Below are 68,962 nucleotides of genomic sequence, written 5' to 3'. Positions count from 1 at the left end.
AAGCCTCCATTTAGAAACTTCACCTCCTGGACAAATAGGGTGACCAGATGTCCCGATTTTATAGGAACAGTCCCGATTTTTGGGTCTTTCTCTTATATATTACCCCCACCCCCATCCCGCTTTTTCACACTTGCTCTCTGGTCCCCCTACAAACACATCAAGGCTGTGGAGCTAGAAGTGACAGGGCCGTGCCGGCCTGGGCGAAAGGACTCCAGAATTGTAAGTATGGCGAGTGGAAACAATTGTAGAGGAGTTAATGGCTCGTTACTTGGAGAAGTCACTGAACAGACTCCAGGTAAAAGATTTCAGGAACGCAGCAAGACCAGGGGGTTTGAGGGGTTGTTCTTTGGCACGTGAGGTCTTTCATTTCTCTCTCTCCCCCTCTGGGTTTCCTTCTCTCTCTCTTTGGTGTGTTTTTCTCTTCTTTTAGCTCTCTCTCCCTCTCTCTCTCTTCCTTTGGTACATTCTGGCTTGCCTTTTCCTTCTCCTGTCCCTGGCCACTTCTTCGTCTGGTCCATTTTGCTAACTCCCCAAACTTCCCTCTCACCCCAACCTGCCCGGTTCTCTGCCCAGGGGCTCCCCACCTGGTTCTGATCTGCTGAAAACCGACTGTTTCTCAGAGTCGGCCCCTCTCTTCCTCTCCCAGCCCGTAGGGTGGGTTGTGACAAGCCCGTCTCTAAAGCTGTCTCAGGTCCCAGCTACCTCGATGTTTCCCAGGCTTTATTTGGGGGGCAGGGGGAGGGAGAATTGTTCAATAAGTGGAAATCAGAGTAGGATCGATTTCTCCCTCTCCCTGCATCCCTTTCTTTTAGGGCAGCAGATTCTAGGCTTCTCTGATCTTCCTGCTTTCCTATAATCTCCCAGCACCTCAGACTCGCTTTAAAAACCACAAGATTATTCACAAATAAAACACCATCCCACCCCTACTTCCCTCTCCCAGAGCTGCAACCTAACCATCATCTTCCTGTCCAGTCATGACATGGGTCATTCTCTCTGCCCCAGAGAGACAACCTATTCCCCGTCCCCCCCATGGTTCTCCTTTTTCATCAACTAAGTTGAGTTGTCCTGAAGTTTCCTAAGATTTCAGGGGCAAAGGTGAGTGGGAGAGAGCTGGGGGGGGGGGGTGGGGATTGGGAGGGATAAATAGCCACCCTGACTGGTGGCACAGAAAATAAAGGTCAGGAATTTGCCAGAGACAAAAGGGAGAGTGTGTGGGTGAGTGAGAAAAGCAGTCTTTTAAATCGGAGCTGGAGTTCAGAAAGTTTTGGGTGGAAACCTAGATCTAGCAAACAAGCCCCCCCAACACCCTCAGCAACTCCCTCCCTCCCACCACCCCACTTTTGTACGCTCCAAGAGGCAGTCGTGTGTGTGTGTGTGTGTGTGTGTGTGTGTGTTGTTGACAAGAACTTTCCTCTCATTCGAATACATGGGCATGGGGGAAGGAAGAACTGTTGCTGACTCCAAGAAGTGACTCCTTTTCACACCAGCCCCCCCACCTCCAGACATCCACCCCTGTCCCCCTGGATCACTAGGGTGGGGGGGCTCCTTACCTGCTTCCTGGGCCGGCAACTGCTGCTCCCTGAAATGCCCATACTGCCTGTAGGAGGGGCTGTAGGGGTATTCGGCCTTGGGGGGGTAAGTCCCAGCCCCCGCGAGCCCGTTGAGGCTGAACTGGTGGTGGTAGGAGTAGTGGTTGACGGGCTGGCTGTAGGGCTGGCTGGGGTAGTAGTCATGCTGGCTGTGGGGGGCGCTGTAGTAGCCCAGGTCGGTGACCGAGGATTCGGGCAAGGTGGGGGAATCCTTGGAGCAGCTCAGGGAGCTGGAGAGGTCGGTCAGGATGCTGGTGATCTTCTTGTCAAAGGAGCCACTCATGGTGCAGCAGGAGGCAGGGGCAAGTGGGATCCAGTCCTCTCCCCTGGCCGGAGCCTCTGGAAAAGCAAGAGAGCCGCTGGGGCGCACGTGTGGGTCTCTGTCACTCCCCAAAGGGGTCAGGCGAGCATTCCTCCTCCAGGCCAGCCGCTGAGAGCTCCACGGGTGGTGGCTGCTAGGAGGCGACTAAGCAAAACTACCCAGCCCAGCCAGCCTGCTTCAAGCCTTTAATTATGGTGCAGGGCAGGGTGGATGCTGCGTGCCGATTGGCTCCAGAAATATTGCCTGGGAGGCAAAACAGACTTTTTTTTTCTTTTCTTTTCTTTTCCTTTTTTTTTTTTTTTTGGAACAACAAAGAGTGGGTGAAAAAAAAAAAATTAAAGCTCCCAGCCGCCCTGTCTGCCAAACTCCTGCAGGGAGCCAGGGGGCAGCTGCTTGGCCACAGCCTCAGATCTTGGGCTATGGGGGGGGCCTATAAGTGCCTGGGGGTCCAGAGGGATACATGGAGATGGGTGTGGGTGGGTGGGGGTCCTTTGGGTGTCCATAAGAGCATATGTGCGTAAGTGCCAATTTGGGGGGTGTTTTTAGGGGTGAGGGTGTTTGTGGCTAGGACGCAGGTTAGGTCTATGGGGGTCAGAGGAGTATGTCTAAAACCATCTGGGTAGGTCTGTGGGAGGTGTCTGTGAAGGACTCTGGGGAGCATCTAGAGAGGTCTGTGTAGTCTGTGGGCTGTACATATGTCTATAGGGGTCTGTGTAGATTGTGGAGGTGTGTGTCTGTAGGGGGTTTGTGTAATTTTGTGGAGGCATAGACTGTAGGGGTTTGTGTAGATCTGAGTATGTCTATAGGGGTCTATGTAGGTCTGTGAGATGTCTGCGTAGGTCAGTGGGGGTGTCTATAGAGGTCTGTGGGGTGTCTGCATAAGTCAATAGGGGTGTTTGTAGGGATATGTGTAGGTTTTTGAGGTGTCTGCATAGGTCAATGCGGGTGTCTATAGGGGTCTGTGTAGGTCTGTGGGGGTGTCTATAGGGGTCTGTGTTGGTCTGTGAGGGGTGACTGTGTAGGTCTGTTAGGATGTCTATAGGTGTCTGTGTAGATCTGTGGGGGTGTCTATAGGGTTCTATGTAGGTCTGCGGGACGGTGACTGTGTAGGTCTGTGGGGTGTCTGTGGGGGTGTCTATAGGGGTCTGTGTAGGTCTGTGGGGGGTGAGATTCTATAGGGGACTGTGGGGGTGTCTACAGGGCTATGTATAGGTCTGGTGGGGGGTTGTGGGAGGGTGTGTGCTGGGGTGGATGAGGGTAACCATGTCCATGGGGTGCCCATTAGTTAAAGCTCTAGGAGGCTTTGTCCCTACCCTTAACCCACCCCCCCAAATGCACCTGAGTTTCCAAAAGCAGCAACCCGGGCAGGTGGCCTCTTGCCGTCCTGGCCGCTGCGCTTCTGGGCCTGGCTATGGGTCTGCTCCTAGCTCCCGTTTGCTCCTCTCGTGAGAACATCTGCTCCCGGAGTCCTTTCGCCCAGGCCAGCCTGGCCCTGCCCCAAGCCCTGCAGCATCCTTCAAGGGCAAACCTCCTGTGCTGAGCTCCAGGGGCTGCCTCCCCCTGTCCTGCCGCTCCCAGGACTGGGGATCCTTTCATCTCTCCCCACCACCGTGAGGTCTAATCTGGCATCTGGACATTCATTTTCCCTCCAAAATCAGGTAAACGAGAGCTAGTGGGTTCACTCCAGCCTTCCATATGCCCTGCTTTGAATGGGCCGTACTCCTCCTATAACGCCCTGACCTGCTAGGGGAACATGCGTTTTGCAGTCAGAACTCTTGGGGAAATCCTCGCATTCCCCCTTCTCTTCAAAATGGGACAGGGTATAATTAATATGTTTCCCTGTTAATTCATGACCTTGTTTTGTCATGTGCTTCTCCACTCTAAATAGTCCAGGGGGAGGCCGGTTCAGAAAGTCACTCATGGCCTATTTTATTCCTCTTTCAGAGAGTTCTCCCCGTTTTTCCTTCTCTCTTTTCCCATCTGATCACACACAGACCTTCAGTCTCTACCTGTGTTTCCCTTCCCTAAACCTCAGATACAAACTCTCCTCTTCAGTATTGGCCCTGCAAAATACAGCCTGCCTGGGATGCACAGTGCAAGTCCGCCGCCTGCTGGGAAATCCGAAGCACTGCAGCAGGTGTGTTCTCAACCAGTCACATCTTTCTGGGGAGCAGGGCAGTATTTAAAAACTTTTATTAAAGCTAACGTTTAAAATCAAGCTTACATAAGTTAAAAAGGAAGGTACTGGACATCTGGGATCAGGCTTGAGTTAGGAGAGATTACAAGTATCGGTTACAAGATACAGACATAGTACAGAACCAGCACAGACCCAGGTTGGGGTGCAGGAGTTTTTAAAGCGTCAGTGAATATTACACTCGATTCAAAACTCCTCCATGTCTTGGCCTGGCTTTTTAAAAAACGAATGTGTGGCCCAGGCTCCAGATGAGGAGTACACGCAGGAAAAAGAGCGGCGGAAAAATCTTGCTGGGAGGTAGGATTTTTGGTCTCTCTCATCACACAATAAATATTTATCATCCCAGTTGCAAGTCTGCACGTTGGTATTGAATTAAACTGAGCAATGGGACTAAATAGGAGCTTCAAATGAGCACAGAAACCTGGGCTTGGCATATTTAGTTGATCCAAGAGAAAGTTAAGAGGTAACGTGATTGTGGTCTATAGGGGGGGTCCTCAAACTTTTTTTCTCCCCTCCCCCCCATGCTATAAAAATTCCATGGACCACCTGTGCCACAACAACTGTTTTTCTGCATATCCAGTAGATTAAAAGCCACCAGCATTAGAGGGTAGCAGGCAGGGCAGTTGCCCAGGGCCCCATGCACAGGGGGCCCCATGAAGCTACATTGCTCAGGCTTCAGCTTCAGCCCTGGGTGGTGGGACTCAGGTTTTGACTTTCTGCCCTGGGCCCCAGTGAGTCTAAGGCCAGCTCCTCTCTGGTTGGTGGACCCTGCCCTAAAATCTGCTCCTGGCCCCCCAGGGGGCCCCGGTGCCGCATTGAGAACCCCTGGTCTCCAGCTAACTCCCTGGGGAAGAGATTACAGAGAGTAGCAGCAAAAGGCATAAGGAGAGCCTATGGCTGGACGATGAAGCTAGACAAATTCCAGCTAGAAATAAACTGCCTATTTTTAACAGCATAATTAACCACTGGAACAACATGGGGGCTTCTCCCTCTTTAAATAAAGCCAGGAGCTGTTTCTCAACAATATGGAGGCTTGGCAGAACTCGATTTTTATTTTTTTATAACTTGGACGGCCAATATCAATGTTTATTTTTAAGCCCTTTTTAATTTTGATTATTTACATTTTCGCAGCTGTGAGAAATTATGGGGTTTAAGCATTTTTCTGGCCAATTTAAGTGTTCACAGTCGCAGGTAATTACCGAAGGGGGAAGGGATCAGACAATGGGGGGGAGGCAATCATTATTTAGTAGCGGAGATTCAGAAAGTTAAAGCTTTGTAACCGTTAAAACAGCCTCAAAATATACAAAGTCAATATCCTTGCATCCCTAATAACTTCTTAGGAAGCATTTTGCCTGTCTGTACTTTTAAATTATGACCGATGGGGAAAAAAATTCGTCAGTTTGTGTGTGTGTACAAATCGAATCCCTCCAAGCCTAGCGACATGCTATCGGTCAAATGGAAGTTAGGACCTTGATTTAAAACTCCTCCATGTCGTGGGAATGGGAATTCCCAGTGGGAATTACTGGGTGAGATTCTCTGGCTTGTTATGCAGAAGGTGAGATTAGATAATGGCCCCATCGATAAATAGCTCTAGCTGGGATCAGAAGTACTTTCCCCTGCTTTGTAGTCCAGTTCTGACTATCTGTATGGCAGTAACACCCAGGAGCCCGAGTCATGGTTCAGGTGCTCCCTGCGCTTGGCGCTGTACAGCCACAGAACAAAGACATGCTCCCTGCTCCAGAGCTCGAACGATCCAAGGATAAGACTAGAGACAGCAGGTGGGTGCAGACAGATGGAGTGGGGTGCAAGGGGGGGGACAGTTCAGAAAGTCAGAAATTCTCATGGGACAGCAGGACTTCTGTTTGCTAACCCAGGGGCTGTCATGATGTGTGTGGCCAGTAGTTACAAGACTGCGGCATGTGTAGCCACATGTGTGCACAGCAAAAAAAACACCATCCGGCACATTACATCTTTTGACCAGCAAGGCAGTAAAAAAATCATCCAGCCGGGCCAGTTAAAAATTGGTCAAGTGGCAACCCTCTATGTAACTATGGGAGGAGGGATAGCTCAGTGATTTGAGCACTGACCTGCTAAACCCAGGGTTGGGAGTTCAGCCCTTGAGGGGGCTACTTAGGGATCTGGGGGAAAATCAGAAATTAGTCCTGCTAGTGAAGGCAGGAGGTTGGACTCGAGTCCCTTTCAGTTCTATGAGATAGGTGTATGTCTCCATATATTTATTTATATGATATACAGATGCCAAGGGGCAGCTCATTGTAACGCCAGATGCCAAGCTGGTGGCACTAAGACACAATCCATTCATAGGGATCCACTCTCAGAACAATGAGTCTGCTATAGGGAATGGTCAGTGCAGGGAACTGGACTTCCCTGTTTGGTCCTGGGTTGGGGGAGTAGGGTCCCACCTCCCAGCTAAATCACCTGACTGAGGTTCTGAAGCTGACCAGTGACATCACATGACAGAGGGGAATGAAACTTTATTTAAGGGCAGGTTCTGCTCCCCTGCCTCTCAATGTCCAACCATCAGCCAACGAGAGAAGCAGGACTGCAGGAAAGTCTTCCAGTGACCTGAACTCTGCAGAAGGGGTGAGTAGTTTCTCCCTCAGGGGCCTTTGATGTTTTACCTAAAGATCTGTAACTCCTGGGTACTCTTTGAGAGGCAATGTGCCTGTGGGTTTAGGGACCTGGTGTTCCTTACCTGGCTTGCTGTGGGGTCACCAAAGAGTTAAGCTGTTAACCAGAGCAGTGATGCTGGGGGAAGCATGCAGAAGTGACTGGGGGGCTTGGGAGGTCAGAACACGGGTTTCAGGGCCTAGGGCAGTCAGTCAAGGAAAGGGGGCAGACAGGTGATCTGCCCTCTGGAAACATGCCTTAGAGGCTCCCAGTTACAATGTTTGGAGCTGCTCAGACCCAGCTGGCTTGGAAGCACGTGAGCTCCAAGGTGGATCCAATTTCAACAGGCTGGTGGCTGTCCGCTCGAGGAACTCAGCCCGGTCTGTAACACACGGACTGGGTGCACAGCGCTGAGAGGGGGTGGGGAGCTGAGAACGTGCATGCTCACTGCCTGGCACAGACCTACAATGCAGAGACCAGGGTGAGGGGCTGGGAATGGGCATACTTACTATCTGGCACAGAGCTACAATGCAGAGACTGGGGTGGGGAGCTGAGAACGTGCATGCTTGTTGCCTGGCACAGAGCTAAAATGCAGAGACCAGGGTAAGGGGCTGGAAATGGACATGGTCACTGCCTGGCACAGAGCTACAATGCAGAGATGGGGGTGGGGAGCTGAGAACGTGCATGCTCGTTGCCTGGCACAGACCTACAATGCAGAGACCAGGGTGGGGAGCTGAGAACGTGTATACTTGTTGCATGGCACAGACCTACAATGCAGAGACCAGGGTGAGGGGCTGGGAATGGGCATGTTCACTGCCTGGCACAGAGCTACAGTGCAGAGACGGGGTGGGGCACAGTACACAGCACTGGATTGTAGCTGACAGCTGAGAACAGGTACCTTACAAGCATGCACCAAGCACATGGTGCTGAGACAAGAGGGAGGAGAGGAGCCTGGGCAAATTCAGTGCATGGCACAAGCCCACAGGGGCTGTACTCATGGCCAGGGGAGGGGAGAAAGAGTCCACCCCCTGAGACGGCCAGAGAAGTCCAAGCTTCTCAGAACTATCCTCAGCCACACAAAGTGTCAGGGAACAATCTCTCATGGAGATGAATGGGCCACTTCACGCCGTTGAGCCTCCAACGATACGTAGAGCCTTTCCCCTGTGCAACAGGCACAGATTTGGGATTGGGTCTCTGCATGTCCCCTCTTCTGCCACTGCCTGCTGCTGGGTGAGACCTGCCTCACCTGCGCTGTGGCCGGGGGGAGCCCAGGAGGGGAGCAGCCCAGGACCGGCACAGCAGTGGGGTTGCAGGTATTGTCCAGCATATGCATGAACTAAGACAGGCTTTCGCTGCTGCTTCCACCCAACGTCAAGCTGGAGCTTAAAGTGAAATAAACTGGGTGTGGAGCCGCGAATCCATGTGCCGAGACGTGTCCTGTAACCCAGGTTTGAAAGCAGCACAGGATGGATCCAGTGGCCCTGGAATACAAGCCTGACTCCCCGTAGGACAGAACACAGGTACCTGTGTCATTCATAAAACGGGAATGTAACGCCGCTTACCCCGGTGTCGTGACTGGGGTGGTCAAAGCAAGAACAACCCTCCTGGAGCCCTGTGCGAAGGACCAGCAGCCAGGTCCTCAGCTAATGGAAACCAGAAGAGCTCTATGATTTCACTGGTAATATGGCTGCTTTATACCAGCACGGCTCCAGCCCCATTGACTTCAATGGAGCAATGGTGATTTCACCAGCTGGGGATCTGGCCCAAGATTTCCCCCTGAATCCCTCTGTCCCTGCTGTGTAAAGGGATTTCTCAGCTCAGTAACTCTCCCACCAGCGACTCAGCTGCCAGACGCCCATGAGCAAGTCCCCATGGGCCAGAGCGGGTGGGATGCCAGCAGGAATCCCAGGCACTCATCTGCTTTTCTTGGGATCCTGCCTTCTGGCAAGTTTTGTGCCTGTGGCTTATGGGGAATCCCTGGAGGATGGGACAGGCCCTGCCAGGTTCGGGGCCAGTGGGACTGCGTCCCTCTGCCTGACTTTCGTGTGTTGCATGGGGAACCAGCTCCATCTAGTGTCCTCTTTGGTGCCAAACAAGCCACGAGGCCAGGGGTGGTCAACCTGAGAAGGAGCCAGAATTTACCAACGTACATTGCCAAAGAGCCACAGTAACATGTCAGTAGCCCCCCATCAGCTCCTCCCGCTCCCAGCGCCTCCCACCCACCCGGCAGCCCTACTGATCAGCGCCTCCCCCTCCCTCTCCGCACCTCCCGATCAGCTGTTTTGCAGTGTGCAGGAGGCTCTGGTGGGGGATGACCAAGGACACAGCAGGCTCGGGAGGGGGCGGGAAGGGGTGGGGAGGGGGCAGGGCCTGTGGCAGAGCCAGCGGTTGAGTGGTGAGCACCCCCTGGAGCACTGGAAAGTTGGTGCCTGTAACTCCAGCCCTGGAGTCGGTGCCTATACAAGGAGCCGCATATTAACTTCTGAAGAGCCGCACGTGGCTCTGGAGCCACCGGTTGGCCACCCTGGACTAGGCTAAAGGGACAGCTCAGCATCAGCCCCCTTCGCTGAGAGCTACCTGCTTGCGGGAGCGACGAGAGAGATGTGGGGGTGCCTCTCGGGACTAGCAGGAAAATGAACCCAGAACCTCACCTCCTAGCTCTGTGGCTTGGATCCACCCCAGCTCCGGGCCCCCGGGGCCTGCCAAATCAGACTGGGATTGTCCCACGGGCAGGCTGTTCTCATGGTCTGTGGCATACCCTGCTGGGGATGGGCTGGAAATAGCCTTTCTCGGCCTGTCTCACTGCTCCAGACCTAGGGCAGGGGCTGGGGGCTCAGAAGCAGCATGAGGACTTGATTGTCAAGAGGGCAGGGGGGGAGAGAGGGTATTTTAAACCGATCAGGGTGCCCAGGGAGTTGAGTTTGGTCTCAACATCCAGTCTGGGTTTTAATCTCATCAGAAGGCCTGGTTCTTCCACTGCTGTTAGAGCTGGGCCTGATGATTATTCCTTTATGGCAGTCGTGCCCCAAAGGCCCCAGCCGTTCTAGTCTCTCCTGCTCTGGTCGCATTCTTACAGTGGCGCCCATCTTTGTGGTATCTGAGTACCAGGATACTACGAAAATGGATGTCACTCCGAAAACCTGGATGAGAGAGGCAGGGGCCCCATCGTGCTAGGCTGGGGAAAGAGGCAGCCCCTATCTCAAAGAACTCCCGGTCTAAACGGACAAAGTGTGTGTGTGTGTGTGTGTGTGTGTGTGTGTGTGTGTGTGAGGGGCAGCTCCAGGCACCAGCTCACCAAGTGTGTGCCTGGGATGGCAAGCCACTGGGGGAGGGGAAGGGGACAGCCTGCCAGTCGCTGTGAGGGTGGCAGTCAGGCAGCCTTTGGCGGTGTGCCTGCAGGAGGTCTACCTGTCCTGCGGTTTCAGCAGCAATTCAGCGGCGGGTATGCTGAAGGCGCGGAACGGTGGGACCTCCCGCAGGCAAGTCGCCGAAAGGCACCTGACTGCCGTGCTTGGGGCGGCAAAATACATAGGGTGTGTGTGTGTGTGTGTGTGAGAGAGAGAGAGCGAATACAGCATATAAGCAAAGGGCTGATCGTGCAGGGTGCTGAGTGCCCTTTAGGCTCATAGCAATCAGTGGACTAGAGGATACTCGTGCATCATAGGCTAAGGCCCAGGGTAGTCAAGGGGCTGCTGGGCTGCTGACAAGTTAGCCCCAGTTCCCGCTCTCTCTGGATTTGCTTTATTGAAATCGCAAACACTTCGTTTTAGGGGTTTTGTATATTTTTAGAGGGGCAGTTTGGGGTAAAGGAAAAGGGAAAACAGCAGGGAAAGAGGCAGGAAACAAGAGTGAGACACACTGGGTGACTGAAATGACTGATGCAGACAGAAGAGGGAGAGAGTTCAGTGGCTGGAGGAATATAATGGGTAGAGCTCGTTTTAATTAAAAAAAATCAATAGGGTTTTTTTTGGGGGGGGAGGAGGTGAGAACTTTTTAAAAAACCATGAAAAATAGTCCATTCACAAAACATCTTGTGATTTAAAAAAAAAAAGATAATTTTCCATTCCTTGTTTTTCTTTTCTCTTAGTCATTCTTAGACAATAATTTTTTTCTTCTAAAACTAAAAGGAGAGTGGGGGTGAGAAGGGGGAAGCCCAAGAAAAGACGGGAAAAAAATAACTGAGAATTGTCTTGGAGGGAGACGAACTATTGGCCACTTTCAAACTCTGCAAAAGGAACATGGCAACATATCAAAACTTGCCCCAGAGTTTTTTACGCATTTTCCCATGAGCTCTAAGAGTGGGACAGTGACAACTCAAAGTTCACATTTCCCATCTGACATCCCCACAGAGAGCTTCAGGCTGTCTGAGACTTTATTTGTTTGCCAGAAGCTGGGAATGAGCAACAAGGGAAGGATCACTCGATGGTTGCTTGTTCTGTTCATTCCCTCTGGGGCATCTGGCATTGGCCACTGTTAGAAGACAGGATACTGGGCTAGATGGACCTTTGGTCTGACCCAGAAGGGCCATTCTTATGTTCTTAAATTAATCCACTACTGTACTGTCTTTAGGAAGCTATGGTGGATTTATCTGTAGGAAGCCACAGCAGCCACTAGGTGACGGTAAAAAGAATGCTTTGCACTTCGATAAATCGTCTAAGGATCTGAAAGACTGTATTGGAGAGGCTAATCCTCCAGCTGTCCCTATGCAGTGAGTTAGGATTTTACAGATGGGGCGGCACAGAGAGGGGAAGTGGCTTGCTCAGGGTAACACAGCAAGTTAGCAGCAAAGCAGGGATTAGAAGCCTGGAGTCCTGACTCCTGGTTCAGTGATTCAATCCCAAAATTATCCTTCCTCAACCACAGAGAGCAAAGGAGAGAGGATTAAAAAGGCGAGGAAGGATGGAGCCGATAACAAAGGGTCAAGAAAAGTCTCTTAGTGGCAGTGTTGGAGGGGAGAGAAAGTTAAAGGGAAATTGTCAGGTTGATGTGTTATTTAATCGAGGCAGCGTGGCCTAGTGAATAAAGCAGGAGACTGGCCATCCGGGTTCTAATCCTGGCTCTGCCACTAGTCTACTAGGCGACCTTTGGCAAGTCACTTCACCTCCCTGTGCATCTGTAAACCCGGGATAAGGATACTGCCCACCTTCGTAAAGCACATTGATATCTACCGAGGAAATGCACTCCATAAAAGGCAGGCAGTATTCTTGTTAATTACATTTATTTGTATTGCAGTAGCACATCCTGGCCTTATGCAGGATCAGGGATCCCTTTGCATCAGGTGTAGCACAAACACACAGGGAGGCGCAGTTCCTACCTTGAGGATCAGTCCATTTAATTTTAAGGGATGTTTGGTGAAAAACCATCCTTAAGAACAGCTCGAAATGTTTCCATGATTCTCATAAAATCCGTTTGGATCTAAACATCCTCCTCCTTCCTCCCACTCCCCACCCTTGATGGTGCAGGGAGACAGACCACCTTGAGTCCAAGTAGGAGAAGCGGGAAATGAAACTGACCAGAAATGGAAAGTGAAACTGATCATCCTGCTTTATATTCCTCAGTGGAACCAAGTGACAACCAGAAAACAAACAAGCCTCAATATTGTAACTGACACTTAAACCCACCGCCAAGTGTCACTTGATAACTGTGCAACGAAGGACCCTTCTGCTCAGACTAGATTTATATCTTGACTCGGTTTCTCCCTTTTCCACATTCATTCAGATCAGAGGCCTGGGTCACCTGTAAGAGCTACCAGGAGCCACTTCCAGGTGAGATTGGCCAAACTAGTAGGAAACTTACTGTAGTCCTGGTTGTCTTAGAGGAAATTACTCAAGCTGAGACCGGCTCAGCACCGCTCCGGATGGCTTGGCTGGAGTGGGGGAGAACTCTGTGGGGACCAGCTAAACACCTTCCTCCTTGGCCAGGGGGCTGCTCCTTCCTGACTTGGCATGGGAGAGCTGCAAGGATCAGCTGTGAGAACACTTAGGACGAACATGCAGTGTAGACCAGGTCAGGTTGCCTCTGCTAACTCTTTGATCTTCTTTGATCAACAGAGATCTCCGAGCCGGTGACTGTCCCAGTTGCTTATGCGGTTTGTCCCATGAAGTTATTGTCTCCAGCCATGCCAAAAGGCTGCATTGTTGTAAATGCTTCTTGCTAAGACTTCCTGCCTCTGGGATGCAGCCTCCTTCGCTGAGGGACGCCTTGGCCAAGAGATGACGTCAGCGGGGAAGGAGAGCAGGATGTGCTCTGGGGATTTGCTGTGCAGTTAATAGATCCTCAACATGGACTGGGGCACAGAATGTCCTGCGTTGCGGGATAGGCTTCCTGGAGCCAGCTGGGGTCACAAGGAGGTAGAGGATGCTGTGAACACTGTGCTCTGTAGTGACCCAGAACAGGGAATCAGACCTGAAATCTTTGGGGCGAGGTGCTGTTTCAGCCTGGCTTATGAGCCCTGCAGCTCGCAGGACAATGAGTTTATTACAGGGATCTTCACAATACCAGGATGCAAATATGATTGTGGTTGGGACTGGATCCCAGGCCAGGCCCCTTTCTAGTTGCAACATAACTTAGTCTCCTGGATCAGCTGCAGTGCAGAGCGATGGTAATTTTCAGCTTGGCTGACCCTCCCCTCTGGGAAGGGGCTGTCTCTGGGCTTCCCCTCTGCCCTTCACAGACCCCCTCGCCCTTCCCAAGCAGGATCCAGGATGCCCGTGGAACAATAGCGTATGTGTGGTGAGCCTGCCGTGGGCTGGGTCCCCACCCTGCAGCTCTCAGTGTCCCGGAGCTGGTGGATTTACAAGGCTTTCCCGACGCTCGGCTCTTTGTGTGGCTGGCTGGTCCTAGGACCAGCAATGTAACTACTCCTGCAGGAGGGAACCCAGCCATTGTCTCGAGGCTTCTGCAGCCAGCCTCATCCTCAGCCTTGGAGCTGCGAGTTCCTGGGCCATTCGCTATGCAGAAATCACAGCCCAGGGGGAGGGAGAAGGGGGAAGGGTAAAGGTGGCTTTTAAATCCAGGAGTGCCCCCTGGATGCTGAGCTGCTCCAAAGTTGGTTGTAGATTTGGAGGCCGGAAGAGACCACCAGATAGTCTAATCTGACCTGTGTCTCACAGGCCTAGGGTGACCAGACAGCAAGTGTGAAAAATCAGGACAGGGGGTGGGGAGTAATAGGAGCCCATATAAGAAAAAGCCCCAAAATTGGGACTATCCCTATAAAATCAGAACATTTGGTCACCCTACACAGGCCACCCGGAAATACTAAATCCAACAACCCTTTGTGTAAGTTAGACCCGCCCCAAGGCTGCTCTAATTTACAAAGGTCTTGGCCAGCTCTGCGGCCGAGGGAGCTCCAGCCATTCCCTCTCTTGCCAAGGGCATCAGTGCAGGGCTGAGTATCTGATGCCAGGCCTGCTCTGCACTGGGGAGTTCCCGAGAGCCGCTCCACCCCCGCGATGCCCTCTATCTGCTGCAGAAGCAGTACACGCTCTCCGGCAGCCAGCAGGGAGCAACTCTCGCAGCATTTGGGCCTGATCCTGCAGCCTTCACCTGTACGAGTAGCATCACTGGATTTGATAGCTTCCGGGGGGTCGGGGCTGCAGGAGTGGGTCTGTCCCAGCTTGTCACACCAGGCTCATCAGTAATAAGCCGGCAGCTACAGGGCATGGCTGGGTCTCTGCTTAAACAAAGCTGGGGCCAAACAGGCACGGAGAGGCTGGACATCGCAAAGGCAAGTACCTTCAGGCCGGGCCTGGGTCCCTTTCTGCCCCTAGGCTTGGCTGAATGCCCCTTCCTCATCCCTGCCCTGTCACTCGAGCTCCGTCCCACCAGAGCTTGCCCAGTACCTGGTGGCATCAGGTGGGAGGGGCAGTTGCACAGCCTCCTCCCGGGTGGGATGGGAGTGGGCCTTCTTATCGACCCATCGCATTCCTGACGTTCCTCCCTGGGCAGGGGAAGGGAGGCTCCAGCTTCGGGTGTATTTTTAAAGGCACTTTAATATCCTGTGGTGTCTGGCAGTGGCTCCCCCGCCCCATAAGGCCATGCCCACAGCCCTCCCCAGTGCACAAGCGCCGCTCTGGAAGGCAAGCCCTGTGGCCAAGACCTGTAATGATTTGGGGGTTACTGCGCTTGGGGGAGGGGAGCTGGAGAGAGGTCTCGTCTTTGAGATGCTCGCAAAGGGGGCTGATTCTTAGAAAGCTCTAACGATGAGGAGTCCTTGTGGCACCTTACAGACTAGCAAATTTAAGTGGGTTCTAGCCCACAAAAACTTATGCCCAAATAAATTGGTTAGTCTCTAAGGTGCCCCAAGGACTCCTCGTTGTTTTTGCTGATACAGACTAACACGACGACCCCTCTGAAACCTGTTAGAAAGCTCGGAGTGCCTGCTGCCCGAAAAGCAGGGCCCTCTGAAGGCAGTGCCAGTTGGGCCCCTGGAGTTGTTACATGCTTCCGAAAATCATGGCCTCCGCCAGCGAGCCGGATGTGAACAGCATCCTGGGTCTTATTTTGAGCGGCGTCAAAAGCTGGGAGCCTCATCGGGCAGGCACTTAAACCAGGGGGCCTGGGGCAAAGCAATTTCGGGGGCCCCTTCCATAAAAAAAGTTGCATATACTATAGAATACTATATTCTCGTGGGGGCCCCTGCGGGGCTCAGGGCAAATTGCCCCACTCCCCCCCGGGTGGCCCTAACTTAACCCCCCATTCCCCCGCACTGGCTGGGGCTGCCTCGCTTTTGCCTTCCAGGCTGCTGGGGGATTCAGTCTCCAGAGGAAATGCCTCCCAAAGCGGAGTTAAAATCAGTGTTTATTCATTTGCACACTCAGTTATTATTTAGCATTCCAGGCCTTTGGGGGCTTTGCTGGCATCTCTGCTGTGTCACTGGCTGGGAAGGCTGTGTGGAGCAGGGGACTCGGCGGCCGGACACCAGGGTTTGATTTTGTTAGTTGCATCGTGGTGACGCCTCGAGGCCCCAGTCGGAGATCAGGTGCCAGATGCTGTGCACACGTGTAGCAAAAAGATGGTCTCTCTGCTGTATGTGCAGCTCCGCACCGTTGACTGGGGTGACCAGATGTCTCGATTTTATAGGAACAGGCCCGATTTTTGGGTCTTTTTCTTCTATAGGCTCCTATTCCCCCCCAACCCCTACCCTGATTTTTCACACTTGCTGTCTGACCACCCTACCACTGACTTGCCATGTGACCTTCAGGGCTCTGGGGCGTTAGCGGTGCTGGGCACGGGCCAGCTGGTGCAAGAAGCCCAGGGCCGTGCCCGGCTCTGAGCGTTACAGCTCGCCCTGTGCAGATCCCTCCAGCCCGCTGCGCTCCCCCTTGTCAAAGATCTCGGTGCTCCCGGCTTGTTCTGCAGGACGGGGCCTGCCAGCTCCTCCTCTGCCCTGACACGTCTGGAGTGGGGGAGAGATGAGCTATTTCCTGGGGGGTGGGGGTGTCGCAGAGGGAGGGGAGAACAAACTGTCACTAACTAGCTGAGTCAGGCTGCATGGGCCTGATTCTGCTCTCCCTCGGGTGGGTCTCAAGGGCTGGCTCCAGAGCCCATTGAAGCCAGCGAACAGATTCCCACTGAGTCAAGCGGCTTGGGCTCGGGTCCCAAATCAGAGCAGCTGCAGGGGATGGCAGTGGCGTCACCTTGAACAGAATCGGGCCCAAGGCCTTTACGTAAGGCCTGTGGCCCGTTCGTTTATACAAGGCCAGGGAGGGGCATTTCAGGGCCCTGGCATAGAGGGATTTGTTTGATCCTTCAGCGCACAGGAAAGAAATCAAGCGAGCGGGTCAGAGCGGAGGTGGCGGGCTGCATCCTGGCTCTGATGGCTGCTGTTTCCCTTCCTGTCCTGGCTGAGAAATGCCCCCTGCTCCCCCCTCAGCTCTGACTCACTTTGGGACTGGTCCCAGACCTGGCAGCAGGTGAAAACAAAAGCAGCCTCTGGCTGACTCAATAGCCCAGGGTCGTTGGATGCCTTGTTGACACAGCCTTGGCCTAGCTAATCAGTAGCCAGGGCTTCGGTTTCTTTCTTGGAGGGGTAGGAGAGATGAGCCAGGCATCCCGCAGCATTGCAATCGCCCACCTCCACTCCAGCCTGGGGGTCCCCAGGAGAGCGTTCCCCCTCACCGGGCGTTACCATCTCAGGGATCCCCTCCATCCCCCCGGCTCTGCAGTTTCAAGAGCCTCCAGCTGATGGTTATTGGTGGGGTTGATGGGGTTGGGGACAGGCCTCCACGGGCGTCGAAAGTGAAGCCAAGCACTGGAGAGGGGGGAGCCTGTGGGGGGATGCACAGAGGCGGTGGGCTGGTTGATCTCTGCAGCATGCAAGGAGGCTTTTGTCAAGACCAGGGGGCAGAGATGTGGCAGTAATCTGTCCCCGCTGTGCTGTTTTGGGGACCCCTGTGTCTCCCCATTTCAGAAGGGAGGACCCCCTGCCCCCGAAGTGCTCCCATCTACCTCTTGCCTTCTCTCCCTCTGCCTCCTCCAGGTAACATCCATCCTCCTTCCCCCACCCCTGTGTGACATGTCCCAGCCCTGTTTTTCCAGGCGGCACTGTGCCCACCCATCCCCATCGCCAGATGAATCAGGACAGGCTCAACTCAGCTTGCTTTCTCGCGAGGTTGCGGTGGAGTTAAGGTGATCAGACAGCAAATGTGAAAAATCAAGACAGGGGGTGGGGGGTAATAGGAGCCTATATAAGAAAAAGACCCAAAAACCAGGACTGTCCCTATAAAATCGGGACACCTGGTCACCCTAGGTGGTGGCCCCCCAGGCGAGCATGGGCACAGGGGCTGTCTTCTAGCACAGGGAGTGAGCATGAGCACGTGGCATGGAGGTGACAGACAACCCGAGCTTGCTGGCCTAACAAACCCGGCCAGTTCAGCAGCAGGAAGCAGGTGAGAGGCTTTCATCGTCCTCTGGTGCCCGTCTCCCAGACGGGGACTCCGCGCTCTTTGAATAGCGAGTGATCCGGAGGCTGTGGATGAACTATTCCATCACTGGGGTGGGGATAAACAGGATCTGTTTCGAAATCACCCACACCCCAATTCTGTTCCTCTCAGCCCCTTTTAATCCACTCTGGCCGCACAAAGCGGTGTTAAAGGAGATGGAGAAGGCCCACTGGGCCTGGGGCTCCCCAAGCTGGAGGGAGGGCTCTGCATTGGCCCTGCTGGAAGCCAGGGGTGGGCCTGGGGTGCACTGAACTATGGCTGTTCTCTGCAGGGCCCTGACCTGCCTTGGAAGGCAGGGAGCACAAAGTTGGCTGAAAGCTGCCTTCGCCGCCCCTTCTAGCAGAGCGCAGGTGAGAATCTGGCCCAGGGCTGCCCGGGGGGGGGAGTGGGGCAATTTGCCCCAGGCCCCCATGAGAGTTTTTTGGGCCCCCTGGAGCAGGGTCCTTCACTTGCTCCAGGGGCCTTGGAAAACTCTCGCGGGGCCCGGGCCCCCAGAGCTGCTTCCGCTCCAGGTCTTCGGTGGCGGGGGGTCCTTCCGCCCTGCAGCGGAAGGACCCCCCACTGCCGAATTACTGCCGAAGCAGGGGCCCGCTGCTGAAGACCCCAGACCCCCTGAATCCTCTGGGTGGCCCTGATCTGGCCCAGGATTTCAGCAAGCTCTCACTTAGCTTACTCCAAATGTGCACAAACTGTCCCAGCCACCACTGGATCCAGTCCTGGGAATTTCCCAATGGGAGGGTCTTTCTTTCCTTTCCTCCCTCTCTCTGCTCTTATAGCAGGGATCAAAATTTGTCTCATAGCAAAATCATGGTGCAACCTCAACTCTGCTAGGAATTATACACCAGCAGAGCTGGGGCTCAAACCATTGTTCTTCTGCTCTGTAGCCCTAGGTCTCACCCATTGAGCTAAAGGAGAGCTTCTACATGTGAGCATGGACACAACGCTCACAAGAGTGCATTTGGACACTCCCTAAAGGCAGGTCTGGCAGGTACTTATTTAACGCTACAGCAACATTGTGGTGCTGGTTTCAATGCCTCGTCCCCTTGGTGTTTCCCACAGCCCCTCCCCGTCTTCCTCGCATCTGGTACCCCTGCGGAAATGAGCTCATCTTTTCCATTGCCAGCCTGTCTCATGCCCTCCTGTCATTCTCAGTAACGTTCAGGAACCCTTGATAAACACAGCCCGGAGAGGCTGCTACTGTAAATATCCTCTGCAGATGAGTCCAGGATAAGAAACAGGAGCTGGGAGCGATGCCAGGATGGGGCACTGGGTGATGGGTCCCAATAGGCTGGGAAGATCTGTCAATTCCCAGCTCCCATGCCGTGGAAGTGAGTGGGTTCCAGGAAGCCTAGTTTATCCCGGTTGAATTGCAGCCTGGTTGCTGGCTATTCTGCAGTCCCACTGGGCTGCTGAAAAACTCTGTGCAAAGGTTGATCCCACCAGATATAAAGCTGCCCAGGGCGATGCATCTCTCTGCCCCGCAGATGGGGCTTCTCCAGAGCTTTGGGGCAGGTGCGATTCTGCTTCCAGGCTGCCTGGAGACTAGTGGTGGGGTGGCTGGGGTCTCCACTAGCGCCAGGTGGGCTTTGCTGAATACCAGGACATTCGTGGTCCATGTACAAAGGAGGGAGAGGGAAACTCAAAGGGTACAACCCGTTTTCTTTAGCATTTGAGGCCAAGAAGACAGTGATGGTCCTAAAAGGCATTTCCGGGGCTGCTGGAGTTGGACACTTGGAGCGCTAGCACAGGGGTGGGCAAATTTTTGGCCTGAGGGCCACATACAATGGAAATTGTATGGCGGGCCATGAATGCTCATGAAATTGGGGGTTGAGGTGTGTGAGGGGGTGAGAGCTCCGGCTAGGGGTGTGGGCCCTGGAGTGGGGCCAAAACAACAGTCCAGACCCTGCATAGCAAATCCTGCAGGGTGTTGGCTGCGTTCACCCGAGGGAAACCAGGACTGTCGCTTCCCTCCCGCGCCACTCAGGTCTCCATTGACAGCAGGACCAGGACCCTACCCACCTGCTTCCACAGAGGTCCCCTTGTTCCCTGGCACTTGATGCTGCCCCCCCCCGCCAATCTCAGCACCCCACCACAGCTGCACCCTTTTCCAGCCCCAGCCTTGGCACATGGTGCTCACTCATTTCTGGAAGAGTGTCTCTTTCCCGGGGCATGAGGTCATCCAGGAGTTTGCTACAGCGGGGGGGAGGCACTGCCAGGCAGTTCCAGGCCTGTCCTTTCCAAAGGGGGTGCGTAGATGGAGTGGTGCTGGATACATCAGTGGGGGAAGTGAGTCACTTTGTTACAGGCCCGGGAATGCTGGGGATCATCATTTTCCTTGTCTAGGCAGCCGGAGAGGAAATGGCTTCATGGTGGGGGATGAGAAGCAGGGTGGGGCACCGAGGTAGCTGGCAGGATATTAAAGAGGCAGTGTACCTATTTGTATTGGCATGGCGCAGCATACCTGCCATAGCGGGCAAGCCGGCTTTGATTGGATATTAAGCCTCCTGCTAGAGCCCTGGAAGAATCCCAAGTCCAAAGGCTTTATGAGGCATCTTTACCTGCCTGTGATTTTTTTGCTGTGTGGGGCTCGCGGGGGCCACTGCCTTGCTAACACGCTCTGCGGCCATTCCCACAGTGCCTGAGCTTGGGAAGGCAGAGAGCTGCTGCGTGCAGGCCAGAGCAGAGGCTGCCTTGCCCAGGTCCAGTTCAAAGTGAGCTCATGGCCAGGTGCACTTGGCACAGGTGTAGATGACTGAGCAAGGTGCAGGGCACTGGGGAATCATGCCAGAGCTGCAGGAGCTTGGAGTCAGGCCTCACTTTCTTGGGGCTCAATAGACTTCCCCTTCACACATTTCCTTCCTTCTTTGCTCCCTAATTCAAGCAAGGGCAGTGCTCTAAATCCACAAAGGTGGCGCCAGCCAGCCAGCCAGCCAGCCCGCCACACCTAATGGCATGAGCAAATATTGGGAAAAGCATGGAAGAGATAATACAGACATAGCCCTAAAGGGCCCTCGCAGTTGGGGTTGGAAATGCAAAGTCTCCATCCGTCCCTTAGTGAGGAAATGCTAGGAGTTGGGCCAGGTGTATGAAAACCATGCGGTGGCTATAAAGCGAAGGAGGGATGAATGAATGAAAGAATGGGGCTTGGAGCCTGCAGCTCCTGAGTTCTGTACTACCTCTGTCACCTGTGGCTTCAGGCATGTTATTTAACTTCCGTGCCTTAGTTTTCCCACCTGCAACACAGGACATTGCAAAGTGTGACTGATAGCTGCAAAATGCTTTAAAATCCAAGGATGAGATGGGCTAGAGAGGTTAGCCAAAGCCAGGACATCTAAGACTTGATACGTCACTGCACAACATTCTGAGCCCATTCAGAGCTATAGTGGAAGTAGAACTCAGCTCCAAATCACTGGAGCTAAAGGAGAATCTCCATCAACGCCTATCAATATAGGGCATGTGACACACAGTCAAGCAATTCTGATTCCATCCAGTGGAGGGCAGTGGAAGCATATACACCATAGCCAGTGTTACTGTTATTAGAGATTGGCCTTGATTGCAAAGTTCAGCTCCAAACTTGCCCAGTTTCTGTTTCAGGCCTAGCTTACTATTAAGGATCCATCAGCTGTGCCCATGTGGCTCCCTTTTCCTAGCAAAATATTCTTATGTATTATTTATATTAACATAAAGTCTAGAGCCCCACTGGTGGACCAGGCCCTCATTGTGCTAGATGCGATACAAACTCGATGTCAGGTCCTTCCAGGTCACAGCAAAGCTGCCTTGCAGCAGTGATTTGAGGGAGGCTGAGACTGAAGTGGCCAGGGCAAAGGTCCAGGAAGGATTCTTGTGAGCACCAGCCCCTCCTGGGTCTCCTTCCATGCAGCTGCTGCTGTTGTTGTTATCTGATGCTTACAAGAGACAGGCCACAGGGCGAGGGCAGGAAGAAGAAGGGGGTGACAAATTTAACACGACGTCCCCTTTAATCCCTGTCACTGAAACGATACGCATCGGCTTATACAATCAAACTGCCCACTTCGGTGGAACCAGGCACTCTGCCCAGGTGCTAGTCTGGAGCAGAGCAGAAGCAGTGCAATTGTACCTTAGTGCCAGATGTTCAAGGACGCTGCACGCTAATGTACTAGAGGTAAGATAGTCGTATCTGACTGCCGGCGACTCAAAGAAGTTGTGTTTTAGCGGAGGAGCTGCAGTCACGGCTCAGAGCTAAAGAGGGTGCTGTGGTGATGCCTCCCATAGCAGTGTGCAGTTACAGTCTCTTGGCAAACACCCAAACACAATTTTTTGCCCGTGTGCTGCCCCTAACCTGGCAAAACTACACACTATCCTTTCCTCAGGGCTTGATGTTAAACACACTCTTGCCCTAAAGCAGCACAGTGAACCGTTCAAAAGCCAGGGCATGCTGCCTGTTTACCCTTAACTCTGCCCCTTGTGTGTGGGCAAGTTTCTAACTACATGCCAGACTGTTAGATTTCACCTCCTTTGGTGCTTTGAATGAGGCAGGAGTGTGAATGAGGTAGAGCAGCAGGGAGGAAGGCAGATGCCCGCAGTGTGATTGCTGTCTCGCTACCCACCATGTATGACAGAATCTCTTCTGTCGAAATTAAATTCCCTCCTGAGGACTTTTCATAAATAGAAACGATTGTTTGCGTATCGTTCTTTTGGTCCACGCTGGGCTATTCGTGCACCCGCGGTGACCATTTGGGAATCTCATAGACTCATAGACTCTAGGACTGGAAGGGACCTCGAGAGGTCATCGAGTCCAGTCTCCTGCCCTCATGGCAGGACCAAATACTGTCTAGACCATCCCTGATAGACATTTATCTAACCTACTCTTAAATATCTCCAAAGATGGAGATTCCACAACCTCCCTAGGCAATCTATTCCAGTGTTTAACTACCCTGACAGTTAGGAACTTTTTCCTAATGTCCAACCTAAATCTCCCTTGCTACAGTTTAAGCCCATTGCTTCTTGTTCTATCATTGGAGGCTAAGGTGAACAAGTTTTCTCCCTCCTCCTGATGACACCCTTTTAGATACCTGAAAACTGCTATCATGTCCCCTCTCAGTCTTCTCTTTTTCAAACTAAACAAACCCAATTGTTTCAGTCTTCCTTCATAGGTCATGTTCTCAAGACCTTTAATCATTCTTGTTGCTCTTCTCTGGACCCTCTCCAATTTCTCCACATCTTTCTTGAAATGTGGTGCCCAGAACTGGACATAATACTCCAGTTGAGGCCTAATCAGCGCAGAGTAAAGCGGAAGAATGACTTCTCGTGTCTTGTTTACAACACACCTGTTAATGCATCCCAGAATCACGTTTGCTTTTTTTGCAACAGTATCACACTGTTGACTCATATTAAGCTTGTGGTCCACTATGACCCCTAGATCTCTTTCTGCCATACTCCTTCCTAGACAGTCTCTTCCCATTCTGTATGTGTGAAACTGATAGTTCCTTCCTAAGTGGAGCACTTTGCATTTATCTTTATTGAACTTCATCCTGTTTACCTCAGACCATTTCTCCAATTTGTCCAGATCATTTTGAATTTTGACCCTGTCCTCCAAAGCAGTTGCAATCCCTCCCAGTTTGGTATCGTCCACAAACTTAATAAGCGTTCTTTCTATGCCAACATCTAAATCGTTGATGAAGATATTGAACAGAGCCGGTCCCAAAACAGACCCCTGCGGAACCCCACTTGTTATACCTTTCCAGCAGGATTGGGAGCCATTAACAACTACTCTCTGAGTACGGTTATCCAGCCAGTTATGCACCCACCTTATAGTAGCCGCATCTAAATTGTACTTTCCTAGTTTATCTATAAGAATGTCTGTGCAACCTCAGAGGTCTGTGTGAGATAGTGAACTCTGTCTGTGTCTTTCCCAAGCTGCAAACTTCGTTTGCCTTCTCTATAGTCCATGTGGCTGTGTTGGACTGGAATTCCAAAAGTGGGTGGCCAGGGGCTAAGAAGAAAGTGTCGTTGTGTTCAAGTGCTCAACCATTAGAATGTAATCGCTTTCGAAAAAAGACTGGCCCCTGCTCAGAGGAACTGGTTGGTCACCTTATAACCACATCAGCTGGTAAATCTGTGTTCCCCTATTGAGGCTGACAGAGGAATTGGGAGACTAGAAAGGGCAGAAGCTGCCGTGCCTCTCTTTTGGCCTTTTTTCAACAACACAGAATGACCTGAGGCAGGAGCTGGACTGGGGCAGGGAGGCAGCCCTACCAACCTGCCTGAACACAGATGGTCCCCAAAGGAACGGGTGAGGTAAAGTGAAAGGCAATGTGTGTAGGGTTTATTATTTTTATTTGGATCTGTGTACTTCTTGTGTGATGAAATAAAGAAAACCAATGTTAGAATTCTGTGTGCCATGTCCCAGTGTGTTACATGCTGTGCCTACCACATGCCTTGCGAGAAAGTTAAACAGTAACCCAGAACATTCATGCCTTTGGGTGGTGGTCAAAGAGGGCGTGTTTAAATTACTGGGGTATCTTGAGGTTCAGTGCTGGTCGTGGGGGCCCAGGCAGATGGGCTGAAGAGGAGCTCCATTTCCACCTACCCTTTGCTTCATTCACTGCACACCCTCCCACTTGGATACTGGAGGAGGTGGGGGTCCTGTGGAAATAATTGTGTGTGATTATTTAATTAAAGACTGTAGTATAATACATACACACCAGGGGGTGCAGTGAAGGTTACGTGAGCAACTTTAGCTTTGGTGTTTTTTGGCTTTTTTGGGCAATTAACTTTGCACACTTAATGGTCTCCCAAAATCGGTGGACAGAGGTGCTACTTTTGTATGCAATTTTGCATTAATTTGCCTTACTTTATATTTATGAATCAGCTTTCAAGGCAGCACTGTAGATGTATAGGGTATGTTACAAACCTAGCTGCGTGGCTTGGCAGACCGGTCAAGGAACTCAGGGCCTGATTTTCAAAGATCTTCGCTGCCCAGGGAGATTTTCAAAAATGCCGAAGCTGTAGAATAGGTTGGGAATTGTTTGATGAGATGTTTCTCATCCAGAAACATGGATTCATTAGAACTGAGACTTTTTGCGGGAGAGTGTTGTTTTTGACACATTTTGCAACTAAGAAAAAAAGTGAAAATAAAACACCCGTCAAAACTGCCCGTGGCTACATTTTCTGGTTTGAAATGTTTTTTTTTTTACTTAGAAAGTGAAGTTAATTTTAGTACAATTTTTAAAAGAGAGCCAAAATCAAAATGAAATGATTTGAAATTATCTGAATGAAACATTGATTGACACAAACCAACCCCCTCCCCTGCAAATATTTTTGGTTTGCAAATGTTTTTGAGATTTTTGGCTTTTCATCTTGAGTTGGGATGGGAAACTTTTTCTGAAACCTTAAACTTTTTCCAGGACTGGAAAACTGCTTCCCACCCAGCTCAGCAGGGTAGGAGATGAACTTACGGGGCTTTCCCTGAGAGGTTGCCAGTTTGAATTCAGCCCCAGGTCAGTACGGATGGAACATTATTAACATAAGAATGGCCATACTGGGTCGGACCAATGGCCCATCCAGCCCAGTATCCCGTCTTCCGACAGTGGCCAGTGCCAGGTGCCGGAGAGGGAATGAACAGAACAGGGAATCATCAAGTGATCCATTCCCTGTCACTCACTCCCAGCTTCTGGCAAACAGGCTAGGGACACCATCCCTGCCCATCCTGACTAATAGCCATTGATGGACCTATCCTCCAGGAGCTTATCTAGTTCTTTTTAAAAAACTTTTTTTGCCATCTGAGGGCTGTTCCATGGTGCAGGGGAGAGGAACTTGGTGAGTTTCAGTTCAATCCTCAGCACAGCAGCATCCTTCTCTCAAAGACCAGCATCTGGCTCTGATTAGCCCACCCCATAGCAGCCTGCACCAGGCCGAGGACTGAATGGTACCAACCCCACCTTCCTTCCCCAGGGGCTACCCTGTTAAGCCAGGCGTGGGTGCCTGTTGTTGGAAATTGTGTGTGGATCGCTTGTTCTCTGAGCTTTCTTTATTTCTGAGCCATCAGTGTCTCCAGGGCTGCGAACCTAACCCCAAGGTCGCCAGGGCAAGATCACACTTCCCGGGTTCAAACAATTCTGCATCATCCGGCTCTCGCCACTCGCCACAAAGCCCAGTCACAGCAGAGTTGAACTAACCGCACGGGCGACTTCCTTTTCCCTTGGCTGGTGGCCGAGGGCCTGATCTGGCGAGCCTTGACTCCGGCTGAGAGTTGTCACTGGTGCCTGAGAGCTTTGCTCCCTGGGCCAGGCATCCCTCCAGGTGGTGGGATGGAGCTGGAGGAGCTTGCAAGGACCACCCAGGGCTGGAAGCTTGTGTCCAACTTCTTTAAACGCGGCAAATCCGCCTGCAAAGCATGGCCGGGGGGGGGGACCAGCCCCCCCTCCCAGCTAGGAACCGGCGCCCCTCCCCCAAGTGACACGGCCCCTTTAAGAAGGAAACTCTTTGCACGCTGCGATTGTTTCTGTTCCCCGGAAGAAAAGGGCCGAGCAGCCCCGCGCAAGGTGGGGAGGAGCGAGCTGCCTCCTCCTCTGCCCGTGCAGGCTGGAGCCCGGGGAATCGCATCCCCCAGCGCAGGGGCTTTGCTGGGGAGACCGGAGCCTGCCCCGGACCTTGCCCCTGGGCCTGGCCGGGAAGGCGGGGACCAGCCCAGCATGGCTCCTGGGGGATTTCAGCTTTGCCGCAGCTGCAGGGCTGGCCCCGGGCACCGGCTGGTGCGGCTGTGCCTGCTCTGGGGGGCTCTCTGCAGCCCGGGCGGCGCCGGCTTCAACCTGGATACCAAATTCCTGGTCCTGAAGCGGGGTGGGACCGAAGGCAGCTTCTTCGGCTACTCGGTGGCGCTGCACCGCCAGACGGACGGGCAGGACCGATACCTGTGAGTGCCTAGGCGGCAAAGCGGCCCTGGGGGGCCCCCTCCGCGAAAAGCTGCGCTTAGGCGAAAGGCGGGATGTTGGTGCGTTCGGTTCCCCCCACCCCCCATTCGCAGCCAGGGATCAGTGCATGTGGGCAGAGGCTGTGGTGGGTGCAGCCCAGCTCTGGCTTTGCTTTGGGACCGGGGTGGGGGGGGGGAGGACTGTGATCTTGAAGTCTCTGCTGAAAGGGGATCGGATGCTTTTCTGAGGGGGCGGGGGAGAGTGAGGGGATGCCAACGTTGTAACTGGAGCAATAATGCATGACTTATATTTGCCATTTACACCCCTCCACCTCTCCTCCAGCCTGTGGTGGAAAGGGGCTGCCTTGGGGCCCAATCCTGCAAACGGGGAGGGGGGGAGCTAACTGGGCTCACTCTTCACTGAAATCCCTGGTTCGTCCTAAATAAAGTTTACACACCTGGGTACGGTTTGCAGGATCAGCCGTAGCTAGCTGGCAACGGTGGGGGGTGGGGGGAGCTGCAGGGGCTCCCTGGAGACCAGCTGCAGGGGCTGACTGTGTTCTTGTGGGATATAGTCATTTTTGCCCCCCAGAAAGCTTTCCCAGGCGTCAGGCAATGAGCGGGACCGGAGGTTCAGCGTGCACCCAGAAGGGGTGAATCAAAGCTCTCCGGCTAATCTTGGCATGTTACCCTGCTAACCCAGGCTGCCATAGGAGCAGCCCTGGGCCTTCAGCGTGTTCATTCCTGATCCCTCGGAAGAGGGAGGGTGGATACAGCTTTTGAATGGTTTCCTCTGTGGTCCTTGCGCTGGAGTGGGACTGCGGAGCCAGGAACCCTGAAAGATTTCCCCCCCCAGTGCCTCTGGAGATGTTTGAATGGGTGAGAGGCTGGTGGCGAGGGGAGGAAAATTCCCAGGGACCTGTTGAACATTCCTGCGATTTTTACTAAACCCTTGCAAAAGAGCTTTTCAGTCAGTGGATTCTCTCTTGATTAACTAGCTTCCCCCCTCACCCTGGACCCCCCCGGCTCTCTCCCAGAGCTCTATTTCATGCTCTCAAAGGCCAGATTTCCTTATCCACCCCGTGTAAATCAGGGCTGGCTCCTTTAGAATCTGAGAGTCGAGGGAGAATCCAACTGTGGTGTTTTTGTCCAGTCGTGGCAGCTTGATTGCCCTGCACTGACAGGTGCTGGAACTGGGGGTGCTAGTGCACCCCCTGACTTGAAGTGGCTTCCGTTATATACAGGGTTTACAGTTTGGTTCCATGGCTCGTGGACCCCTCCCTGCCCCCGTACAAACTGTTCCAGCGCCCTGGCCTGCACCTCGGGGGTGGGTTTCACCTTCCTCTGCAGTGTGTGGGCGAGGGTCGCTTGGGGTAGATCTCACTTCATCAGTTCCCCGCCATTGTGGGGACCTTGGGTGCTGGTGCCCCTTGGACCTTCCTAATCTCTGCCTGTGGCACATACTGCTCTAGGCTCCTGTGTGCTGCAGTACTTTGGTCTAACTTCAGTTGTTGGGTTTGGGGCATGTGATGGACAGGAGGTCAGGCTAGATGACCTGGGTCGGGTCCCCTCCGCCCTTGAACTCTCCTGGTGGCCTTATGCTGTCATCAACACCGGTGCAGAACGCTCCTCTGATTCTGTAGCTTCGCCAGCTCATTTTGCACCAGTGTCGATGTCCGCAGGAGATGCGGGGCAGTGAGGCATTGGGTTCCCCCGGCTTTTGAAGTTGGGAGTCAGCTGAAGGGTCTCTCTTCCCTTGCACCAAGTGAGGATCGGGTGCCCTGCAGAGACCTCGCAGTGCAACAGCTGCATAGGCTGCAGGCATCTGCTGTGCATTCCAGAGATTCATTGGAAATGCTCTTGATGAAGTGTGGGATTTTTTTTTTTAATTTTTTTTAAAGGGGGAGTGAAATGGTTCGGTCTCTCTCCAGAACAGCTGCTGGGGGGAGGAGCGCAGGCGTTGTGGGGCTCTGCGCTGGGAAACAGTGGCTGACAAAGTGTGTTGGGAAAGCATGGTGATCTCTGGGATCTACCCCGCTTAGGAGGGGTTGTTAGAGAGGAAGGATGACCCAGTGGTTAGAGCCCTTGTCTATGACTTGGGAAAGGCAGATTCAATTCCCTGCTCCACCACAGACTTGCCCGGGTGGCGCTGGGTGAGTCAGTGTGGTCTAGATCCTCAAAGGTATTTAGTCACCTCACTCTGTTGTGGATCTTGGCCTTCGCCTCTCTGTTCTTGGGATACTCCCTGCCCTGCCTCACCAGGGTGCTGGGAGAAGAACTCCATTAAGGACTGTGAGGGGGGGCCAAGTGAGTGTGGATAAGCAGCTAAAAACCCAGAGGGATTGAGGCCAGAGCTAAAATAAAGACTTTCTCGCGAGGTTCTTCTCTGCCTCTTCTCTGCCTCTGTCCCCCTAGACGTCCATGTGCTGGCCTCGATTCCAATACTCCAAGCTTGAAAATCCTCAATCACACCCAAACCGTGGTGACTCAGGCCTTTGTGAGGATAAAGTGATGCTCCAAAGCTGGATTCGGAAGCAGCCCCCTTTACGCATGAGGATTTGGAAGCCTTCTCCATGTTCTGCTCCTGGAAGGTCCCCCGGGAGTGGGCGCTGAGAGCTTTACAAGGACGGAGTTGTCATAACTGGGGCTCTCCGGAGAAAGGCAGCAAAGAAAAGTCCGAAGGGCAACAACTGCTTTTGCAAGTCTGACCCTGGGGCTGAGCTTTTCTGTCTCACCTGTGTTAGCTTTGGGATATCAAGATTGAGCATGCTGAGGGCTAAAAGTCCTGCTTTGCCTGCAGAAGGGGCCAGGGCTGGCTCCTTGCACCCTATCTGCTGCACTGCACAACTGGCAAGGTGTTTGTGTGTTTATGTGAGTGCAGGCTGCTTTCCTGTGGAGCATTCGGTGTCGACCACGCTCTACTGGCCTAGACATGCTGGTTGTCTGACATGAGCACGCTTCCCCCTTTATGTGAAGAAGAGAATTGACTACCTGGGTCCTCTTCCCTGGTGCTTGAATACAGATAGACCCTGGGGGTCTCTCTGGCTCCCAACCTGCACTGCCCAGTGGCACGACAGGGTCTCCTGAAATCCTGGCTTCTATTCAGCAGTCATGAAAAGGACAGCTGGTTCTGCTGCTGTTGGTGCTGGGCTGCCAGGAGAGCAGCATGACAAAGATAGGAGAGGATGGCTCAGCGGGGAGGGCGCACTGGCTATCTGAACCATTAAGGAGTTGGATTTTCAAGTCAGCTCATCATGTGCATACCAGGAATATACAATCGCTACGCCAGATTAGACCAGTGGTCCACCTAGTCCTGTCTCTGACCATGGTTAGCACCTGCTGCTTCAGAGGATGAAACAGTATAATGGATGATGATGGAACAACCTGTCCATAGGGGAAGTTTCTTCCTGACCCCTGTCAATTTGCAGCCAGCTTATGCCTTGAAGCATGAGTATTATGGCTCTGATCCAGCAAGACACTTAAACAAATGTATGCTTCTTAGCTCAATTCATGTGAACGAGACAACTCACGTTACTTAACGTTTCACATGTGTTTTAAGTGGCTTGCTGGACTGGGGCCTATACTAAGATGTGCTTTCATCCACTTTCATTGTATCTTTTAAATGTCATCTGGTGTCCTCTTTTTTCCTTTTGTTGAGGAAGAGGGAAAGTAGAACTGACAGGCGTTATCTGCACCAGTCATTATTTTCGACACTGCTGTCATGTCTATTCTGTTCCCACATTAAATAGCTCTCGGGGAAAATTTTCCAAAGCACCCAAGTAGCTTGGGAGCTAATTTGAAAAGTGGCATTGGTGTTTAGGAGCCTGATTTTCAATGACAGTGTAAATGCAGCAGTAAGCTCACTTTTGAAAGGGACTTTCATAGGTTCCAAGGCCAGGACAGACCGTTGTGATTATTGGCTGACCTCCTCTGGAGCACAGGCCAGAGAACTTCCCAAAATAATTCCTACAGTAGGTCTTTGAGAAAAACATCCGATCTGGAGAATCTACCATGGCCGACCCTTGGTAAGTTGTTCCAGTGGCTAATTGCTCTCACTTAAATTCAGACTGGAAAGAAGGCTACATTTTTATCTACTTCAGCTTCTAGCCACTGGGTGTGTGGTACCTTTCTCTGTGGGAGTGCAGAGCCTGTTGTTAAACGTTTGTTCCCCAAGGGCCGAAGTCACGTCAGGCACTCTGGAAAATGTTACCTTTCACCTTTTCAGTCTTTCTTTTGATCAGTTCAGCTGTGCATCGCTGGACCTCTTTGGTTTCTAAGTGGTCTTGTGGTTAAAGCCCTGGGCTGGCATCCAGGACTCCTCGGCTGCTGGGTGACCCTAGGTAACTCCCTTCTGCCCGTGTTTTCAAGTGTGTTCACCAAGTCTGGTTTCGTCCACTTCTGGGCACCCGCTCTGAGGCATTTAAGGGCTGGATTTCCAGAGGTGCTGAGCAGCTCCCATTGCAGCTGAAGTCAATGGGAGCTCCAGGAGCTGAGCGACTCTGGAGATCCGGCCTTAAGCATCCCAAGCTGGGTGCCCAGAGGTAAGAGGCTCTTTGTTTCCCCAGCTGTGAGATGGGAATAACAATCCTCATCCCCTGCTTAGTCCTTAGCTGTCTGGCGAGCACCATGCCGTCTGAAGACGGGTTACAGACGCTGCCAGGTGGTGGTGGTATTTTGAGGCGACCCAAACCAAACACCCTGAGGGGAGGCTGAATCCCTGGCTGATCCGACGATGCTCCAGGATGTGCTGTGTTCATTCCTGCCCACTTCTCGCTAGAGCCTAGAGACTCGAGCAGACTCCTTCGTTGAGCCCCCTATGATGAGGTCGGCTCACGATCCCAGGGAGGTTACCATTAATTCAGATCCCTCACTCCTCCCGTCCTGTCTCTGCTGCTCCCTTTCCCATTGCTCGATGGGCACGGCGGAGGTGGGGGCTTTGCCAGAGCCGTTCTGAGTGTCAGGTTTTAAACAAGAGGCAGTTCAAATAGAGTCGATGACAGGAGCATCAGAGGAAGCCCTGTGCCTCTGGCCCCGTGCCGGATTGCAACCTCGCCATCTGCCTTGAGGAAGGGGTGCCAGGTAGCTTCCCACAGCAGAGAGCCCATTGGGACTCCAAGGGTGTCTCTAGGCTGCCCCAAAGGGGGCGTTCGGAACTTGGGTTAGTTAACTCGGGTTCACGTTGCTGTGAAGATGCAGCAGCTCGGGTTCAACCCCAGCCTCCCCTTGAGGGTTGAACTTGAGCTGCTAACCTGAGTTAAGAGCTGAGTTGCATTGTCGTCTTCTCTGCTGTTTAAACCCCATTTAAGAACACGGTGCCAACGCAGCCTGAAAGTCTCCATCCCTCCCCGGGTCAGGATGTGCTGTAAATTCCTCTGCCCCTTTCTATACATCTGCTTATGCCCACCAAGGGCCCAGCCAGCTACACTGGCCGATGAGTAGAAATGGGTGGCGCCTGGGCCTTTCCAACCCCTCCCCGATGGATAGTCTTCTCCCACGGTTGAGGTCATGATCTGACCGGTGAGTTGGCGTCCTTGGGCTTTGCACAGCCAATCTAGGCATTCAGTATCGGGGAACTGCTGTGAGAGATTCCACTTTCTTCACAGCTGGACTGGAAATGCACATCTGGATCCCGCCTCGAGAGCAGAGTGAGGGCACCTCGTTTGCAGGTGCCCTCCCTCTGCCTGCCCAGAGCTGGGGATGGCTCACTGACCCTGAACACACCTCAGGCCCTGCCCTGAAATACTAGAATTGGCAGCAGCCAGGGTAGGTCCCTCCCTGTGCCCAACTGCATCAGGCAGCGGGGGGTTGCTCCTGTGAGAGCTAGGCCAGTAATGTGCTGGGGAGAGCCTGTCTCTCAGGGAATGCACATCTGGACAGCAGAGCTAGAGATGCTCTCTTGGCATTCTTGGTGCTCAAGGCAATGACAGCCTATGCAGGGGAGAGACTCCCTATCTGTGGCGGACGCTTGGCTGGTGTTCGGAAGGTGCATTGGCTCTGTTACCCCAAAGCTGTGAGAAATTAGGCCTATGGATTCGGGGGAGGGGGGATCTAGGAATTGCCCAATTGATCGATCCCAGCCTCTCCAACTGTGGAGGCTACACAGGAAGGTGCCCCAAAGAAACCACAAAGCCTAGCATGCCTGGCCTGTGCAAAGCTAGACAGTGCATCGGGGAATTCCTGCCTGACTCCATGCCCTGAAGCATGAGGATTGACACCCAATTTAATGGTAGCTGTGGAGTTCTCTGATCCGGTCCGTCTAGAGAGACAGTATAGCCCAGTGGGTAAGAGGGTGGAGTGGAGGAGACCTGGCTCTGCTGAGAGACATTAGACAACCCATTTGTCCTCTCTGTGCCTTTGCTCTCCCCCCTCTGTCCTTGACCATGGGGTGTCTCAGAATGGCCACCCAGAAGTGGAAGCAACCAGATGGTGAGCCCTTCGGGGCCATCTCTCTCTCTCTCTGGCTCTATGGCACCTGGTACGCTGGGGCCCTGCTGTCTGCTGGATACTGTCATGTAAATAGTAAACGTGAGCACAGGGACGCAGTGTCTGGTCGCCGCAGAGATGTTCTTTTTTTGTATCTGCAGTAGCAGCAATTGTTTAATTTCTCTGGAACCGCCTCCCCCCCTCCACCTCCACACTCCTCCAAAGAGAATTTTGCTAATTCAGGAAATGCTTTTACAAGCCTTTTGCAAATAACCAGAATTCATGCGGCTGTAAGTCAGGAACTGCCATTTCTCACTCTCCCTCTGCCCCCGCCCATCTCTTCTTGGGCTGGAGCCCTTCCTAAAATCACTAGGTGCTTAAAAAGCTGCCCTTCGCCTGCCTTCCAGCCATCTCCTGGCTCGCTGGCAGGCCAGTAATGCGTCCTTTCCAGTAATTACAAAGCCCATAAACTGATCCATTCTCTTTATCATTGCTCTGGGATAGTGACAGGGGATTGTGAGCTTCAAGGAAGATGCTTTTCCTTTTAGAGGCGCTTGGATCCATTTGTTTCTTTAACGGGATCGATGGTAAAAAGTCCAAGTAAAGCTCTGCAATATAGGGATGGGTCTGCCACAGCGTTCAGGGAGGAGGAAGAGAGTGCGTGTTGGGGATGAGGGGGTTGGTCTGGACTTACTATCTGGACAGTGGGTAAGGCAGGAAAAGAATAGAGGAGCTAAAATGCCAACTCTGAGTAACGCAGCCCTGGACTGCTCAGGGTGCTATGATGACGGGGGTCAGAAGGGTGATAGCTACAGAGTCCTAATGCACATGGATGGTGAGACTTAGGCCTGGTCTACACTAGGAAAATTAGGTGGTCATAACTACAGTGCTCAGGGGTGTGAACAATCCACAGCCCTGAGTGGTGTAGTTAAGCCAACCTAAGTCGCTGTGTAGACATCGCTAGGTTAGAACATAGGAATGGCCCTACTGGGTCAGACATCTGGCCCAATGTCCTGTCCTCCAACAGCAGCCAGTGCCAGGTGCCCCAGAAGGAATGAACAGAACAGGTAACATCAAGTGATCCATCCCCTGTCTCCCATTCCCAGCTTCTGGCAAACAGAGGCTAGGGACACCATCCTTGCCCATCCTGGCTACTGGATGGACCTATCCTCCAGGAACTTCTCTACGTTGATGGAAGTGGGCCGCTGTGGCATTTTAAAGTGTAGACAAGCCCTTAGAAAGTGAAGGAGGACAGACGCAAAGCGGAGAAAATGAACCAGGATGCGAGTGAATCACGCGAGATTCTGGCCGGGTTCTGCTAAGCAACGTTCATCCCAGCCGTGGGGTGGGGATCGTGGGAGAGTGGCTGGGATGGATCAGGAAGGACTGAGGCTGCTTGTAAATCTGCACGGCTTCCAAACGGAAGGAAAAACCTGTGTGCATGCGTGAAGTTTTGTGTTGGTTTGGCAGCTCTGCGGGGCAGAGACCCCCTGTGTATTTGCTCAGCAAGGCTCCAATCCCAGGCCAAATTTGGGGGATGTCTGTGTCCAAGCTGATAACCTCATTTTCTCCCTCTCTCCCTCCTGTCCATCACTCTCCTTCCCACTCCCTTTGGCCTTCGGCACAAACTGGCAAGTGAGGCTCTCCCGCGTGACGGATGAGCTGCTGCTCTGGAGTCTGGCAGCCAGGGAGCAGCCGGAGCAGCTGCTGCGTGGGAGCCTTGCTCTCCAGCCTACCCTTGGGGGTACATGGTGCAGCCGACCCCTCTGCCTCCTGGCCCTGCCAGGTCTGTTGCGTTCTGGGAGTCTAAGGGGAGCTGAGCGCCGTTTGATGGACAGGCACTAAAGATAAAGGAGTCTGGGCGTGGGGCTGCCTCCCACTCCTGCTCTGTGTCCTTGGCAAAGGGGAGCTGTTGAGACGTGCCATGTGGGTCTGTCGTCACCTGGACCCAAGGCAGCAGGGTTGTGGGGGCAGAGTCCAGAATAGCTGGAGGCCCCTTGGAATCCTGACTGAAAATAGCCCAGGTGGCTGCTAGGGCAGGGGCATTGGGGCCTACTTCATGGGGATGGCAGGGATTCTTGGGCCCCCTGCCCCACTGTGTACTCAGCCCCATGGCTTCCTGACTGCCTGCTTGCATGGAGCTGAGGCTGTGCGAGGTGCTTCCTTGCGCCAGTCTGCCCAGGACACCAGGGCTTGCTTTGCTCTGGCTTGTGCATGGAGGGTGACAGCTGCACAGTGCCGGGATTGTGTCACAGTCTCCACTTCCTCTTTCCCCCAGGCCTGGGCTCTTGCCAGGTGGGAAGATGCTGGGCCAGCACCCCAGAGGAGCTGGAGCTGATAAAGGGAGAGAGAGCACAGATCAGGGTGTCCAAGGCAAATCCCAGCTGGGTCACTTGCCGCCACCCTCCCCAGTCATTCTAAGTGAATACAGCACTGGCCCAAAATGTAGTGCGGCATAGCGGCATGCTGGCTAAAGGAGCTGCCAGGTTGCACCCCAGAGGTGACTGCATCTTGGTGGCGGGATTGCTGATTGTAAAGTGCTTTGAGGTGAAAGGTGCTCTAGGGCTGTAAGATCTGCGCATTAGCAGGGAGTGCTTGGTCCCTTGGGTGGAGGTGGCTTGCTCTGCTGAGGGCCCACAACCATCTGGCTGAGGAGAGCCGTGCCTCGTGTCCAGTCTATTGTCCCCTGGCACAGCCAGCACGATCCACGCCCCTTTGGCTTCTCCGATGCTCACGTGCTCCTGGCTCGTCTGGTGCTCCTGAAGCTGTCAGATATTTGGGATTTTTTTTTATAGCCAGGAGCTATGGGGAACGTCAGCGGTGGAAGCATGTGCTGGCCTGCCAGGCATGCAGGGACGGCACCCAGCCCGTGCCTTGAGCGAGAGATGGGAGAGGATTCCAGGGGCTGGGGCTAGATGGGAGCCTCTCTGCCTGCTTCCCCTCCCCACCTGGCTCCCCTCCTCCAGCCAGGGCCTGTGGGGGAGTCACCACTGGTCCCTGCTGTACCAGCTGACACTGGATCCAGGGCAGGGAGTGGCAGGGGGGCTGGGGTGGGGGGCAACTTCTTGCATTCCTGTCTGCTCCCTTCCCCGTGCTTTCAGCATGCTGAAGCCCTGCCTGCTTCAGGGTGTGGGCAATTCCTTCTCCCCTCTCCACAGATCAGCAAATCCTTCTGCAGCTTCCTCAAATGGGGGCCTTCTCCCTGGAGGATTATCCCCTGCCTGAGGGATCTGTGTTTACCCTGACAAAACTACCAGCTCTGTCTGCCCTGACGTCCCTGTGCCCCTTGGCGCTGGAGGGATTCCCAGCTGTGTCACTCCCCCCGGGAAAGCAGCTCATGCAGGAATCTTGCCTGATTTAGGTGGGCTGTTTGTTCCTCGGGAGCAGGGATCCAGAGAGGGGCATGTCCGTAACCGAAACACACTTTCCTTTCCCCTCCCAGCCCCAAATATCGGAGGCTTTTTGGAACGGTTGGATCTGGGTCCAAACTCTTCAATGAGTCCTGCACCTCACCGCCCTGCCTGAGCCAGGAATAGAACCCAGGCGTCCTGGCTCTGTCCCTACTGCTCCAACCACTAGACCCCACTCCCCTCCCACAGCCAGGAACAGAACTCAGCTCTCCTGGCTCGTAATCTTCTGCTTGGAACAAATCAAATGAAACCTCTGACTCTGAACAGGGGGCCCAGAGGTTGAAGGGAGCTCTCTCCTACATCAGAGCTTGTCACCTGCATACATTTCCCCACTGTCCTCTTCCTCTGCACCCCCACACTGCAACTGAGGCTTCCCCATTCCCGGAAGGAAACCTACAAACTTCTGGGGCCGGGGCAGGTGGGAAGACAAATTTTAACCACCCGGCCTAAGGAAAGGCGGCTGGATTTTCCCCGAACGTCCTCACCAGCGACCCTGCCGGGGCCAGAGGGAAAGAGCAACTCCAGGCCTCCCTTGGCAGGGAGCAGGCGGAGGCTGGAAGGGGTAGTGGGGGCGTACTGTCCGCCTCCACCCCCAAAGTGCGCTCTGAGGGTTGCTGGTGTGGCTGAGGAAACTTCCCCTTCCTCCCAACGCTGGTGAGCATCGCAGATCCCAGCCTCTGCCGTCCAGGGCTCAGCCCCTTGTCCTGCGTCTGGGCTGCAGCTCTGCGGCAGCAGGTGGCCTAGCAGGAGGGGAAGCCGGCCTCAGAGCAGCAAGGGGATATGTCTCTCTCCTGAAGGCCGTGCAGCAGGGGCAAGGATCAGACAGTTCCTCCCACTGCCAGCATCCCGGTGGGCCGGGGGATGTGTTTATAATAGGGAGAGGAGTGAGCGATGGCCCTGCAGCAGGGAGGAATGTGCTCGCTCCACGCCGGGCGATTCACGTAGCTTTAATGCTAGATTTCTCCCGCCCGAGCCAGGACCACCCACTTCGGGGTACGAGGGGAAGTCAGTGCCTGCCTTTGCGCAGCCTGGAGATTCCTCCTCACTAGCTTTCCCCCCTCCCCTACCCCCGTTCTGCAGGGGGGAAGAATTTGTTCTTTGCAACCTTTTGCGGCTTATGTGGGAGCTTCTGTCCTGGGCCAACCCCCCGCCCCCTCGTGCTAGGTGCTGTACAAAAAGCCAGCCTCTGCCCCAAGGAGCCAACGCCAGAGGTCGCTGAAGCCATATCAAGGAGCAGAAGGAAACAATGGGTCAGTAGCAGTCAGCGGTCTCAGATCACCCTGCTGCCTAGGTTACCTCTGCCTTGCTCCACGAATGGACCCCCCCAGCTCCACCCTGGCCCCCTGCTCCTGGCGCTGAGAGGCGATCCACGTGCATTCAGTTGTCTTCCTCTGGGAGAAGATGAAGAGGCTCTTCTGAGGTAGGGTGACCAGACAGCAAGTGTGAAAAATCAGGACACGTGTGTGTGTGAGAGTGGGGTGGGGTGAGGTAATAGGCGCCTGTATAAGACAAAGCCCCAAATATTGGGGTTGTCCCTATAAAATCGGGACATCTGGTCACCCTATTCTGAGATATTTCTAGGGCCTCCATCAAATTATCCAGCTTTCATAGAATATCAGAGTTGGAGGGGACCTCAGGAGTTCATCTAGTCCAACCCCCTGCTCAAAGCAGGACTAATCCCCTAACTAAATCAGGGGCAGGGCAGGACAAAGCCAGTATCATCCCTCCATTTCACAGCTGGGAGCTGAGGACAGAGAGACCGAGTAACTTGCCCAAGGTCAAACTGGGTGTCTGTGGCAGAGCAGGGAATTGACGCAAGGCCTCCTGAGTCCCAGGCTAGTGCTCTAACCACTGGACCACCCTTCCCTCTTCAGTCACTTTCAGTTGAGGGTTAGTTTAATCCCTATTTCTGCAGTTCACCTCATCCCCCCCCCCCAACTCCACCCTTGCCACCTTCTCCTGGGGACGGGCTTGATTGGCATTGGATCTAGTCCCTGCTCTGGAGACCCTGCCTTCTCTGCTTCCCCCACCTCCTGGGAATCCTACACCATCTCCTCCTTGGTCTCAGCTGCCTGGGAGTCGTTGTTGTCCTTTGCCGTGTGCGCGTGGATGAGCCCTGGGAGGAAGAGATTTGCTTTATCTTGCCCTGCCAGATGTGTGCCTGTAAGTTCCTGTGTGGATGGTGCCCATCCCCTCTGACATCACGGCCGCTGCTTTCTAAACCCCGTGGCTCCTTCTGCTGACGAACGCCCCACCACCTGCATGTGGTGATGATGTTAATGTCCTCGCTGCCCCGGCGTGGGGCTAGTGGTTAGGACCCTGCACTCTTGGGTTCTGCTTTTGGCTCTGGGAGGGGCCGTTGTCTAGTGGTTAGAGTAGGGGATGCCAGGACCCTGGGGTCTAGTCCCAGCTCCGCCACTGACTGGTTGTGTGGCCTTGGGTGAGTCCTTTCCCCTCTCTGTGCCTCTGTTTCCCTTTCAGTAAAACGAGGATAATAGTGGCTTACCTCCCACAGAGGAGGGGCGTGTGTGAAGCTGAATTCCTTGATGGCAGCAAAGGAGATCCTGGCCTGGAAGTAGCTGGAGATGGACAAACGGCCCTATCGCCTCTCCTGCATGCTCAGCTGCCACCTCCCATCTCGCCTTTTGCCCAGCGGCTGAGGGGCCGATCTCCAAGCAGATGTGCTATTAACTAATGAGGGCTGGGGTGAGGCTGTGGCCAGGCTCCTCTCTCCGTGCTGAGGGCTTGGCCTGGCTCCAGGGCTTTATTTGAACAGCTCGCTCTTGGCTTAGCTGGCACCGGGCAGCCTTTTCAGCCTGGCTCCGCCGAGCAGCTGCCATGGAGCTGGGTTTTCTTTTGCTGTGCAGGAGGGTCCCCCTGACTCCCGCAGGCTGATTCCCACTCAACCCGCGTCTCCCGCTCTGGGGGGCAGCTGGCATGTGGGATGGCTCCCCCCTGGCCTCGGGGGCTGAAGGTTCTGCGTGGGCCCCTGGCCCAGACACATTGGCCCTGGCACCTCCTGGCTGCTTGGTCCTGTGCCAGGTCAGTTTCCAAGACTGCTGCCTGCCTTCCCGGAAACTGCTCCCCTCCTCCTCCAGGAGGCGCATGGGGCCCACGAGCAAAGCCTCATGCAGGGCAGGGTCCAGGCTAGGGTGACCAGATATCCCAATTTTGGGGTCTTTTTTCTTAGATAGGCTCCTATTACCCCCCCACACCCATCCCGATTTTTCACATTTGCTGTCTGGTCACCCTAGTCCAGGCCGGGGGGCGGAGAAGAGACAGAGGGACCTAGTTCAAACCAGTTAGACCCTGAGTGTGTGGGCGAGACCCACCAGCCTGACACCCGGGGACGAATTCGCTGTAGTAACTCAGAACCCCCCCCGTCGAGTATCTCCAATGGCCAGTGATGGCACATTGTCTGCTAGCGGTCATGGATGGCCTGGATACCATTGTAGGCAACTTCAGCACATCATCCCTGCCTTCAACGTATCAAACTCGGCCTCGAAACAAGTTAGGTTTTTTTTTTTTGCCTCCCTGGTTCCCCTTGAAAGGCTGTTCCAGAACTTCACTTCTCTGATCCTCAGAAACCTTGGTCTAATTTTAAGCTGAAACTTATTGATGGCCGGTTTGTATCCATTTGTTCTTGTGCCAGCCGTGGTCCTTAACTTAAATAACTCCTCTCTCTCCCTGGTGTTTATCCCTCTGATGTATTTATAGAGAGCAATCAGATCCCTCGCAGCCTGTGTGTTATGCCAAGCTCCGTAAGTCTCCTCTCGTAAGGCTGGTTCTCCGTTCCTCCAATGGCCCTAGTAGCCGTTCTCTGCAGCTGTTCACCTTTCGTGCCCGAGTGATTTCTCGGGAAATCTGTCCTTAATGCTTGTTTCACCAGCATGTCTCACCCCAACCCGCCTGTCCAGCCTTCTCTCCTGAGACTGACTCCCTGGGAGCCATTAATCCCAGCTGCAGTGTGGGGGGGTTCATATGGACCCTGGCCCAGCTCAGGTTGGACTGAGAACCCCCAAACTCCTCTCACCCAAGAGCTGTCTGACAGGAGCAGCCGGCAGTCGCTACCAGTGGGGGCGGAGAGGGGTTCCAGGGGCCGCTCCCCTGGTCTGAAGCCCCCTGCCATGCCGTTTGCTAATGTTTCCATCTCTTGGTGGCCTCTCCCTGCTGTGGTGTTCTGGCCTGGTGGCTTCCATCCCCAGCCAGTTGCTAGAAAGGTCTCTGATGACACACGCTGACTTGTCTTGCTCCCAAACCTGGGCGCCTCTGTGCTCTCAGCTGCTCGTAGGCAAGGCTCCTGGGCACGCGATGGCATCGGGCAGCAGCCGAGGCTGTGAGAGCGGCAGGAACACGGCTAGCTGGCATGTGGACGTGCATCTGCTGGGGGAAGCGATGGGTCGTTTAACCCTTTGTAGCTGGGGCTAGAGCTCTTCGCCCTGAATGGCAGCGTGTTTCCTGTAATCGCCAAGAGCATAGGGCATGTGGACTCTTGTCCTGCCGGAGGGATGATCTCTGTGGAGACCCCTGCTTGCCTGCCGCTGGCCGGTGGCAGGGTCCATGTTCCCTGCCTGAGACAGATGCGTCGTGGGCCTGCCTCATGGCCATTGATTTGGAATCACCCTGTTCTGCCTGATTTAGTTCTGGGTCTGAAATTCACCTTTGGCAGGGGTGGGTGATTCTGGCCCATCCTGAATTCCTCCTACGGTACCTCGCTCTCGTGGGGAAGCCACCTCGGCACCCTGCCAGCCCCTTCCCAGCGCAGGTACCAAATATTGCGCTAAAGTACCCGGCTTGGGGAAGTTAAAGCAAGATCCGCTCTAAAAGCCTGTGCCCAGGTGCATCTTGGAACAAATTTTATTATGGACTCAAAACTGGTCAATTTCCCTTGCAGCTGGTGTGCTGGGCATATTCCTTAAATGGCTCTGTGCTGCTGAGCTGAAAAGACACAGTTGCCCCTGCCCCCCCCCTTGCCTTTGCACTCCTGGTTGGCATGAGGCCCTGGCACAGGGAAGCTGACTCACTCCCCTCTGACCCTGGCATCCTGTGTGTGTGAAGCTGGAAGTGGAGTGACTTGTCAGGAAAGTATTTCCCCTCCTGAGCCGTGGGCACCTGAGTCACTCGATAAGCAGGCCGCTGCTATCTGCCTGCGCCTTCTGGCGAGTCCGCGGCCCTGTACGCACAATGGACGTGCCGGGACTCGTGCAGGAAAGGGATCGGCAGGTAGGTGAGCAGGGGAAGATCTCACCTCTTCCATCACAGGCGACCGGCTCTGACTCAGAGCTCGGCTGCACCCCCTGCTGCTCCAGTGCAGAGTCCAACTCGGCCTGGCTGCTTTCCACTCTCGCAGTCCCAGCACTCTGGGAAGGTTTAAATTTATCCCGCAGATGTGGGGGTCTAATCCAGACTCTGCCATAGCCTCCCTGTGGGACCGTGGACAAGTCAGTTAATCTCTCTCGCTTCTTTCCCGTTCCTCCAGCAGGGTGGGTCTGAGACCCTTCTCAGCCGTGTCCCAATATCTCCCAGCCCCCTTGGCTCCCAGCCCTCTTCCTCTCTTGTGTTCCTCTCCCCCACCAGCAGCTCTTTCTCCGTCTGTCTCTCATTTGGCTCAGGCTTGTGTGAGGTACAGCTCGCAGGGTAGATGCTGGCGAAATCGCAGCTGTGAGGGTAAGGAGAGACAGATCTACATGAGCCAGGGTGTAACTGAAAGACATATGCACAGGTATCTAAGATATTAAAGGCCGTATGTTGCCAGCACCCGTGCAGATAGAACTGAACAGAGAGGAAGGTCAGGGCCCTTGCCTAGGACTTGGGAGACCCACATTCTTGCTCCATCGCAGACTTGGGGCCCAGATCCTCGAAGGCATTTCAGCTCCTAACTTCCTTTAGCCTCCCCGGGCCTCAGTTCTCACCTGTAAAACAGTAACAGCGGGTGCCCAGCCTCCCTGGGGTGTCATGAGGGTACATACAGAGACGATGGTGAGGTGCAGATGCTGTGGCACCGGCACCCATCTAAATACCTTAGACAGACAGGTAGAATTTTACTAACTACTCTCCCTCCACCCCCAGGCTGCCATCCATGCCATGGGGTTGGAGTAGATGAGTGTGTTGTGACAGGCGGCCGATGGGCGAGGCCTGTGGGCCACTTCCTTATAGAGGTACAATACTCGCCACCATGGTCCAGGGAGTTGTTCTTGGTTTACTGGTTGTGGGTTGACCAGGCCACGTGTGAACGGGTGTCTACCACCGAAGTGTCAAGGTAGCGACTTGTTGGGGGCTCCTCCTGCTGTTTGATCCTAATGGCTGTTACGTGCCCAAATGCTACAGTGATGGGCACAGAGCACACATTTAAACACAATGGCGACTCGACTCCCAAACGTTGCTGGCTGGAGACCCCCTCTCTGCTATGGCCAGGGCAGGGGGCACTGCTGTGTTCCCACAATCCTTACTCCCTGTCAACTGGAGTTTGCGATCAGAAGAGGAGTCTGTCCCCGTTTATACAGCAGACATGGGTTCTACTCCAGATTCTGCCACAGACTCCCGGGGAGACCGAAGGCAAGTCACTTAATCGCTCTGTGCCTCAGTTTCCCCATATCTGCGTGATTCTAGTAATATTTCCCTACCTTGCAGAGGGGGCTGTGAGGATAGAACCATCTGGATTTGGGAAATGCTCCCATACTACTGATATGGAGTTAGCTGGACAGAGAGATAGAAATTCCCCTGGTCTTGGCTGGATCGGAGAAGATGGAAGTCGGATCTAATCCCCGCTTGGTTGTGGGCTTGCAAACCCAGAGTGAGATTCTGCAGAAGCCAAGCCACCCTGGGATTCTTTGCATAGCCTTTTGATCTCCATCCAGCTTCCAGGCCAGGCTGTGTGGTCTTCCTACCTTCCTCCAAGGTGGTGGAACATCGCTGGAACCTCTGGAGAACCGAGCTGTAGAAGGAGCCTACTTCTGCGGAAGAATGTAAAGAAAGTCACAGCTGAAGTGGTTGAATATTGAGGGATCTGTAAATTTCCCAGCAGTGCCGTCTCACCCTGCCCTAAACAGCCAGATTAACCTTTTATGGGCTTAGTACCAAATATATTTGTGGGTCCCCATGGGGGCAATGGACATGGTGTCGGGGGGTCGGTCCCTGGAGTGAGAGGCCGGCCAGGGGCATGGTATGGCAGGGGCAGCCCCACTCCACCTAGCCCAGTGTGAGGGCACTGTTTTTTGCCAAACGGACAATGTCCTGCCCTGTCCTGTGCTGGCAGCGTGCCCCTTCCTGTTGGGGTGGGCCTATCCCGCACCACACAGCTGCCCCACCCAGCACCCCCTCCCCCCGTCTCCCTATGGCCAGGGCCCCGCCCCAAACCCTTCCACAACTGCCCAGTGCCCTCATGCACACAGTCCCACACCCCAGCCTGGGAATCCAAAATGGGACCAAATCTTGACTTCTTCCCTCCCTGATGCCTCGTCCCTCTAAATCACCTGCAGTCTTCTTATGGGGAGACATTGAGTGGTGGGGGCAGATAATTTTGTAATGGTGACACCCAGCTGCTTCCCCTAGAGGAGCTGCTCGGAGCCGCTTGCCCTGATCTGTTTCTGGAGGAGGAGGAGGATTGTGCGAGGAAGGTTGGCGTTCTAGGGCATAGCTCCCCGTCCTGCATGAAGACATCTCGGTGAGGCGACTAGGGGCCAGCTGAAGTGTTGCCAGGTGCACAGCCGACGGGAAGGGAGACATTAGCTGCAGTGAATTAATATTGAGATGGGCTCTTCAGCACCCTACCCCCCACGTGTGCACACGTAAATAATATGTATCCATGGCAATATAGCTTCCTGCTGCTGCTCCTGCCGAAACAGGGAACAAGTGAAATTATGTAAACGGATCTCGAGTTTAATAGTAATCTCGGCGCTCGGTGACAGACAGTCTGACTGGCACTGGAGCAATGGGATTTTGGGGGGACGAGCCCTTGGTGATAGACGGTCGAGCTGGTGCTGGAGCAATGGGCTTGGGGGGGATGAGCCCTTGGTGATGGACAGTCTCACGCTAGAGCAATGTGGTCAAGGAACAAGCCCTCGGCGACATAGTCTTCCTGGCAATGAGATTTGGGGGATGAGTCCTTGATGACGGACAGTCCGATTGACAATGGGGCAGTGGGCTCAGGGAATGAGCACTCAGTGACAGACGGTCTGACTGACACAGAGATGAGCTGTTGACAGGAGAATGCCCAGCTGATCCTGGGCGTTGGATCAAGGGGCAGAGCAGGCTGGTTGGCCCATTGCAGCTCCGGCTGCATTCAGGAATAGCCCCAGCGGTGCTGGTCCCTAGGGGAAAGGCCAACGGGGGCTTTGGTGTGGATTGCTTTGGGGCCTGCGTGCAGAGACTCCAGTCTGCCTGCTGCAGCCACTGCCAGCACGGCCTTGTGAGAAACAGCTCTCCCGTTGGTGAGCAGCCGGGTTCCCTCCAGGCCTGTCTCTAGCTAGGTGTTTGTACAAGCTGCGCCCAATCTCGGTTATGGTCTTTTGGCACTACCGTAACAATAGTAACAGGGGTCCGAGCCCCCTTGTAAGCTTCTTGCCTGTTATGCGGCATTGCTGTGTGCTGTTCAGCAGCAGCTACGTTCCACCCCAGAGGTGACTGCATTTTGCTGCTGAGTGAAGTTGATTCTCCTTTTTCTGCCTTGATGTGTGTGTGTGTGGGGGGGAGAGGTTGCAAGGAAGAATTTAATGCTTGCAAAGTACTGTGAGATCTCGGTGGGGAGACGGCTGCTTCAGGGAGGGTGCAGAGCACCAGGCTCACAAGCGTAAATGCTGAATAGATTCCCAGGCCCCTGAGCTCCTTTGCTGTCTTTTGTCTTTGGCAGGCTGCTGACCGGAGCGCCCCAGGACTTGGCGGCTGGGACAGAGAATGCCACGCGGACGGGGGCCGTGTACTCCTGCCCCCTGAGTGTCTCCACAAATGACTGCGAGCGAGTGGACATCGAGGAGAAGAGTATGCGAGCGCTTCTCAGCTCCCTGCGCCCCACCCAGGGAAACCCACCCCCAGCCAGCCTAGCAGCTTGGGAGGTGGGGGTTAAATACCACCCGTCTTGGGTGATGCTCCCACTCCGGAGCTGTTGCTGTCTTCAGACTCCTGACCCCATTCTGTCCTCTCTCTGCTGGCTGATGGGGGAGCCACGGGGTGCAGGGAGGGTCCTGTTAACCATCTAAGAGCTAAACCCAAGCTGGAAGGGAGGAGAGAACAACCCCTTCCTCACTGCATACATGCCCCCTTCTCCACCCCACTGCTCTGTCAGTGCTCCCCCAGCCCTGCCCCATGGTAGCATGCTCTCCAGGGCAGGCAGCCCCATCCTTTCCCAGTCCTGGGCTTCCCCTGTGCACTGTCCCATGCTCTCTTATGAAGTTCAGCCCCTGCAGTAACTCACTCATGGCAATGACATGCTGCAGAGGGCTGGGGGACTCCAGCCCTGCCTGGGAGGGTCTCTTGCTGGGGGAATCCATGCCCTGGTTGCATTATTTGAGGGCTGGTGCATGAGCAGGGGAGGTGGCTGCACATTCTCATGTGGTCACTGCTCTTGCGTCATTGTTTCCTTTGCTCCGTGTGCCCAGGTGAACCACGGAAGAACATCATTGAGGACATGTGGCTGGGGGTGACCATCGCTAGCCAGAGACAGCCCTCGGGGAGAGTGCTGGTGAGTGTGGCCTGCTGGGATGCCTTGAGGGGTTTGGTGGGGGGAGCTTTCGAGAGCTTGAGCATCACATCTAGGACATGATTCACCATTGCACGTGCCTTGCACAGCATTTACACCAGTGCAGAGCAAATACAAAATGAGAGGGAGCGGAGCGTAGCCTAGTGTTTAGAGCAGGGGACACCAGGCCTGTTTCTTCTCTTCTGTCCTCAGTGTCAGGCTTGACACCCATGGAAAGTGGGTGGGAAATGCCCCCAGGTCACTCGCTTGTGGTACTTTGCATGAGTGTGTAACTGGCAAGACATGGTGCACAGCGGTGGGGAGTCCTGGGTTCTATTCCTGCCCCGATCTTGATTATGGGCAAATCACTTGCCTCAGTTTGCCTATCTGTAAAATGGGACTAATGAGACTGACTGCCCCTCACAGTTTGAATTAATGAATGGATGAGGAGGGGCTGCAGACGAGCAATATAATGGGGCAGGTCACAGCTGCAATTACACTTAGTATAGAGGTGCAGCCTGTGGAGACCACAACTCCCAGTATGCAATGCTCCAACTTGCCCTGGCCTTCTGCATGGAGCATTGCATGCTGGGATTTGTAGGCTCTGTGGGCAGCGCCCTTGAATTAAAGGTGAAGGCAGTTACTCTTTAGTTGCAGCGGTGTAGCTCTCTCTAGGGTTTGAAACCATGCAACTGCTTCCCTCTCTCTGTACCACTCTGTCCGCCCCTCCCTCGCCATCTCATCGGCTTCACCCCGAAAAGGCCCTGTCAGGGCGCATGGTCCCCAGTCATCCCTTTTCGCTGGGCTTTCCCCGAGCGAGGATCTGGTTTCCAGACTGAATGGCAGCCTGGAGAAAACCAAACCAGTGCAACAGCCTTGGTGCCAGCAGCTCAGCCCATGGCCGCCGGCTGAGACTGCGTGGGAAAGAACGTGAAACAATCCAGAACTGAAAGGGGAAGGCAGCCCCCGGGGGATTCAGCAGAGCCGAGCAGAGCTTAATCATTGCCTGCTGCAGTTCTGCCAAGTTCTCTCTGGTCTGTCTCTGTGAGATCCATGGCCCATCACGGGGATAACTGGGCTCTGCGGTATTCTGTGGGTCTGGCTCTCCGTTGCCCAGTTGTTTATACCAGGCAGAGGGTTTCACAGTCCGATCTGTGGTAACATCTGCCCTGTGTAGTTAGCGTCTGAGGTGCAGGGCAATGGAGAATCAACCCCATAGGTGCCTATAGAGCCCAGTTACCTCGGTGATGGGCTATGGATCACTTACTCGCTCTCCGATGCTTTTGCTGGCAGGGGTCCCAGGCCGCTCTTGAGCTCCCGCTTCCGGTTCAAAATGCCAACTCAGTGGCTCAGGCAGGGGGTCCAGACCCGGCAGAGGTCAGGGGAGGCTAGCGACCCCGCAATGGAAATATTGTGGGGGCTCCCTCTGACTCCTCCTATACCTCTGCCCCTAGCCCATTTGCCAGAAGCTCCCCAACACCACCTCTGCCCCCCCTTTCCCCAGGGATTCTAGTTTCAGACCCATCTGCCTTTTCTAAAGCACATTTGTGGCTGACATCACGGCCCTTGGGGCTGATGTCTGTGCCGTATCCACAGGGGGCCATGTTCATCCCGGCGTAATTCCATGTGCTCCCCTGAAGGTAACTGAGCCTCGGGAGGGATCTGATCCAGAGCAGAGAAAGCGGAGCGTGGGCTTCACCTTCAGGCTCTGTGCCAACCCCCCCCTCGCCCCCCAACAGTTGTGTAACTGGCAAGACATGGTGCACGACGGTGGGGAATCAGACCCCTGCAGTGGAGTGCATCAGGACTCCTGGGTTCTATTCCTACCCTGATCTTGACGATGGTCAAATCGCTTGCCTCCATTTGCCCATCTGTAAAATGGGACTAATGATGTTCAGCCTGTTCAGACTCAAGGTCCTTCCGTCCTTGGCTTTCCTGCTGCGGCTGCCATCCTCACAACCACACAGCCAATGCCTACCCATGCTTGTCTTCATGCACATGAGCATGTCTAGGTATGCATGTATCCCAATCTTTGCATGGTCATTCACACCTATGCCATGCCCACTGGCATCCAACCCATTCCCCCTTGTACATGCACCCTTCGATACGCATGCATCCACTGGCATTGCTTCTAGGCAGTGGGCTATCAGGGGCTATGTGGACAGCTGCTCTGACCTGGAGTGGTAGGAGTGGGATATCGGGGGTATATGCACTGAGCACCCTAGCTTACATGCAAACACCCCTGCTCATGCTCACGCCTGTCCTTGCCCCCGGCGGCTTGTGGAGCTGCAGTTTCCATCTTCCCACACATCTGCAAATCCTAAAATTGGTTCAAAAGGCCTCAATTAAATTAGCTGGAAGGCAAGGCGGCACTTTGGGTAACAGGAGCTACATCTCCACAGCTGTGATTGGGAGGGACGGTCCCCGAGGGGCAGAACGGGGACATCTGTGACTACTGGCGCTGAGCGAACAGCAGACAGTTCCACCCAGAATGTCCCCCAACCCCGTTGGCTCCTATGGGGCTACAGCCAGGGAACAATCTCACGAGGTAGGAGAGAGAAAGGAAGGCTGGCCAGTGGTTAGGGCTTGGGAGATGAGGGGTCATGACCCTTCTCTGCCACAGACTGTTTGTGTGACCTTGGGCAAATCACTTAGCCTCTCAGGTCCTCATCTGTTTTGCTAATAGAGCTGCCCTAAGGATAAATAGACCGAAGGTGCTCAGATAACGCACTAATAGGTTCATGTAAATACGATCGCTGGAGACTGCCAGAGCTGCTGGTCCTGGCTGGATCTCTCACTCTGGGTAACAGTGCTTAGCTTAGCTCTGCCTTGAGTGCAGGGGACTGGACTAGAAGACGGCTCGAGGTCCCTTCCAGGCCTACGAGTCTATGCCTTCGTCTGGCTGCGTGCGAGGCTTGAAGCTGGGAATCGAAATGGATGAGCCGGCACTGCTTGAGCACAAAGGGCCATGCTGGGTTAGCACGGCTTACGCGTGCTTCCCCTTCCCTGCCCAACAGAGAGGGGAAGAAGGGTAACGCAGCTTTTGCTTCTACCCAGGATGCATTGGGCTGAATGAGAATAAAGTCTGCCGTTGCACTTGTTGTGCCGCAGACCAGGCACGACCGGGTCCCTGGCTGGGACTATGAGAATACAAATAATAATAATAATAATAATACATTAATTAATTCCAAGGGCTTGGTGATTGCCATGCTCCAGAGCTCATGCTGATCGCCAGCGGGGATCAGGAAGGGATCCCACCTTGCCCCATGGTACAGGATTCCTGAGTCTCATGAGGGTTTAGGCCTTCTTCTGAGGTATTGGCCATTTGAAGAGATGGTGGCCTTGACCAGAGGGTCTGATTGGATATGGCAGGAGACAGGAGGAGCTGTTGGTCAGATATCTGGGAGCAGGGCGCTGGGATAAGTGGGTCACGGCTTTGATTTGATTGGAGGTGGGGTATCAGGTTAGCCGTGCTGTTGGTTTGATCTGGTACAGTACAAAGTACGACACAGCAGAGGATGGACAAGTGCTCCAATCTGGTAGGGCAAGAGGTGAGGAATTGGAGAAGATGGACCCTGGTCTGACCTGGAGGGGCAAGAGATGGGATATGGGGGTATATGGACTGCTGCTCTGACCAGGAGTGGCAGGACTGGGATACTGAGGTATATGGACTGCTGCTCTGACCAGGAGTGGCAGGACTGTGATACCGAGGTATATGGACTGCTGCTGTCCTGTGATCTGGTAGGAGGTGGGATATCAGGAGTATACAGACTGTTGCTCTCACTTGAAGTGGTGTGAAGAGGGATATTGGGAGTATACAGACCTGGAGTAGCAGGAATGGGATATCAGGGTACATGGACTGCTGCTCTCCCCTGATCTGACAGGAGATGGAATATCTGGGTATATGGACTAGTGTAGCTGGAGGTGGCTAGCTCTGGCCCATTGGGCTGACCCAGGATACCAGCTCCTATGCGGAAGCCACAGTTCCCTGTGAGCCCCGGACAACAGCATGCTCGGTGCTCACCCAGTTTGCTGCTGGCTCCCCAGGCCTGTGCTCACCGATACACCAGGGTCCTAATGTCTGGCAACGAAGAGCAGCATCGCATGGTGGGGAAATGCTACGTCCGCGGCAATGACCTGCAGCTGGAGCTGGCTGACGACTGGCAGACCTACCACAACGAGATGTGTAACTCCAACACCGAGGAGACTGGCATGTGCCAGATGGGCACCAGCGGCGGCTTCACCGCCAACACCGTCTACTTTGGGGCACCTGGCGCCTACAACTGGCAAGGTCCGTGCTGCCACTGGCTGCTTTTGGTCCCCCGCCCCCACCCTGGCACTAGCCTTCCTTCAGCCCATCTGCCTGGACCAACATGGCCTCTCTGGGTACATCTACACCGCAAGGAAGACCCACGGCATGGCCGCAGCTGGCCTGGATCAACTGACTTGGGCCGCGGGGCTGTAAAATTGCAGTGGAGACGTGTGGACTCGGAGAGCCTGCAAGTGGGGAGGATCCCAGAGCCCTGGCTCCAGCCCGAGCCCAAACATCTCCACTGCAGTTTCCCGCAGCCTGAATCTGAGCTAGCTGATCCAGACTGAGACTCGGTGCTGCTGGGTTTTTATCAGTGTAGACGTACGCATGGTATGGCCGCAGCTGCTTGAGGGATGCTCAGCTGGCCACACCATGAGTGTCGAGTGGTTCTGCTAGGGGAGGAGGGCTGGTGGAGAGGGAAAGGGGCAGGAATTGTGCCTGGGAGGCAGCACAGATATACAGAGCGGCTGATGCTGGGGAGGGGGATGGAGAGAGATTCCTGTGCCACCTTCCTCTGACTTGAACTATTCCGTGTTTCCCTCCCCGGCTGCAGGGACAAACTACGTGCTACAGCGAGAAAGCTGGGACCTGGTCGACTTCTCTTACCCCAACCATAAGAACGGCAACATCTACATAGGTACCTTCTGCTGCATCTGGAAGGGACGTTCCCCCCCCTAGCCCTCCCCAAGTAACAACGCAGGGGGCGGGGATAGCGAAGGGCAGCTCTGCCACTGTCTCCCTATCGGACCCTATGGCAAGTCAGACAGCTGCTGTGTGCCTCGGTTTCCCCAGGTGTAAACTGGTGTCTGGTTTCCTCCTTTTTCCTACAAGGGAGTTCCCATGCGTCTGAATCATGCTGCTCAGGTCTAGGCTAGCGGGGTGCTTCCCCCATTGCTGTTAGCAGGTTGAGAGCCAAAGGGAATCTCAGTCCGATGCTCCTTTCCCCACAGACAGATGCTGAAATGGGAACTGGAATGGGGAAGGACCTTTAAAGCTTCCCTGACCCTCTGGGGCTGGCAGTGAAATCTCCCCTTGGGCTGGGAGGATGCTGGCGACCTCTCTCTTGTGAGGGCATTTGCAGCCTCCGTGTCATGAGCTTGCTGGGCCTCAGTCCACTTCCCAGCATCCTCAGCGCCAAACCCACTGCTGCTAATTGTTCCCTTGACTGTCAGCCTCAGGAGGGAGACCCAGGGCTGCCTGGACCAGAGACAGCTCATGCCTAGGGTGGGTCCCTCTGGGTCAGGGCAAGGGGGGCAGCTTGCCCTGCTGCTAAGCAGCTTACAAGTGCACTGGTGCATCAGCTGTGGGGATCGGTCTGGTGCCTCTGACAAGCATGAAGCGCTTGATATAAAGCCTGTTTAAGACTCCAGGGGGCTTTGGTGCTCTGGCCCACATGACCGTGTCCCCCATGGGTCCATTCAGGTTTGGGACCAGGGTTGGCATCAGTTCTTTGTCCATGCAAAGACTCACACCCTGGGTGATGCAGCAGTCTGTAGCTGCTAGCTAGGGTCCGTCCCAGCTGTGTGTTTGCCTGGGATCCCCCCGACCCCCCCAGGTTGTGATTCCCCCCTGTCCCCCAAGCGAGGGGCCCTGCAGCTCCCAAGGCCTGATGCCTGTCTCCTCCACTCTCCAGGCTACACGGTCCAAGCCACTAGCGCCGTCCTGCACTGGAACCAGGTGACTCTTGTCACTGGAGCTCCCCGCCACCAGCACGCGGGCGCCGTGTACCTGCTGACGAACGTCTCCCGCAACACCCTGGAGAGGAGCGTGGTGCTGCCTGGGGAGCAGGTGGGCTCCTACTTTGGGAGTGCCATCGCCCTGGCGGACCTCGATAACGATGGGTGAGCTCTGCAGGCCCAGGGAGAGGGATGCCCCTGCGTGATGGAGACCTGCATGGCGATGTGATTCCATGGGCAGACCCTGGATCTCTGTAGCTTGGGAGGTGTCTCCATAGCTCATTGCTTGGGGGATCTCCATAGCCCATAGCTTTGAGGTGGGTCTCTGTAGCCCATAATTGGAGGGGATCTCCATAGTTTTGAGGAGGTCTCTGTAGCCTTTAGCTGGGGGGGTTCTTCATAGCTTTGAATGAGGTCCATAGATTTGAGGAGGTCTCTGTAGCCCTTAGCTTGGGGGGATCTCAATAGCTTTGAAGGGGGCCCATAGCTTTGGGGGATCTCCATGGTCCATAGCTTTGAGGGGGTGTCTCTGCAGCCTGTAGCTTTGAGGTGGGTCTCTGTAGCCCGTAGCTGGTGGGGATCCCCATAGCTTTGAGGGGGGTGTCGGTAGCCCTTAGCTTTGAGGGGGGGCCCATAGCTTTGGGGGAATCTCCATGGTCCATAGCTTTGAGGGTGTGTCTCTGAAGCCCTTATCTTGGGGGGATCTCCATAGCTTTGAGGGGGACCCATAGCTTTTGGGGGATCTCCATGGTCCATAGCTTTGGAGGAGGGTCTCCAGAGCACTGATCGGGTCTGATCCATCATCGTCATCGTCCTTGGCCCCTGGCCTTGACCCTGCCATTCCTGTCCCTGCTGACAGGTGGCAGGACCTGGTGATTGGGGCCCCGTACTACTTCGAGCGGAAACAAGAGGTGGGCGGCGCTGTCTACGTGTACATGAATGAGGCCGGCAGCTTCCAGAACCGGCCCAGCCTGGTTCTGAAGGGACCCAGCAACTCGGCCTTCGGCTTCGCCGTGGCCAGCATCGGGGACGTCAACCAGGACGGCTTCCAGGGTGCGTGGGGCTGCCCCTTCCACTCGTGGGGCTTGTAATGGGAGACCTCGGGTTCACTGGGTATCCGGGGGGCACTGCAGTGCCATGGGGCCAGGGAGTTATAAGCGTGGCTCTTGGAAGGGGTAGCTGGGAGGGTGTGTAGGGGGGTGTGGTTGCAGGGCTTGGGAGGCTTGGGGTGTGCTTGGGATATGGGGTGGCTCTGGGGTGGGATTGAGGGACTCTGGTGTGTGTTAGGGGGTTGTGTGGGTATGAGGGAGCTCAGGATGGTGTGTGGTTTGGGAGCTATGGGGTGGCTCAGGGTGGTGTGAGGTTTGGGGGATTGAGGAGGTGGTTTGGGGGTATGGGTTGGCTCGGGTGGGATCAGGGGGCTCTGGTGTGCGTGGGGTTTAGTCTGAGTGCGGGGTGGGATTGGGAGGCTGTGTAGGCTGTGTAGGGTTTAGTCAGGGTATGGGGGGTGGGTGTGGGGGTTGGGGGAATGGGGTGGCTCAGGGTGTCGTGTGGGAGTTGGGGGATCCATGGTGGCGGTGTGGAGGTATGGGGTGGCACTGGGGCTGGTGTGGAGGTTTTGGGGCTGGGCTGGTGTGTGGGGTTAGGGGAATGGGTGGCTCTGGGGTGAATTGAGTTTGCGGGGGCTCATGAGTGGTGAGGATTTAGTGAGGGGGCTGGAGATGGCTTCTGTGGGGCTGGAGGACCTGGGGTCTCTGGTGGAGCTTGTGTGACCCCTTTGCCTCTCCCCATAGATATCGCCATTGGGGCTCCCTTCGAGGGCTCTGGCAAGGTCTACATCTACCACAGCAGCTCAGGGGGGCTGGTGGCCAAGCCCCGGCAGGTAAAGGCAGCTTGTGCACCCTTTGCTCCCACTAGGGGGCGCTTTGCAAAGGGAGAATTCCATTGGGTGGAGCCAAGTCCTGGCCAGGGAGAGAAGTGTGTGGGGGGGTCCATCTGGCACAGTCCCTCCCCCACCAGGGAAGTTTTAGCATCAGGAACAGGCTAGAAAATGCTCCCCTCCCTAATCTGTGGGTCGATGATGGATATGGGATGATCCTAGAAGGGTGCGGAGGAGCGAGAGATGCATGAGGAAAAGGCAGTTGAGCTTCCCAGGCTCTTCACTGGGGTTTGGGGCAGGGCCCTGGGAACTGCTGGCCCGGGTGGTGGGCGGTGGTGGTGGTGGTCCTGGAGCGGCTGTGGGTGACTCTATTTCCTCCTCCATCCCCTGCCCTGCAGGTGATCAGCGGGGCAGAGCTGGGCCCATCTGGCATCCAGACCTTCGGGTACTCACTGAGTGGGGGGCTGGACGTAGATGGAAATTCCTACCCCGATCTGCTGGTGGGGAGCTTGTCCGAGCAGATAGCTCTGCTCAGGTAAGGGGGTTTGGGGTTGGGACAGGGCATGCTGGCAGGGCAACCTTTCCCCTGCAGGAGCGGGTGCTATTCTCTGGCTGGTCTCTGGACCCACAAGTACAGGGAGATTGTGTGGTGCTCAGCATGGGGGGGAGGGGCTGTGGTGGCATCAGTGGGGTTGAACCTGGGACCTTCAGCAGAGGCACCAGCTGCTCTGTTTGAACAGGAGCAGGTACGGGGTGGGATTGCGGGGACTTCGAGGGTGGCGAGAGAGGGAGACTCAGGGTATTGCATGACTGCCCCCTACAGGCGCCAGTGGGGAGTTTGCTCTCCGTGGCCCATTCAGCCCTTGGCCAACCATCAGTCCTGACAGGGACAGGGCTGGTGCCCCAAATCCCTCGGTGCTCATGTCACCGAGGCCCCCTGACCAGACAGTGGGCCTCTTGCAACCACTCCTGTCTTGGGCTGCATTGAAACCAGGGGAAAGGCTCAATATCCTGCTGCCAGCTCCCTGAGCTGTCTAGCCCTGTGCCCCAAGATTTTGGGTTCTCTGAGCCGTGGAGGGGTCTTGTGCTGAGAAGGAGTCATGAATGGTGTGATGAGAAAGGAGAATCCCAGCCTCTGTATGGGACAAAGACTGCCCTCGCCGCCCCCCAAAACCCTCCATTGTGCCCCCCAAAGCCCAACCCTTGCTGGGGAGGTGGGAGCACTGACTCCTGCAGAGCAGGGTGGCATCCGGCAGCTCCTGGCGCTGGTGGGCAGAGCTGGCAGTGGTTCCTGCTGGGAGGGAGGCTCGGCTGATCTCTTCCCTTTCTCTGCCTGCCCAGAGCTCGACCTGTGATCAACATCTTGAACAAAACCTTCACTGTGAGCCCCAGCGTGGTGGATCCGGCCAAGTGCACCCCAAACTCCTGGTAAGGGTCCCCCCAAAAACATCATCCATGCCCCCTGATTGGCAGAACCCCTGGATGGCGCTCTGGGGCTCATGGGGCTAGCCCTGCATGGCAAGGAAAAGCCCTGCGTGGCAAGGAAAAGCCCTGCCGTCCCTGTGCCCATAGCATCCGTGTGGGCTGTGTGTCTGCGGCCAGAGCAAATGGGACGTGTCTGGGACCCTGCCTGCTGGCTCTGCCCCATCCTGCTGTCACTGACCAGGGCCTCCTCTCTCGCCCCTGCAGCATCCAGGTGCAGATCTGCTTCTCCTACAACCAGAGTGCTGGAGACCCCAAGTACAAGGAGCAAATCAGTGAGTGGGCTGGAGAGGGAGGGGCTGTGAGACACACTGGCGGGTGCGCGCTGCAAAGTGAACAGCGCGTTGTGTGTGCACACGCCCAATGTGAGCAATGGTGTGTGCGTGCAATGGTCTATGTGTGTGTGTTGGGCGGGGGGAGACACGGACAGAAAGATGCACAGGGAAATGGCAATTGGGGGAGGGGTTCCTGGGATCCAGGGGGCTGCTCCTATAACCATTGAACTGTAGGAATGGGGAGAATGCAGCAGCAGTGGCTGGTGTGTTCACACAGGAGCACTAGTGTGTGGATGCACGCAGTGGTGTGTGTGTGTGCACACGGGCAGGTCATGCAGTGATGAGTGGGTTTGCACATGGGCACTGGTGTGTGTTCAGTGGTGCATGTGCATGTTTGTGTACTCATGTAATGGGTGTGGGTGGGTGTGCACTTGTAATGGTGCATGCAGTGGTGTGTGCACGTGCACTTGTAATGGTGCATGCAGTGGTGTGTGCGTGTGTATGTGCACTAGTAATGGTGCATGTACAATGGTGTGTTTATGTGTGCGCACGTGTGCAATGTGAGCATGTGTGTGTGCGAGGCCAGCGTTTGCCCTGTGTCTCCATGGGGTGTGGCTGCCCTGAATGAACCTGTTCTCCCCCTCCGCCCCCTTGTTCTCTCCAGACCTGCTATACACCCTGGAGGCTGACAAAGACCGGCGCCCAGCCCGGGTGAGGTTTGCTGGGACGCACTCCGCTGTTTACAAGGGCGTCTTCACCATGCCAGCCACCAAGTGCCATGACCTGCAGCTCCTCCTGCTGGTGAGCAGAGGGCAGTGCAGCCCGAGCTTAGCACAGGGCAGCGCGGGGAGGGTGTGACCCTGTGGCAGCAGGTAATAGACAGCTGGGGCTAGCTGTCCCGTGGGGCTGGGGTGTGGAGGGGCCTTGCAGGATCTGGGAATAAAGAGCTAAGGGAGGGGAGGGTCTGGCAGCAGAAAAGCCAAGAACCTCCTGTCTAAATCAGGACTCAGCGTGCATGGGGGGGCCTGGAGGATACGGCCCCCAGGGAGTCCCAGTAGCTGGGTCTGTTCTGCGCCGGCCGGGGTGGGATAGCCATTATCGCCGGCAATGAAACCCACCGTCCTTCCTGCAGGAGAACATCCGGGACAAGCTGCATCCCATAGCGCTGCACATGAGCTACGCCCTGGAGGAGAAGGCCAGGCGCTTCCAGCTGGGGCCCCGCTCCCTCAACGCCTTCCCTGTCCTGAATGAGGATCAGCCCCGGGAGAACCACACCGAGGTGGGACGGACCTGCCGAGCGACGGGGAAGGGAGGGAGCTGGGTCGGGCCGAGGGGAATGGCCCCTATGCAGCGCCTGCTAAGCAGGGGGGAGCCAGGACTCCTGGGTTCCATTCCCAGCTGTGGCGCTGCCTCTATGTGGATGGGGTCTGAGCAGGGGACTGGGAGCCAGGACTGCTGGGTTCCATTCCTGGCTCTGACACTGGCTCCATGTGAATAGGAGGCAAGCGTCAGCTGCTTGGGTATAACCGACCTGCCTCCAAGTCTCTGAGGCCCTGCCCTGCTGTAGGGAGATTTCTAATGGAAACATGTTTCTATAATTCACACTAGCACTAGAGTGTGCCACATCCCTGCTAGTAGCTGGGACAACTATAGGATAACAGCCTACTGCTGCCGCTGGGTGGTGGAGTGCCTCCCTCAGCTCAAGTGGCAGAGGCCCCAGACTTTAATGCTGACGGTCTTGGGGTCAGAGCCTGCCGAGCAGGGTGGGTTGCCCTGTGCTGGTTCAGGGCAGCGCGAGTGAATGACCAATGCCGTTGTCAGATTAACTTCCAGAAAGAATGCGGCCTGGACAACAAGTGTAACAGCAACCTGCAGCTGCAGTGCGCCTTCGTCAACGAGCAGAACCAGCCGCTGCCCCGGTGAGAGAAGGGCAGAGCCTGCCCTGGCACCATGCCCCCTTCCCGGGCACGCAGAGCCAGCTCAAGGAGGGAGCTGCCTCTGCCTAAACGGCCTCTTACCTGCCCACTGGGGGAGAGCATCCCTGCCTGGGCCCTGCCTGCTGCGGGGGGGGTGGGGGCTCTTTCCAGTGGGACCCAGAGAAGTTCCCTTCTTGTAGGGGGATTGTCACCCCCTGCCCATGTGGCGGCCGATGCCCCCCGTGCTGAGCGCTGTCCCTTCTCCGGCGCAGGCTGAACGGGACCCAGGTGCTGCAGTACAGCCGGGACGTCAGGAAGCTGCACCTGAGCATCAATGTCACCAACGCCCCCTCGACAGGCAGCAACGGCGAGGATGCCCACGAGGCCCTGCTCAACATCACCGTGCCCCCCGCCCTGCTGCCCTCCTCCGTCCGGCCCGTAAGGAACCCCCCTTCCCCTGCTGCCCACCCTGCCTGGTCCGCACTCTTTAAACGACACTCCCTGCCCGCCATGGCATCCTCCATCCAGCCGCCTTCCTTTGTGCCAACCCCCTTGCTTTCTCCTCCACCCGTACCCTCCCATTGCCAGCCGTCCACCCGGCCCTGCAGGTGGAGGAGCCCTCTGTCTGTCCATCTGAGCCCCAGGTCACTATTTTCTCCCGGTTTAAAGCCAGTGGGGCGGGCAGGAGGGACGCGGCTTGTGCCCACCACTGAGAGGTGCCATGCTCCATCAGGGCTGGCGAGGGGCACCCGGTCGACGTGCAGCCAGTTGTTGCGGTGGGGGCGGGGGGCAGGCAGACAGCCTGGAGGCCAGAGCCCTGGCTATGGGCTTAGGGGTGGGATATGGGGCTGGCTTTCCCTTCTCTCAGTGCCCTGCTCCCAGGATGGGGAAGGGGACACCCTCGGGGGTGGTGGGTATCAAGGTCCAGGGACGGCCCTCAGGCGCGTCCTGCTCCCAGATGGGGCAAGTGCTTCTCAGGTAGAGGTGGGTGGCTGGGGGCGGGGGTGTCTTTCTGGGCTGGGGGGTGGCAGGGCGCAGGGATGGGGCAGGAGGTGCTCGGATGGGGGATGGGGAGGTGTCTCTGTGGCGGGGCTGGGCTCATGGGCCGAGCTGATGGTGACACCCCCTTCCCCCCACCTCCTCACAGAGTGGTGCCTGCACCTTTGAGGAGACGGTGCTGTGTGACCTGGGAAACCCCTTCAAGAAGAACCAGAGGGTGAGCACCGTCTGGCCCCACACGCCCTGGCTCAGAGGGCAGGGTCCCGTGGGGGTGGGGCAGGGGGCACCACCAAGTGGGGCAGCCTATGGGGCTAGGATAAGAAGCCTCAGAGGTGGGGGGAGGCATGGCAGCCTTTGGGCACCCACCACCTTGGGACTCTTGCAGCGTGGGTGGGGGTGGGTTCCAGGTGCCCACGGCCCCCATGGTGGGTGTTTCAATGCGATCTGAGCTTCCCCCACCCCAGGGGTCTGTGGCAGGGGGTTGGGGTTGCCTGCCAATGGGGCCAGCCTGGTTGGTAAAGCCTGTGCCAGGCACAGCTCCACGTGGACCTGGCCTTGAGCGCAGTGGCCCCTCTGTTGCAGGCAGAGCTGATCATCACCTTCGAAGCCATTAACATCACCCTGGAGACCCGCGAAGTCATGGCCCAGCTCCAGCTCTCCACGTGAGTCCCCTGAAGGGGTGCGGAGGGTGGAGGTCCATCTGCAAGGGGGAGGGGTGCTGGATGAGTGAGTTGAAGCAGCTCAGCTGGCAGGAGAGAAAACAGGAAGCAAGGCCAGGCTTTTCCATAGTGCCCCCCAACCCTGCAGCACTTTGCCATGGAAAGGCAGCCACCTCTGGGGGGGAACGGGGCAGTTAATTAACAGCGTGTAGCAACGTTAAGCACAGTCTCGGAAAGGAAACGAAAACGAGTGCTGTAGCCAGGTGGTACTGCGGGCCAGGTGGACTGCAGCTCCCTGAGTTATGCCGGGACACCGGGGCATCCAGAATGCCATGGGGCCTTTAATGAGCACCGGAAGTCAGGACCGACTTGGTAAAATAGCACCTGCAGCGCCCCCTATCTCTGTGCTGGGGTGTTGGAGTCACCCACACCATTCCCTGCACGGCCGTGCCCCCTAGCGCCGCTCTGGGGTCAGCATTGGCTCAGGGCAGAGAGCGCCCCCTACAGACCCTGAGGCTCATGGGGTCTGGCTGCAGAACCTCGTGTGTGTCTGGATCTCTGCTCCAGGGCAGGGAGCGAGGTACAAAGGGCCCCTGTAATGTTATTTCGGCCCTGTCTCGGCAGGCTGAGTTACCAGGAGGACCTGCAGCCAGTGTGGGCCGAGCTGCTCGTGGACTACACTGTCCAGGCGTCTCTCACCATGTGCGTATCTTTGGGGCTCACGCCCCCCTCGGTTCAGCTGGTTCCTGGGTCCCCGAATTCCCACCCCCGGGAGACACCACTGTCTCCAGCGAGAACTGGAGTGTGAATTGGGGTTCCGGGCCCCACAGCTCACCCTGCTCAGGGACTGGTGCCCCATAAGGAAGCTGGGCAGGGATTGGCTGCATCCCACTGATGAAGAGACCCTGACTGCATGTGTATCCCCATACAGTGCTTCCATCTGCCCAGCCTGGGATGCTCCTGGGTCTAGGCCCTCCATGCCCAGCTTGGGCCCCCCTAAGCCCCCCCAGCCCAGCCCCGGGCCCCCAAGCCCAGCCTGCCACTTCCAGCTCTGAGCCTAGTCCGTGCTCATCCCAGCAACTCTCCACTGCCCATCGTGTGCCCGTTTCTCCTGCCCGGTCTCCCTGTCTGCCCCGCTGACCCCAGCCGCTCTCCTCCCTGGCAGGACGTCCCGGCCCCTCCAGACGTCCTTCAGCGGGAAGGTGATGGGGGAGTCAGCCATGAAGAGCGAGCTGGATGTGGGGAGCCCAGTCAGGTTCGATTTCCAGGTACGGAGGCTCCCGATGGGAGGGGGCCTGGGGAGATGGCGGCGGCCACGTCCCAACTGGGCTTTGCGTTGCAGGTGAGCACCAAGGGGGAGTCTCTGGGCTCGCTGGGCACCATCGTCCTGGGCTTCGAGTGGCCCTACGAAATCCACAACGGCAAATGGCTGCTGTACCCCACGGAGATCCTCGTGAGCGACAAGGGGAGCTGGCACTGCCGGCCACCGGGGGGCGTCATCAACCCCCTCAACCTCACCGTGAGTCAGGCCCTGCAGCCCGGTGGCCCCTGCTCCCTGCCCGCCAGCGTGCGCTCTCCCTCACCTGTCAATCCTCTTCCCTGGCTCGCCCTGCCCTACCCTGCCTCTCCCCACCCTGCAGCTGCACTTCGCAACACTGCGACGCCACCCACCGCCCCCTGGGAGCAGTGCCATCCCAGAGCCCTGATTCTGCCCTGGAGAACTCTGGGGAGGGAGTCAGGCCAGTGGTTCCTGTGTTCTCTGCCCCGGAGAGGTGGGGGGCCAGGTAAGGGGTCACCAGCCCGTGCGCCCTCTGCCCTGCCCTGCCCCCTCAGGTACGGGAGAGTGCTCAGCCCTCCATGAGGTGCAGACCCCGGAGGAGTGTAACCAGCTCGCTTCCTTTCCAGCTCCTGGACGGTGGCGCCTCCACCAGGCAGAAGCGCGATCTGGAGGCGGCGCTGCAGGCCGACCCCCCCGTCACCCTCGCCGCCTCCAAGAAAGCCAAGTCAGAAACGCTGCTGGTGAGCGCTGGTCTCGTGGCAGCTTCAGCCTGGCCCGGGAGGAGAGCCGGGGTCCCTGTAGCATCTCACTACACTATTCACACACCCAGCACGAGCCGTACCCTGTCCTTCACGCACCCCAACTCCAGAGACAATGACTGTGGGATAGACCCCAACTGTGCCTGCTCAGGACCCCAAGAGTTCAGGGGGGATCTCTGCTAGCTGATGGCGGTGTGAGGCCTATGGCACGTGGTTGAGTAGTTCTGATTGTGCCCACTAGAGGGCAGTTGTCTCCCACAGCCTGTTGCATGGGGTACAGTGGTGTGGTGTCCAAGAGTGTCAGCTGATCAGGCCTGTAACTGACCGATGTTCTGTGTATGTTGTTGGGGTGTAACCATCCAGCGTTGATGATTCATTTCAGAAACTCTCCCACCCCAACGTGTCTTCACAAGCTCCCAGCCTTGAGAGGGTGTTGGCTGGGTGGGCTGCTCTGGCTATGTACATCCGCCTGGACCCGCCCACTAACATGCCAGCATCTTTTGTTTCCTGCCCCCAGAGCTGCTCCAAGGGGACGTCCCGCTGCATCTGGTTCCAGTGCCCCATCCGGGACGCCAGGCACACAACGAACGTCAGCGTCCGAGCACGGGTGTGGAACAGCACCTTCATCGAGGTCAGCGCCAAACTGTCCGGGGTGTTCTGGGAGGGTGGATTTTATCAAGGGGGCCAGGAATCGGTGATGAGATATTTAAAATTCATGACAGATGTAGTCACACTAAGCACAATTAGTCGGCAGAACTCACTGCCCCAAGATAAAATTGGATCTCGCACTATCAGGATGAGACCATGGTGGTGAGCAGATTCCTCCACCTCTGCCCACTGCAGGGGTTTCTTGGTGCTGGCTTTGGTGCTAGCTCCTGTCAGAGACAGGATACTGGGATGGATGGTTGGTCCGGCACTGCCTGGGTTCCTGTGGAAGTCAGACCCCTCTAGGCTGCTGGCCGGGATCTGATGAAGGGTAGGCAGTGACCAGACATTGCATGCAATGAGTTGGGAGGTCTCAGCTGGGTTCCCAGTGTCAATGGCTACTCCTCCATCCCGTCCTCCAGCAGGCATCGTTAGTCCCCATTCCCAGCAATCTCTGCAGCGGGGCCAAGGGCAGAATGAGCCACAAGAGCCGTCTCGCCTGGGGTTGGCCCCTGGGGGAAGCTTGGCCAGGCAGTACCTGCTCCAAGGATGACACTGGGCCTGCAGGGCCGTCGGGGTTCATCTGCCCCAAGGTGTGGGGGAGGGATGGATGCGGGGGGGTGGCTGTGTTAAAGTGGAGATACACACTCCTGGCCCAGGTTACAAGCTGCCCCATTTCCCCCTCCCCCTCTTGTCCCCCCGGGCTGCGCAGGAGTTCAGTGACTTCGACCGTGTCAAGGTGACGGGACTGGCGACACTGTTCCTCAAGACAAATGTTCCCACCGTCAACATGAAGAACCACACGGTGCAGGTGAGTCAGCCCGGATTGCTCCCTTCTCTGGGTGCAGGGCGTGTGTTTGCCTGCTCTTCTCTCCAGCGCCTCCGGCTGGACATGGCTGGCACCGGAGTAGCTGGGAGTTCCCCCGCCCATAGCCAGCACTTCTGTGCCATCCCCGACAGCGCCTCCTGCTGGAGAGACTGGAACTGGAGTAGCTGGGAGCTCCCCCTGCCCACAGCCAGCGCTTCTGTGCCATCCCCAACAGCGCCTCCTGCTGGAGAGACTGGAATTGGAGTATCTGGGAGCTCCCTCTGCCCACAGCCAGCACTTCTGCACCATCCCCCACAGTGCCTCCTGCTGGGAGAGGCTGAGGCGGCAGCAGCAGGGAACTCCCCCTCCCCTCTTCCAAGCCAGTTCTTGCACCATCCCTGACAGCGCCTCCTACTGGGAGAGGCTGGGACTGCAGTAGCTGGGAGTCCCCTCGCCTCCATAGCCAGGTCTCCTGTACCATCCCCGACAGTGCCTCCTGCTGGAGAGACTGGAACTGGAGTAGCTGGGAGCTCCCCCTGCCAACAGCCAATGCTTCTGCACCATCCCCCACAGTGCCTCCTGCTGGGAGAGGCTGAGGCGGCAGCAGCGGGGAACTCCCCCTCCCCACCCCTCCAAGCCAGTTCTTTCACCATCCCCCACAGTGCCTCCTGCTGGGAGAGGCTGGGACTGCAGTAGCTGGGAGTCCCCCCGCCTCCATAACCAGGTCTCCTGCACCATCACTGACAGCGCCTCCTGCTGGGAGAGGCTGGGACTACAATAGCTGGGAGCTCCTGCATCCCCAGCCAGGTGCACAGTTGCACAGCTGCCATCCCATCCTGTCTGTTCATTGCATTTGGCCCCCAGTTCTTTGTGGACATCGACTCGGAGCTTGTCGAGGAGCAGCCAGCGGAGATCGAGCTGTGGCTGGTGCTTGTGGCGGTAGGGGCAGGGCTGCTGCTGCTGGGGCTGATCATCCTGCTGCTGTGGAAGGTGAGAGGGGCTGCGGTTCCCTTTGGAGCAGAGGGTGGGGGTGAGGGACTCCTGCTCTCTGTCTAGGCTGATACGGGAGCCGCTAGGAGTGAGTGATGGAGCTGTGGGAACTGTGCTGAGGCCTGGCATGCTCAAGACACTGGTGGACCGTGAACCCGGTGACTACATCTGTAACGCATTCCAGTGCCCCCAATTGCAGCACCGCGAGGGCCCTTTAGAAAGCTGCTTCTCAAGAGATTCTCAGCCTAGAGAGGCTGTGGGCTGGCGACCCCACAGCCTTTCATCGTGAAGGGTCCTGAAGTCCTTTGCAGACGACACACCGAGATCTCTTCGCCCGTCACTGAGATGCAGCCACCTCTGAGGTGGAGCATGGCCACAGTTTAACAGCACACGGCTAGGATGCAGAAGAGCGTCAGAAGGGGATTTAGGGAGACTGACTGTAATTACCGCAGGTGGAATGAGGTTAATGCCCCACTTCTATGAGGCGTCGTGGAATGATCGATAGTTGGAACGCTGGGTTTATGCCAGGGCGTGGCTGAGTGAGAACAGCGCCCCCTATTGAATCATCAGCATCACTTCCTGCAGCAGCATCTGAGCTCTTCCTCGGAGCTGTCCGTGCCACCCCTGCTTAGCTTGACTGGGTTCTAGAAAATGGGGATAAAATGCCATTTTTGGGGGTGAGGCTGAGGAAGTTTTGGGTTTCTTTCAACCTCTGCTGTCTCTGGGGCTTGTCCATCAGTTGTTTGGAGCAGGGATCGACAGGAGCCTCCCCTGGGACCTGGTGAGCTGTGTAAATACCCCCGTGGGATTGCACGTCTGGTGTTCTGGCTGTATTGTTTAAATACCGTTTCGCTCTGGAAAGTGACTTCTCCTCTCTTGGGGATAACCGCTGACTGCTTCGCAAGATAGCAGCCCTGATTCTGGGCGGCAGAGAGGAGCTGGAAACCCCAGAGATCACCCCAACTTGGGGAATCCCCCAACACTGCTGCCCTGCACTCCTCCCAGCACTAGAATATGCTAGGTACATGCTCCAGGGATGGTCGGGGTGTGGCTGCATTGCTCTGAGTTCCAGCTGTTCTCAACTACATGATGGTCCCTTGGGGTGTAAATTAGAGCTGTCCCCTAGGCGGCTCTACCTTATCTCACCAGCCCCAGAATCCTGAAGGTTAAAATGTGATGTAAAGCCACCTTTGTTTCCACTCCCACCCCACTGGACTGCTCCAAATTCAAAAGTCGGGGGGGGGGGGGGCTGGGGAAGACATCTCCTAACCCTGCAAGTGCCACCTGGAGATCTGAGAGTCAAGCTGGTTTTTTCCTATTACAGTTCCACAGTAGGGACTTAATTAATGATGCATGATCTGAAATAGAATCCGGATTACTGCTTCTGCTCCACTAGGCTAGCAGGAGCGAACGGTATTTCCGGCATCACGGGGGAGCGGATCAGGTGAGTCAGAAGGGGCCATCTCTCAGAGCAGGGATCAGTTGAGCTTGGTCAGTAGGAAGCCGAAAAGACTCTGCTGATTAGGAAGTACATCCATATCCCTAACCTACCTCCCCCATCCGGCCCTGCTCCGCAGGGATCCCAAAGCCCTTTATAAATCGATACCCACAGAGATCAGCCCATCGGCCACTGAGAAGCAGCCACCTCTGGGCAGGAACATTTCCTCCCAAGGGATTTCCCGCCGCCCGTTGCCCCTGACCGGTGTCACCTGCTTCCTCGTAGTGCGGCTTCTTCCGGAGGGCGAGCACCCGTGCCATGTACGAGGCCAAGGGCCAGAAAGCGGAGATGAAGATCCAGCCGTCTGAAACGGAGCGGCTGACTGATGACTACTAGCTCAGGGCTGCCCCTTTGCCCTGAGAGCCCACTCCATCCTCTTGGTAATGAGCGGGGGGCAGGGCAACATGCAAAGGGGAGGGGCCTATGGGATATTGACTTCTCACTTCCTCCCTGTCTGTCCTGCCTTCTCCTATTAACCCTTTCCCTGTCTGGGCTTCATGTCTCCATTGAGGGGCCCGCTGACTTTCCACTGAGTGTGTGTGTGTGTGGTCTGGTCTGATACAGTCGCAGCCAGGGAGCAAATTGTCTGACTGCACTTTCGTTGGCACTCCCCTACCCCTAATCCCCCTCTGCTTTTCCCTGGCTCCCCTCCAGCTGCAGCTGGGTTCTGCACAGGGTGTGTGTGTGTGTGTGTGTGTGTGTGTGTGTGTGTGTGTGTGTGTGTGTCCCTGCTGTTCCACTCGGGATGTGCCCTGAGGGCCCTGCCGTATAAGCCTCGATAGTGCAAAAGAGGAGTACATGGGAGGATACAACACCAAACCTGGGGAGGGGAGGAGGGAGAGGGTGCTGCCCATTTGTGGCACTACGTGACCATTTGGACTCTTTGCACGGCTGGATTAGTGATGCCGAAAGGGCATCGCCACCCTTGTGCCTGACGCGTCACTATTGCTCATCTGCTTGGTGGCGCGGGCTAAGCCTTGTGTATGTGACAGCTGCACCAGTGGGCAGAGTCAGAAGAAACCTTAATAAAGAGAAGGGTAGAACAATGTCCCAGGATGCTGCTGTGACACTGGGGGGCGCTAATGCAGAATGAGGGAGACCGGATCTTCCCATGAAGGACCAAACGGCCGCTAACTGCCCAGGGGATAGAACTGCGGACAGGAAGGAGAACCAGCGATTCCACGCACGCCATCCAGTTGTGTCCGTCTGTCCAACTGTGCCGCGGTTTAACTAACACTAATGTCTGTCTCCCCTGTTCCAGCGTCACTGTTTCTCAGAGCAGCCTCTGGATTCTCTTGCGTCTCCTGCCAGGGAAAGAGTCAAAATCTGTCTGTCTCCCTTTTCTCGTTTGCTGCTGTTCTTTTTGTTGTTTCTATTTTTTGGATCTTTTTCTTTCTCTCTTTTCTTTTTCTCCTTTTCATCTCTCTGATTTCATGCTCATTTTTCTCTCTGATCTCACGGGCTCTTTCAGATTTCCTTCTGATGTTTCTCTGATTTCTGTCCCAGATTTCTCTTTCTAGTTCTGATTTGTCTCTCCCACTCTGATTTTTGTCCCTGATTTCTTTTCCCTCTCTGATATCTGTCCCTGATTTTTCTGATTTCTCTCTCCCTCTCTTTCTGTCCCTGATTTCTCTCTCTCCTGCTCTGATTTCTCTCTCCACTGATTTCTCTCTCTAATTTCTCTTCCTCTTTCTTATTTCTCTCTTTCTCTACCCATTGAAGTTTGATGCTAACCTCCATCCCCTTCCTCTCCCCTCTGTGCAGTGCGACTTCTTCAAGCGGACCCGCTATTACCGGATCATGCCCAAGTACCACGCGGTGCGGATCCGCCAGGAGGAGCGCTACCGGCCTGCTGACGGCTTCCTGCCCCGGAAGCACAAGAAACACTGGGTAACAAACTGGCAGGAATCGGAGAAGTACTACTGACCCCTCCCTCCCCCTCCTGCCACCCCGTCTGCTCGGCATGCCCCTGTGACCACGTCGCTGCTGGGTGTAAATAGCCCAGGGACCAGCCTCCTGCCAGCGAGGGACATGTTATTTATGCTGAGTTATACTGCATAGAATGGCAACCCCAATGCTTTCTCGAGGGGCCTGGGAGCAAGCTACACGTCCTGGGGAGCAGCCGTGCAACACGAGACCCGGCAGTGGGAACACGAGGGACTTTTTGTTTTGCACAAATGGATTATTTCACACACACAGACACACTCTTCTACCTGGGCACAATTACTGTGTGTTCTGTCTGGGTCCCGGCCCTCACCCCGCCCCCTGCTCTCGCGCTCTCTGTCACGCTCACCTGTACTGCCAAGTGCCTCCTTACGCACAGACAGCGTGTGGTCTCGCACAACCCCTCTGCCTCTCGGCTGTGCACTTGTGCACATATGGTTGGGTCTTCCCCGATGCTCTTGGGTGCACAGAGCAATGTTTTGCCTGCCCTTTCCACACACACCCCATGCACACACACGTGCAGAGGTGACCTCTTGTGCAGTCAAGTCCCTGCACACACTTGGAAGCTTACAGCATTTTGCTGTGGGTTGTGTCGAGACCCCGAGCTGCCCACGAGCCACATGACTTTCCCTCCATCCCTGTCCCACGCTTGCACGCAGATGACTAGTGTACGGTTCCCAGCCTCCCCCTTCAACTCTTTGCACACGGATGCTCCTCCTCCTGGATCCGTCTGCACGCACGGCCACTCGTGCATGAACTCACTTGCACCGATTCACACATGTGGTGGCGGACGCAGCACACAGACGCTCGCCCTGACCCGGGCACTCTTGGGTGCACGTTCGTGGTCGCCGCTTCTTCCCGGCACACGCCCGCGCTCAGCCTCTGGCAGGTTGCTCCCTCTTAAGCCCTGACCCTGGCATTCTGCACCTGGACAGAAGAGGAGAAGAGGCTCCAATACTCGGAACCCCCTGCCCCTGCCAAGGCAACGCCTCTCAGCCTCATCACGGCCCCCTCTCTGCGCCGCACTGGACACTGGATGTTTTGCCACTGGAGTTTCTTGTGTGAGTGCTACTGGTACCTTTCCCTGCTTGTCCCTTGGCCATTCTTTGGTGGGGAGGGGAGTAGCTGTTCTCCAGGGGAGCCGCTTGTTACTGGGGTACAGCTCACAGAGAGCCATGCTTTTGGTTTGGGAAGAGTGGACATTGTGGGGGGAGGCAGGGGCAGGTTTTGTCATCACCGCAGGATGGTCCCTACCCATCGCCTTGCAAGCAGCTGGTCTCGGCTCCCCTCCAAGGATGGGACAGGTAAGGGCTCTTTTCGCCCGGGGCTTTGCTGTGTAACCAGTCGGATGCACAGCCTGATCCTTACTGAATCCTCTGAAGGAACAGACTCTGGGCCCTGTGAGCCCCAACTCTCACCTCCCACCCCCACCCCGAGGCTGCAGGCTGGGATCTCGCTTTGAGCCTTAAAACGCAGGGGCTGATTTTAATCTCCCGGAGCCTTGATCCCTGTGGGGTGTTATGCCTCACCCGCTGCCCTACCCCTCCCATTAGCCCTGCTGGAGCCAATGCAGCTACAGGAGAATCTGCTCAGAGTCCTGCTGAACCTGCCTGTGCGTAGGGAGGTGCTAAGTGGGGGGAACCTCCTGGCTCTTGGTAGCTGCAGCACCATCCTCCGCCCCTTCATGCTCCCCACTTTCTGGTGGCTGGATCTGCTTAAGCCTAGAGCCAGTGGTCCCCTCTCCAGCTTTTCCTAGGGAGCAGCACAGGG

At 55.5% G+C, this 68,962-nt stretch overlaps 2 protein-coding genes across 3 annotated transcripts in view; one reads left to right on the top strand and one right to left on the bottom strand.

Annotated features, from left to right (window-relative positions):
- Positions 1-1,900, bottom strand: part of DLX3 (distal-less homeobox 3) — a 6,003-nt gene extending 4,103 nt beyond the window's left edge. Inside the window, exon 1 of the mRNA XM_050934738.1 lies at positions 1,551-1,900. Within this exon, the coding sequence (XP_050790695.1) occupies positions 1,551-1,872 (322 nt within the window). The 5' untranslated portion in view covers positions 1,873-1,900. The remainder of the gene's footprint in view (positions 1-1,550) is intronic.
- A 24,198-nt stretch (positions 1,901-26,098) lies between these two features.
- ITGA3 (integrin subunit alpha 3) lies at positions 26,099-67,107 on the top strand. 2 transcript variants are annotated; one of them, XM_050934695.1, is made up of 26 exons: positions 26,099-26,198; positions 45,248-45,375; positions 45,993-46,075; positions 50,120-50,363; positions 50,938-51,021; positions 52,018-52,225; positions 52,920-53,113; positions 53,854-53,942; positions 54,338-54,474; positions 55,281-55,367; positions 55,629-55,696; positions 56,361-56,497; positions 56,829-56,975; positions 57,518-57,615; positions 57,885-58,050; positions 58,760-58,828; positions 59,194-59,273; positions 59,895-59,972; positions 60,436-60,538; positions 60,613-60,789; positions 61,176-61,289; positions 61,825-61,938; positions 62,665-62,763; positions 63,625-63,750; positions 65,474-65,628; positions 67,013-67,107. In XM_050934695.1, exons 3-25 carry the CDS (start codon positions 46,022-46,024, stop codon positions 65,582-65,584), a joined length of 2,784 nt encoding a protein of 927 aa, XP_050790652.1. In that variant the 5' UTR covers positions 26,099-26,198; positions 45,248-45,375; positions 45,993-46,021; the 3' UTR covers positions 65,585-65,628; positions 67,013-67,107. The 2 variants fall into 2 exon arrangements, with proteins under 2 accessions (XP_050790652.1, XP_050790651.1); XM_050934694.1 differs by lacking the exon at positions 26,099-26,198 and adding an exon at positions 26,234-26,569.
- The last annotated feature ends 1,855 nt before the right edge of the window (positions 67,108-68,962 follow it).

The sequence above is a fragment of the Gopherus flavomarginatus genome, chromosome 25 (genome assembly GCF_025201925.1).
Source record: "Gopherus flavomarginatus isolate rGopFla2 chromosome 25, rGopFla2.mat.asm, whole genome shotgun sequence".
Lineage (NCBI taxonomy): Eukaryota > Metazoa > Chordata > Testudines > Testudinidae > Gopherus > Gopherus flavomarginatus.
Note: the sequence above shows the minus strand (reverse complement) of the source record. Positions and strands in the feature narration are given on the sequence as shown.

Excerpts from the sequence above, each read along its gene's own strand:
- ITGA3 (XM_050934694.1), top strand. The coding sequence starts at position 26,349 with ATGGCTCCTGGGGGATTTCAGCTTTGCCGCAGCTGCAGGGCTGGCCCC. Across the intron at positions 45,376-45,992 it reads AGTGGACATCGAGGAGAAGA|GTGAACCACGGAAGAACATC; the intron begins GTATGCGAGCGC and ends CCGTGTGCCCAG. Across the intron at positions 58,829-59,193 it reads CCTTCAAGAAGAACCAGAGG|GCAGAGCTGATCATCACCTT; the intron begins GTGAGCACCGTC and ends CCTCTGTTGCAG.